Source organism: Coptis chinensis, chromosome 8 (genome assembly GCF_015680905.1).
Source record: "Coptis chinensis isolate HL-2020 chromosome 8, ASM1568090v1, whole genome shotgun sequence".
NCBI lineage: Eukaryota > Viridiplantae > Streptophyta > Magnoliopsida > Ranunculales > Ranunculaceae > Coptis > Coptis chinensis.
Genome location: NC_141463.1, coordinates 9,122,112 through 9,194,200, shown reverse-complemented (window position 1 = coordinate 9,194,200; position 72,089 = coordinate 9,122,112). Strand labels below are relative to the sequence as shown.

General features: G+C 37.1%; 4 protein-coding genes and 3 long non-coding RNA genes across 7 annotated transcripts; 3 read left to right on the top strand and 4 right to left on the bottom strand.

Moving 5' to 3' along the window:
• The first annotated feature begins 5,626 nt into the window (after nucleotides 1–5,626).
• On the top strand, nucleotides 5,627–6,454 carry LOC147479776 (uncharacterized). Its single transcript, XR_015204887.1, has 3 exons — nucleotides 5,627–5,737; nucleotides 5,952–5,983; nucleotides 6,400–6,454. It is a non-coding gene; the product is annotated as an uncharacterized LOC147479776 (long non-coding RNA).
• A 12,283-nt stretch (nucleotides 6,455–18,737) lies between these two features.
• Nucleotides 18,738–27,784, bottom strand: LOC147479774 (uncharacterized). Its single transcript, XR_015204987.1, has 3 exons — nucleotides 27,368–27,784; nucleotides 19,537–20,040; nucleotides 18,738–19,463 (listed from the first exon to the last, which is right to left on the bottom strand). It is a non-coding gene; the product is annotated as an uncharacterized LOC147479774 (long non-coding RNA).
• LOC147479775 (disease resistance protein RGA2-like) lies at nucleotides 21,662–25,881 on the bottom strand. Its single transcript, XM_086580223.1, has 2 exons — nucleotides 25,784–25,881; nucleotides 21,662–25,713 (listed from the first exon to the last, which is right to left on the bottom strand). Exon 2 carries the CDS (start codon nucleotides 25,189–25,191, stop codon nucleotides 21,787–21,789), a length of 3,405 nt encoding a protein of 1,134 aa, XP_086436349.1. The 5' UTR covers nucleotides 25,192–25,713; nucleotides 25,784–25,881; the 3' UTR covers nucleotides 21,662–21,786.
• A 10,441-nt stretch (nucleotides 27,785–38,225) lies between the features above and the next one.
• Nucleotides 38,226–39,902, bottom strand: LOC147479773 (uncharacterized). Its single transcript, XM_086577482.1, has 2 exons — nucleotides 39,675–39,902; nucleotides 38,226–38,537 (listed from the first exon to the last, which is right to left on the bottom strand). Exons 1-2 carry the CDS (start codon nucleotides 39,824–39,826, stop codon nucleotides 38,462–38,464), a joined length of 228 nt encoding a protein of 75 aa, XP_086433608.1. The 5' UTR covers nucleotides 39,827–39,902; the 3' UTR covers nucleotides 38,226–38,461.
• A 1,604-nt stretch (nucleotides 39,903–41,506) lies between these two features.
• LOC147479772 (anaphase-promoting complex subunit 5-like) lies at nucleotides 41,507–46,221 on the top strand. Its single transcript, XM_086577731.1, has 10 exons — nucleotides 41,507–41,610; nucleotides 41,695–41,935; nucleotides 42,732–42,903; nucleotides 43,292–43,370; nucleotides 43,455–43,540; nucleotides 44,489–44,618; nucleotides 44,708–44,740; nucleotides 45,401–45,649; nucleotides 45,786–45,863; nucleotides 45,966–46,221. The coding sequence occupies exons 1-10, from the start codon at nucleotides 41,521–41,523 to the stop codon at nucleotides 45,975–45,977; spliced, it is 1,170 nt and encodes a 389-aa protein (XP_086433857.1). The 5' UTR covers nucleotides 41,507–41,520; the 3' UTR covers nucleotides 45,978–46,221.
• A 459-nt stretch (nucleotides 46,222–46,680) lies between these two features.
• On the top strand, nucleotides 46,681–47,803 carry LOC147479771 (uncharacterized). Its single transcript, XR_015204762.1, has 4 exons — nucleotides 46,681–46,774; nucleotides 46,868–46,935; nucleotides 47,462–47,567; nucleotides 47,664–47,803. It is a non-coding gene; the product is annotated as an uncharacterized LOC147479771 (long non-coding RNA).
• Nucleotides 47,804–65,016: 17,213 nt separating this feature from the next.
• LOC147479770 (uncharacterized) lies at nucleotides 65,017–66,138 on the bottom strand. Its single transcript, XM_086578492.1, has one exon. The coding sequence runs from the start codon at nucleotides 66,136–66,138 to the stop codon at nucleotides 65,017–65,019; it is 1,122 nt and encodes a 373-aa protein (XP_086434618.1).
• Nucleotides 66,139–72,089: the final 5,951 nt, after the last annotated feature.

Genomic DNA, 72,089 nt, shown 5'->3' with positions numbered 1-72,089 from the left:
TGGTGCAAACTAATTGAGGAAGAACGGATTAAGCTCTTTTCCATTGAAGAGATGATCCTCGCACGAATCCTTGATCCCCAATCCCTCCAACTCGGATTTAAAACCTCTACCCCTGATTTGAAATACGTACATCTCGATCCCGATGGTAGTCACCCTATAATAATTTCTGCTCCTTGACTACAGGACGAAGAGACCGCGTTTGATTCATGTCATTCGTGAACACCGCTCATTATCGGATGGTCCTTAGATGATATCAAGGAATAGACCCTAGCATATGCGCGCATCGTATACATCTTGATGGCGGCACAAAGACATCACGAGAACCACAGCGCCCGCCTTAATCCCGGCTATGATGAAGAGTAGTGAGAGAGGAAGTTCTCACGTTTACTTGATCGCGGTATCATATACCCCATCTCGGATAGTATTTAGGTTAGTCATCCCGCGTTGTTCCCGAAAAAAGTCCGGCATTCAAGTTGTGCAAAATGAAAGTGGTGAGTGCATCTCCCTTTCGCATTCCTTTGAAATGGAGAATTTGCATTGACTATCATAAACTTAATGCGAACCCGTAAAGATCACTTCCCTCTCCCATTCATTGACCCGGATGCTAGAGCGTTTGGCGGTCATGCCTACTCTTGTTTTTCTTGATGGCTATTCGGATACTTCCAAATTGTCATCGATCCCCGATCAGAAAAGAACAACTTTCCGCGTGTCCTTTGGAACCTTTGCATCTGAGGCCGAATGCCTTTTGGTCTTTGTAATGCCCCAAAGCACTTTCGGCCGCTGCATGCTTCACATTTTTTAGTGATATGGTGGAGCGTTATATGGAAGTCTTCATGGGCGACTTTTCCATTCACGGAAATTCCTTTTGATTTGTTTATCAACCTTTCTAAAGTATTAGCAGCGTTGCGAAAGAAAAATCTGGTATTCAATTGGGAGAAGTGTCATTTCATGGTTACCAAAGGACTTGTTCTAGGTCATATTGTTTCAAAAGGCGGGATAGAGGTTGATAAAGCTAAAATTGTTAAAATTTCTTAGCTACCCTTCCGCGTCGTTTGATTCGGGATATCCGTGCCTTTTTAGGCCATATTTGGGTTTTGAGGAGATTCATTCGGGATTTTTTCTAAAGTTGTTCGACCACCAACCAATCTCCTACTTAAGGATCGTATTGATTTCAATTTCAATTGCAAACAAGCTTTTGATACTCTAAAACGCTCGACTACGGCTCTATCATTGACCCCCACGATTGGTCTCGACCATTGAACTAATGTGTGGCGCTAGCGACTTTGCTATTGGTGCGTGTTAGGCCAGCGGCGTGACGACAAACCCGTTGTCATTTACTAAGCTAGTAAAACTCTTAACAACGGCTCAGCGTAATTATACCACAACTGAGAAAGAGTTCCTAATTTTGTCTATGCTTTGGATAAGTTTAAGCCCTACCTAGTTGGAACATCGACCATCATATATACTGACCATGCCGTAATTGGTACTTTCGCGAAAAAGGGCCTTAAAACAGCGATTGTTCATTTGGATCCTCCTCTTACAAAATTCACCACGGAAATCAAGACAAAGAAAGGCGAAAATATCGTAGCCGACCATTTATCAAAATTTTGGTGAGTGACATCGATAGTGATTACGAAGCTATCGGTGATTCCTTCGGACGAATACTTGTACTCTATTTTCTCATCTCCATGAATGCGGATATAGTTAACTACCTAATTCTTGAGGAAGTCTCATCCTTTTAGTCCGTCGATCATAAAAAGTTCTTATCATTTGTAAAATATTATTTACTGGGATGAACCTACCTCTTTTAAGTATTGTTCGACCAACTCATTCGTGGCTGCATTCATTTGGGAACCTGCCGGCGTATTATCCTTTTGCCATGAACAATCTTCGCGGGGGTCATTTCGGTGGGAAAAACTGCGGCCAAAAGGTGTTACAATGTGTTTTTCTGGGCTACCCTTTTTCACGATGCACCGCGAACATTCGTAGCTTGCATTAGATTGTCAACACCTAGGTCGAGATTACCAAGCGAAATATGATGCCCTAAATCCTATCTTGATTGTGGAAATTTTTGATGTTTGGGGCATTGATTTTTATGGGACCCTTCCTATTTCTCAAGGTTTTTATACATTTTAGTTATTTGTAGACTATGTGTCCAAATGGATTGAGGCACTTTCGCGTAATGGCTCAAATGACCATAAGGCTGTGCGTGAGATTTGTAAAAAAACATTTTTTCTCGTTTTGGTGTTCCCAAAGCTATCATCGATGATGGGGTACACATTTTTGTAACAAAATTTTTGGGACTTTAATGAAGAAATATGGAGTTACTTCACAAAGTTGCTACTCCATACCACCCCTAAGCAGTGGCCAAGTGGAAGTCTCGGAGGAGATAAAGTCTATTCTAGAAAGCTGTCACCCATCAAGAAAATTTGGTCTCTCGGCTTATCGGATGCCTTGTGGGCATACCGAGCGACATTTAAGACACCTATAGGGATGTCTCCTTACGCATTGTTTTTGGAAAACCTTGTCAAATACGCGGTTGAACTTGAGCACCGTGCCTTTTGGGCCATCAAAAGCCTCAATTACAATATCATCGAAGCGGCTGAAGCGGCGCAATTAAATGGAGGAGATTGAATTGATGCTTATGATCTCTCAAAATCTACCAAAGCTAATATGAAAGAGTGCCCGACAAAGCACATTTTCGTAAGGATTTCAAAAATTGGCCAAAAGTTTTCTTTATCTGACTCAGTTACACATCTTTCACTGGTAAATTGAAAACCACGATGGTGCGGTCCTTTCATTGTGTCATTTGTGAAACATTATGGGGCAATCTCTTTGCTTAATCAAAGATAACATCGAATTTCAAGTCGATGGATAGCGCCTAAAACATTACCCGCAATTCGCTCACCGGATGTTGAACGGACTCTTTAGGAATCTAGTTTTTGACTAGATGTTTCATTTGGCGTGCTCGATCTTGTTCTATAAGTGCATGCCATTTTTGGTAGCCGGCCATCTTCTATCTTATGATCTCCAAAGTTCTTTGAAGTGTGTAGTTGCAATGGCCGGAACCATAGTCCACGAAAACTCTTTTACAAAGCGAGTATAAATGTCTTACGTAACCACGAGCAAGCGTGCTTCCCCGATTAAGCGATGGGTACCTAAAATTTTCCTCCTTCCTTCTCTTCCGCTTTTCTACTCTACCTCATGAACCCAGCTAATCATTTTGGTGTAAAGTCTCACTTAAATCCGCGAATAGGAAATGGTACGTAGTTCTTTTGCAAAATGCGACATGCGCTTGAAAGGATGGGCTGGTGTATGCATTACCAAACACCCTTACATCTAGGCCGGACTTCCTATCCGATACTAGCCAGTTTAAGGTATACTTTTGTCTAACACCGGTATGCGGGATAATCTTCGTGCCAGCGCCGTTTCTCCCAGCGGGATGGGATTAAGTCTTGAGAATCGATGTTAAAAGACTCGCCTTGTAAATATGTTTATTTTGTTACCTTTTCCCTTTGCATTAAGTTTTGCACAAAGTTAAGTGTTAAACCTCGGATGTTGCATACTTGGAACACAAGCGGGCAATGGATTCCACGGACCAACCTAAATTGGTTACTTTGAGTCCCTTGGGGCGGTTTGAGGACCTCATATTCCCAAACACTTTGTCAACCAACGAAGCATAAATTTAAAGCCTGTTTTCATTTCCCCAAATCACAATTTCCATCCAGTTTCTTATATTCTTCCCAATTCTCCGTTCTCAGTGAAACTCTTTGGAATTTTCTACAGTTTCTATATTTTCTACAGTGAAACTCTTAGGAATTTTCTATATTTTCTACAGTGAAACTCTTTGGAATTTTAGTTTTTGAAGACTCACAACATCATCTCAATTTTAAAGGTAGAGTTTTTGAAGACTCCATTTTCAGTTTATTTTTCCTATTTCGCTCAACTAAAGGTATCCACGTATGCACTCTTATCCATTCTTTGTTGCAACTTTGAAAGTAAATTGAGAATGAAAACCAAGCAAACTTCAATCACCAAGGGAAAAAATGAATTTGCTCATGTCGCAAAAAAAACCCAAAAGCCTAGCAATCGGCACTCCATATATACAAGATGGAAAACAGGGGATTCATTCCATTATGTGTGATGCTACAAAAGAAAGGAACCCAAAAATATGACATACCTACAACGGAAGTAAAATGGAATTCCCAGAGAATGGGTGAAAACCAACAAAAAAAAGAGAGCAAGCCATCGTATTGGTAGGCAGATCTTTACTTCACAAAATGCTTTGAATCTTTCTCTACTTTTCCATAATACTTTCTCTTTATAAACTGTGGTGTTTTATCTTACCCAGCATATGTCAAGGTAAATGACAAAGCTAGATAGGTTTGTTTCTTTGTTTGTCACTGCTTCCATGAATCCTCGGAGCTGCAAAGAAGAAAACTACATAAATTTAAATGAATTAACAAAATTTTAAAGCTTTACACCGGTATCCATAAGGTTGGTTACAAATCTGCGTACCAAGTCCTTTAGCTTCAGATGTCCTCATGATTCTAAGCCTCTTCAGATCAGTAGACAAGATACAATTAGAATTAATGAACCGCAAAACATATATTTGATGGATGTCGTGCATTTATGGAGCGCAGAATGCTACTGCTAAAACAGAAGCTCCCAGTACTACTTTATCTCTCTGCTGTAGGATTTGTGTGTGTGTCTGTGTTTTTTTCTTTTCTTATGATTTACGGCGATAATTACAAGTTTTTCAATTGTGAGGGAGTAACTAACTTATGGCTATTTGACATACTTTTTTCAGAAGGATCAAAATTTTTATCTGGTGTAATTGGTAGTCATGGATGGAGTGCTGCATATTTTATGCAGACTACTGAGGATGTTGTGAAAGTTGCAGCGTGGTAACTATCGCTATTGCGAAGTGCCTCGTTCCCCACCCCATACGCTGTATTTTCAATTAAAGATGACAATAGCCAATTTCGAAATTTCAACGCCAGTTCACAAGGGTATTAAAAGGCTCCTCACCTCCTGTTTTCAAAGTCAAGAAAGCAGCATATAATCCCAAAGTTTTGACTAGCCTGAAGCGTCAGTGGGCAAGGTTTCAATTGCATGCCATGGTATGCTAATCTCTTTCTTTGTTCTTCTTCTGATTAAGTAGTTGACGTGAATTCTGCTTAAATTTTCACTTATTACACTCTGTAGTACAGCAGAATCAATCATTGATAATCGTGCGTCAGTGGGCAAGGTTTCAATTGCATGCCATGGTATGCTAATCTCTTTCTTTGTTCTTCTTCTGATTAAGTAGTTGACGTGAATTCTGCTTAAATTTTCACTTATTACACTCTGTAGTACAGCAGAATCAATCATTGATAATCGTTTGTGCTAATGAAATCGGAACTTAAATATCAAAGTGTTAATCTTCTTTATGGAAACTCCCGACAAATTTGATGGCAATACTGTTTATCAATCTCTTAAAAAGAGTAGCATTTTAGTCGGAAAAATGAATATGCAAAGGTGCCTTCCAGAGAGTTCATTTGTTGCAAAATGTAAAATTCATTTCCCTTTGTGTTTCTTATTTAATCTCAGTGTGACTGTCAGCTCTGATTATCTATGTTCTGCAGGGTCATAGATCTGTAAAAGATCCTTCGAGATTGTTTGAGAGCATGGTAGTTCTTGGACTGCATCCTAATACTGATATCCGGGCACTTGAACAGCAGATTCTTGGGAAAAGGTCCGAATTTTGATTCAAATTTCATTTAGGTTCATTTACCACTTCCTTTGGTAAACATAAATCTGCTTGGTTCTGTGGGTTTTTTTAATTCATTGTCAATGATATGATGTCATACCACATGAGGTTAGTTCAATTCTTATTGGTGTTGGTTTGTTTCCTCCTTGATTTATACGTCGTATTTCCTTTGGTTGATTTGATACTTTTTACTTAACAGTGCATGTGGAGAGAGGCAACATAAGCAAGCAGGTGACCATTTGCAATTTTTGAACATTTTCTTAGTGTTTGATTTTATTTGATTTTTACTGTTTTATTTTAATTTATTTTATTGTGCTTTTATTTTTGTTGTTGTTGCAATTGTTGCATTCCGGTGCATTTATTTTCCCTTAAGTTTGTTATTGGCTTCTTAATGCAAATTATAGTTATTGAGATCGAGTACCACTGACATCCAGGTCCATGTCTTAGTTTTTTTTATAGAATTCAATGGTTAACTATAGAATTAAGAAAGTACATGAAAGAAAATTGTCTTTGCTGGTAGTGTCTATTTAGGATCCTATTTATCTTCCCTCCATCATGTTTTCTCTTAGCTAGACATGTTAAAGTAATTCCTATGTTGCTGTAGAGTTTTCTAATGCAAAAACTTAATTGGATTGTATATTGCGCAGTACATGGAACCAAGTTCAGTCGTTGCAATGGATAAAATTGCACCTTACATGACCAAACTCTTTCCAACGCCTTTTTAAATGCAGTGACAATTTATATACGAGGTAAGCACTCTCCTAACCGCTTTTGATATTAGTAATATTGTATGTTTTGTTGGTTATTATTTTTGCAACTCTGTGTAGGATGCTTTTTTCGTAACTCCTCTTCAGGTCTTGCATCTATTTGGTGGTTAGTAATATTGCAATTGGTGTTAATTTTACTTCAAGCTTCAGTGCTATTAAAGTTGTTTGTTTTGCAACTTTTTTACTTATTCTTATGTCACTGCCTGCTCTATATATGGTAGTTTGAATTTATTAACAACCATGACTACTCTTAGGGTTGATTGAATATTTGATTAACGTTAAGGTAATTTTTGGTCTCAATCTAATCAACAATAACATGTGTGGTTATTGTGGTTCATGTAGTTGTTTAGATATGTTGATTAGGGATTATAATTTTTTTGTCCCTTCAGGTTTATTTGCTTGCTTTTCACTGTTTATTATGTCAGATGGCTTCCAGTATGGAACTATGGATTCTATGGCTTGATCGTCATTAGACAACACGTACGCGACGAAGTTCAGTAAGAACTCACTGGTACAATCTGATTTTCTTATAGCCCTTTATCTATTGGTTCATCATATCGTATATGTATGCACACATCTTAGAATATAAGAAGAAACTTAAGTGACTATAGTGAGCTTAAATGCATCTTGGCCAATTCTCCATGTTTGAGCTAAATATGTGTGTATGGCTTCCTCATTGATGGTCACAATATCAAACTAATCATTCATCTCTTTCAAGTTTGTGTTATTTGTCGTGTTGTTAACTGTTCTTAGACAAACCTTTCATTTCAACTTGGACAAACATTTCATTTCAATTTGGTCTTGGAGTTTTCCATGTATATGAGCTTAGTTTTTTCACGTATATGTACTGGAGTCATCTCAATCAAGGAATGGCTGAGATTTTCAAGTATTGGTTGAGGAGATCAAAAACCATATAGATAAAAAAAAAATAGTGGAGGTACTATTAAAATTTTGTTAGTCACAGGCAAATAAAATTATGTTAATTAGTTGCTGACAGATTGTTCTTTAAGCTAAGTTATATATTGTGGTTCTAACATGAGTAACCACAAAATTAGGAGTAATGAATTGTTCTTTTATCACATGTTTTTTTGCAAATTTTCTTATTTTGTGGAGTCGAAACAATTTTGGGTTTTAGTTTATTCGGTTAAGTCGAGAACTGAACATTTAAGGGGAAGGTTACTGGTTATGGGCCAAGTTACTGGTTACATGAACATATCCTTCTAAGACACGTTAGAAAAGTTTTACTATAATAGTAGAAAAGAAAAGGTTGGGAAAAAATTGTTGACTGTTTTTAAGGGAACAACGAGATATTTATATTTGTTTGGTCTATATGGATTGTGTTGGGTGATTGTTGTTATGTTGGATGGCTTTGATATGAACTAATGAGGAGATTGAAGCTATTTTTCTCTATAAGGATATGCACCCCATGAGCGAGATCGAATGATTCTAAAATACACCTGCTTGATTAAGGTATTAAAGATTTAGCGCTTTGAAGCATGTTGTTGGTTTCTGTTTTTCCATAAAGAGAAATGTAATGAAGTTAGAAACACATGTACTTCTTGGTGATACAAATTTAGCTCAGTACTTGAAGTGGGGGTTGGGAGACTTTATGTGGTTTATTTTTATACATTTCTTTTATAGTTCATGAAGTAGGAGCTTAACCTCTAACTAATTTGACATGACTGAAATCACTACATTTCTGATTCAGATTTTGGTGTTGAGCATATATATTTCTGAGAGTGTTTTGATGTTATTTTCAAGAAGGGGTGATTTTCATATGTTTTTGGTTGAGCTTGGGCAGGGGCTGGTTGGAAGGAGGCCTCTGAACGCACGTTGATAGCTTAAAAGTTTGATTGTATGCTATTGTTATCAACTGTATTTTCTTCAGTATATGAAAACTTTTTTTAGTCTAAAGTCCCTAACCACGAAAAGTTATGGGAGCCCCTTCTTCAAAACTTTCTCGAGTTGTTGTTTTACTGGGTTGTTTCGTTTTCTTCGTTGTTTACTTCTCTTAGAATTAGGTAATGTAAGGATTGTGCTCTTTGTTTTAGGTTAATGTAGTGGCACTGAGAACCGAACAAGACGCGGTAACGAAAAGTAGTAACAGTAAGAGACAAATGCGTGCTTACCAGTAAGAGCCATAAAGATTTCTATGAAGGCAATACATAACTGATTGGACAATAATGTTTGTAACCGCCAATTAATGAAGAGGTTGTTGCTCAAAATTATATAATATTAAAGGCCACTCCATATAATATCAATTTACACTCTCAATCTACGTTATGCATGAAATTCATAGAATGTATACTTTTCTATTGCACATCTTTATGCTATATTTTATACTTTCAGTTTTCTTTGCTCACTTCATATACTAGCAGTGTTCATCGTTATGTACTTATTAATGGAACCTAATCTATTTTTGTAATTGCTTCTTATTGATTAGGAACAAAATTAATGATTCACATATTGATTGAAATTTGATGGTACGTGTAAGGGCTTCGACACTGCTAACCTAAAAAGGCATTAGTTTATGTACTTCTCAAGTGGTTTCAAATAGCCCGATTTGAATCCTCGATATCTTCTTCTCCTTCTCTCTCCAATTTTTCTATGATTTCTCTCTCCAACTTTTCCCATGATTGGAATAATGCAAACTAGGTTTACCAATACATTTAAACTTTAAAACAGTGTGTATAAATCAAGCAAGGTGGGTATGAATTTTTTGATTTTCCAGAAATAGAAATAATGGTTTTCAATTTATGTAATTTGGGCGTAACTGTGTAAGTGCGGTGTTGCAAGAACACTTAAATTTGCGATGATGTAAGGACACTTATACTTGAGGTATAATCCCCTATCTATAAGGTTTCTAGCGTCTTGGTAACCCATTTAGGTGAGTTACAAAAGATTTTATGCATAATTTCATTGTCCACGTGCAGGATTTTGAAATCCTCGCATCTCTTTAATCTTCCTCTCCATTTGAGGTTGGGGACTACAATGATTCAGTGACGAAAGGTTGCATACCCTCAATCACCATCTCTCCCCAACGTGTTTTTTGCTCCCAACAATCATGTTTACGATGTAAGCAATCTTTTCGTGCTAGGCTCTTTCTTTGCATGTGTATAATTTACTACATGCCATGAGTATTGCATGTTTTAAATCCTTGCACTTTGTTTCTGCATCTCTATTTTTATATTTGCATTTCTTTTGGAAACAGGAATTTCAGGCAATTAAAGTTTTACGCTTTAAGTTTTGTTTTTTTCAATTAGTTGTATCAGATCATGTAAATTCTTTAGCCCATTAGCAAACCTGACATTAATAATTCACGCTAAATGTTAAAAGCACTCTAAGCTCTTTGCCCCTTGAATTTACGGTGTGTTATATCTTTGATATTTGGGTTTTGATTTGAAGTGTTGTCCTTGCCATGGTACTTTATTATTCTCACACTACACAGTAAATATTATATCAAGCTACATAAGAGTGAACTACCCTTGATGAAAGGTTGCATTATATCATATTGTGATTGCTCCCAGTAAAATACTAAATTTCGCTAAGACTTAACCATATATTAATTTTTCCATTCTATATTTTACTCCCATCTTTTAGCTTTTGAGTACTTGGATTTCTATACATAAATTACTGTTAGCAACAGTCCTCTCAAGCGTTGATTTGTTAATTTATTCCTTATATATGAAACTCAAGCATGGGAGCCTTAGATCTTTGCCTTCCTTATATATTCTTGATAATGGGTTTGAATGCAAATTCTTGAGGGTTTGAAGGCTGTATCTATTTCTGTGGTTGGTTGATTCTTAAAATTTGTTATTGGAGCTAGGTTTGGAGTCATGGTTAAGTGCTTTGAATTGAAGGGAAAATGATGTTAAGGGAGAAGAGAAGGTACCTAGACAATAATGAGTGTCATAATGGAAACAGTTATCACTGCCATTGGAATTCTTAAACTAGACGTGGCCAAGGTTTATTAGAACATGGTTGTAGTGCATTTAGGTTAAGGTCGAAGCTGCTACATGTGTACCTTGAAAATGGCGTTAATGATGTTGTGACACTTTGTTGTCAGCAAGCTACTTTGTGATGTGGTCTTGGGACAGTAAATATTTACTGTGTGAGCACGACACGTTAGCTCAAAAAAATTGTTCTATCTCTTTAGAGTACTAACACGTCATCTTTTAAGTTTATTTTCCAATTTCTTTAAAAATGAACTATTTAAAAAGACTGGCAGTCTCTGGATCAGATGGTAAGTGTTCTTAAAAGTAACAAATTTACAATATCATGAAAAGAAAAATAATCAGACTTTGTTGGTTATTGTGTTAGTAAAGTATGTTTTTTTACTAAATTACATTTGAATGGTTTATAAGCTTATCGTCCTTTTATATTTTCTTAGAATGTAACTATGTAACCATTCTATCTTTAGTTATTCTACTTCTCATCTTCTCGGATTGTTATTTTTGTATTCCTTAATTTGATGTTCTCAACTACGTCTTATCTTCCTGTAGATGCGAAGAAACAGATTCAAGCATTTACCTCTCAGACTATTGCATCCCGTTTCTCATCTACATTATAGTCTGCTTTCAGTGTTGTCACTATTGGTTTGCATAGTAAACTGTAGTGGCTTAATCAAGAGAACGGAAAAAAGTGAGGGTTGTACCTAGTTTTGTTTGTATCTATATTTTTTTATACCTGCTAGGCTATTTCAGACTGCGAATAGTTCTGCCACAGTTTAATTTCTTGATCACTAGGCCCAAACTTTCAGTGCTTTGTAAGATGAGAATACGAGAAGGCTGATAGAAATTGAAGTTCCAAAAAGTGAATTGGCTTGGTTTGTTACATTTGTATTACATGGTACTCACAGTTCAGCCTCTGTGTAAATGGCGCTCCTTATATCTGAGAATTGTTCTTCATGTTTGTTTATGGAAATGGTTCTAGAGCTTTTCAGTTGCAGCGACTTTTAGTTTCTATTTATTTTCCTTACAGGGTTTCTCTATACACTCAAGGGGAGCCAGAACAATGGATATCATGTCTTTTGTTATTAATCTGAAATAATATTTACCTCGTGCTTTTTCTTGAATTTACACTTCAAATATCTGTACTCTCTGTGTAACCTCCCAGCAATAGTTAGCAGTTCAATCCTAATCTATTTGTAGAACAAAGTTAGATACTGAAGGTTTTTTTTTTTTTTTTTTTTTCCCCAAAGCCCAGTATTAAATTAACCAACTAAATGAATGATTTAGAAGCCAATTAACTCTTTTACAGTTCTTAATTGATTTAAAAGTTGTTGAAACGCAGATAAGCATTCAATACTTTTTGCATGTTTGAACTTCGAAGTTCCAATTTCAAAGTGGGCTGCTTTGAGTTTAGAAGCCCATATCCAAAAAAAGTCGCCAGTTCCTAGATCACTTCTCATTTCTAGGAGAGAGATAACAGTGAAAGGAGGTAGCTAGCTAAGGCCGCATTTCTCATTTCTTGGAGATAATAGTGAGATAGAAATGGAGGAAGCGACTGGATTGGTGAAACACGAATTGATAGCAAAGTTTAAGGACGAGATTACCCAAGACCAGATTGATCAACTCATCAAGGGATATGCCAATCTCGTTACTCTCATTAAACTAATAAAATCTTTCCACTGGCATATCTCCATTTCTTTAGTCAACTTATTTAGCGATCTGGGTATTTGTAGTTAAGCTTAATTTGGGTGTTACAGTTTTAAAACTTTTGGATTAATTTGTTATGATAATTAATAGGAAGTTATGCCCAAAGCTGCATGTGCATACCTGAAATTACCAATCATGGCATGTCTCATCTTTCGTTGAAGCAATATTAGAGTTTTTAATAGAGTCCAACAATTATTTTTTTACAAATAACACTACCATTTTTCCCAGTACACCAGCCTGTATTATGGATATTTCTAGAATCAAATTGTTGCCACTTGACAGAATGTTTCTATAATCATCTAGGCATAGCATAGTGATTATACACAATGGATCACGCTTATAATGCCTCTACACTCCTTCGCCGTGCACTCTACACCTGCTGCTAACTACTCAGTCATTACACTTAATTTGACTCTCAAAGAACCAACATTGCATTGCATTATGTTAATCAAGTTGAAGCCCAAAACCTTCCAAAGTTCTGCATGTGGAGTTGCGTGCTAATAACATTTTTAAAATGGGGACCAATAACCAATGTAAGAATTCAACAATGCAACTAGCTAGCATCCATAATTTCTTCCTTTTGTCGCCTCCATTTAGATGGATTGAAAAAAACAACACTCCATCATCATTCAATCTCCATACACATGAAATAAGATACACATTATATTGAAAGTTTTTAAATTATAGTCATCTTCCAGAAAGCTATTATTAACACATTCAATTCACTCCAAATATTAACAGTGTCTAACGCATTTTTTCCTAATTGTTGTCAAATGTGATCGTTTCTAAATAAAAAAATAAATAAGTAAATAAAAATCGTTTTTTTAAGCTAGCTACAAATTCTCTCTCTGTCCAAGCTACTTACTTATTTAAACCAACAAAAAAAGAAGAACTGATAGTAGAACATCAAAAATCGAATCGAACAAAGAATACAACTATCGTATTGAAGTGTTTTTTCCTTACTGAACTTTTTAATTTGCTATTCTAATTTACATGCGTTCATTCATTTTCCCAATTTTTCTTTCCTAGCACGTGCAACGCACGTGCCCGTTTACTAGTACCTCCTAAAATGCTTAATTCCTATTGGTTGTACAGCTGGCATAGCTTCCGTTGGGACATCAAAAACTGACTCATGGTTCTTGTACACCATATACATTTTTTCCAATTTTCACACCTAAACTGTTCGCCTGTTCTTGAGATCTATATTTTGCCATCTTGCAATTGCTGGTTAAATTGAGACAATACACGGTTACAAAATTCCTTATGTTTCCAATTTTCCATTGAAGTTTCTGGGCATGTGAAATGAGATGGCATAGCCATCACAAAATGTTTTTACTTTTATGGTCTTGTCCATGAATTAAGTTAAGCCGAATGCTAAAACTTGCAACATGTAAATCAAAGAGTATATTTCATAATTCTTATTGCAAATTTGCAATACATGTGGGGAGGCCGGGAGGGTTTGTCGATACAAATTAATATTGTTTTAAGTAGTTTGATTAGAAATTTAGTATTTCATCAAGAGCGCTAATAGCATGGTTAATTGGCTATGCTCTCAATTTCCATTCCAAGTTCTACGTCAATGAGAGTATGTTTGATGTCATGGCTAACTACCAATTTATTGTATATTTAATTCATCTTAAGGTGTCATTTTCCTAGCTGAAATAATTATCTGCTCTCTATAATAGAGCAGAGCTCAAATCATTGCACAAAAGAGAAACGACTTCAAATCTATATCCACATATTAATACTGACATTAGTGTTTATTGGCTCGCAATGCCCTCTAGTTCACAATGTCAAAAAACGCCTCGGATTGGCCGCACAATTTTGGATTATGGTTGACAAGCATCGTAAAGTAAGCAGTCCAAGCAGATATTTGTATATCAGTATATCAAAAGGATCGTCTAATTTGTTCATGAAAAAATATGGAGTGGCTCTCAAAGATAAATTGGACGAAAAAAGTCACTCTCAATACCACTTTTTTTTTTTTTAAATCACTCATAAGAATTGGATAGATGAAATATCAAGTATACTCTTGACGCGAAATAGAAAACAGTTCAGGTAGATGAAAGATCAAGTATACCCTTGACGCAAAATAGAAAACGGCTCGGGTAGATGAAATATCAAGTATACCCCTAATGCGAAAATAATAAACGGCCCGAATCCAACATAAACGACTGGTGTATACCTATTGGAGTATGAACAATGATTGTTAAATTATTTGGGATATGATATGAACAATCACCGCTCATACTACAATCATTGTTTATACCTCAACATAATGTATGATCAGTAAGAACACTTATTGGAATATAAACAATCATTGTTCATACATATTTAGGGTATGAACAATCATTGTTTATATATCAATACTATTCCTACCTCAAATATGAGCTATGAACAATTTATGTTCGTATGAGCATGGATTGTTCATTCTTATTTGGAGTATGAACAAACAATCATTGTTTATACATCAACACTATTCATACCTCAAATATGAGCTATGAACAATTTATGTTCGTATGAGCATGGATTGTTCATTCTTATTTGGAGTATGAACAAACAATCATTGTTTATACATCAATACTATTCATACCTCAAATATGAGTTATGAACAATTTATGTTCGTATGAGCATGGATTGTTCATTCTTATTTGGAGTATGAACAATTATTGTTCATACTTCAACAGAGCTATCTTGATCAATCACCACGCTCATACCCTCAACATAATGTATGATTAGTAAGAACAACTATTGGGGTATACATCAACATAGTATATAAGGTATGTTCACCTATTTGGATTCGAACAATCACTAAATTTCTGTACTTTATAAACACTAGTCTTTGTGCACATACCCTCCACCACATCATTTTTAGGTGGAGCCACTCCTCACTCACTAAACAACAAACCAATTAAAAGAAAATATAGTTACTATTTTTCCCAGCTATCTCATAAATATTTCAATTGTTTGTACATGGTAAATATTGAAATTCATGATAGAAGCGAAGGGCAAAATTGGGAAAAAAAGATACCAAACAAAAAACAGGACAAAATCACTGTAACTCGCAACCCAATTTTTATAATTGTTAAGATATATGAATTATGGAATGCAAGTTTTGAAATCATACTCATTTTTAATCTCTATTAATGTCATTGACTTGACTCTATTCGAAAATCTAGAGCATACAGGGATTTTATCTAAACTACCTAGTCATTTGAGCACGTTGGCTAAATCAGATAAATTCTGTGCCAATTATACATTCGACATGCACATCCAAATATTGTTAAGATTTTTATGAATTTATGATTTTCTTTCACTTTTATTTCTCGTCTCTCCAAAAACAAATAACCCTCTTATGTTTTTTCAATGGAGAAAAGTGGAGAAATAATCAATAGATATCAAAATTTCTTTTAATCAATAAGAGATTAATTGGTTAAAGAGATGAGAAGAGGATAAAAAAAAAAATGAGAGTGAGAAATGGAAAAAGAGAGACTTGTCCCTACTCAGTAGCACCTAGTGATGTAAAAAACACCCATGGGGAAGGAGATCCATGGAGACCCGACCCTAATGGGGGTGGGTATGGAGAGTGCTAGATGGGGGCGGGTATGGGGAATAGGGTCCCCTACCCAATCCCACCCCAATTAAGTATATAGTGTATGTAATTTCCATATATTATGTATATTTGTAAAACTATTGCAAGAGTAAAAATCAAACTCAATACCTCATTTTTGAAACCATGATCATCTTTCCACTATGCTAATGCCAAATTCATAAAGTGTATTTAATTATAAGCAAAAAAAAGCTTATTTAGGATTTTGTTTTGGTTAAGTTGGTTAATGGGGAGTGGGGCGGGTATGGGGAATCCCCGACTGCTTCTCAAGTGGAGATGGGGTGGGTATGGAAAACGAAAATGAAATCGGGGATGGGGATGGGAATGGGGAAGGCAAACCCGCCCCCGACCCGCCCCATTTACATTCCTAGTAGCACCGTGTCTAGAATGTTGAGAATTTAGAATTTTAGTTGTATCAGAACAACAAAATTATTGTTAAGATTTATGATTTTATGATTTTTTTTCACTTTTATTTCTCGTCTATCCAAAAACAAAGAACCCTCTTATTCTTTTCAATGGGGAAAAGTAGGAAATAATTAATAGAAATATCGAAATTTCTTTTAATCAATATGAAATTAATTTGTTAAAGAGAGAAGAGGATAAAATAAAAAAGAATGAAAGAGTGAGGAATGGAAAAGAATACCTGGAATGTTCAAACATAGTTCGTGATTTCAAATGAAATTTCATAATTCCCTTAGAATTTAGAATTTTTAGTTCTTGCAAAATTCGGCAGGGTATCAGAATAATAAAATAGAACAAAAAGCCGTAGATTTCGAATGTTACTCCGAATATATTGAAACTCTTATTGGAATTCCGGTTTTTTTAACTTTCGAAATAACTAAAATAACCAAACCTATGGCAATATCGTAAATATCAAAAGAACAATGGTTGAGTTTTGAGTCCCACTCTTCCACAAAATGCAACAAAGTGGCCGAATGAAGACAAACTTTGAAGCCCAGGTTTACATAAAACTAGCCATTTGGCCCGGCCTATGGCCGGACTTGCTACATAGATAGCTAATAACTCAAAAGCTTAAAGTCCACTTGAATAAATAATATATGTATATTGATAGCTAATAATTCACTACATACTTTGTTTGAATGGTTTATGTTTTGCTAATTTTTTTTTTTTGATTGCAATCAAAATACTATACACACACAATACTTGTATAGATGAAAAATTTCCGATTAAAGAATAAAATATCTCGTCCTCACTTGGCATGCAAAGAAACACCAACAAAGAGAATAATGGATTACATGCATGAGTAAATAAACCTATATTAATGGTACGTTGTTGGCATATATTCAGGGTTTAGCTAAGAATAGGGAGGCATGTTGTCTTGGATTGCGGGAGCAAGAGCATGTCATCACTTTCCGATAGAACTCTTCCAAAGTTTTAAAATCAAATAACACATCAACAACCATAGGCAATACCACCATCTTGGCAATCACTTTCTTTATGACCAATTTCCTTAAAACCAACGTTGCATGCCTACATATGGTTTACATTGCCAAAAACTTCAAGCTACTTGACTACTTCGACTAAATCATGGAACCATGAAATGTAATTAAAATGATCTACTATGAAGTTGATTAACACTTCGACTAAATCATGGAACCATGAAATGTAATTAAAATGATCTACTATGAAGTTGATTGATGTTAATTTAATTTGTAATCAAATTTACATGTGCAACAATTTGGAATATAGATTAGCCAAGAGTGATGAAATCAATGCGAACTTGATTACAATCTAACGCAATTGAATGCAACTTATTGCAACCTTGGGCAAACCCATAAATGATACTCTGTGAAATGTCATATATTCTTCCTCTTAATTATAGTCTTACATCAATTTACTATGTAGGCAGTAAACTACAACCAAGATATGGGCCATATACTACGAATCCATCATCGTTGTGAACACCCAACCTTCCTAGATTATCTGCTGCTTTGTTTACTTCTATGTGAACATTCTTGTAAGTAACCTCCTCCAATAAGAAAGTAAATTAAACAAAACATATAAAGTATAAAGTGCTTTGTATGGGCTGCTTCTACAAAAGATTAAGACAAAAACTTTTGTACAAATATTAACCCATTTGTATGTGGGTATGTCTTTTTCATACAGTCAGCAACATCAACTTCAACGAAGCATTTGCATACATTTAGTAACATTAAATTCAACAAAGCATTTGTATCCAATGGCACGTTCAAGATTGAAAGAAACCATAACACCAAAGTTGTCAGGCATGTAAAAGTCTCCTCCACCAATGCCGCAACCACCACCAAGAACTTTCTGGCCAGTTTTAAGATCCAACTTTGCAATGAACTCTTTTTCGTTGTCTCAATATATGAAGGTCCACTTACACATTTATCATGAGACAAAAGGCAAAAAATATAAAATAAACTCTCGAAAAAAAGAAAGTTCAAAGAAACAAAGGCATGCTTTCGAAAATAGCGACCAAGATCTCAAGACATTTCTCCTTGATTGGGCTTCTGCAAGTGCTCTATTTCGAGGATTGGAATCCCAAGGCAGTGTCTTTAAGTGGAGCTTCAATATGTTGATGCTAAGGAACATGACACATAGTGGGCTAAGAGATATGAGCCTAGCTGAGATGCCTTAGTTATCAATATAGATTCCTTAAGACCCTTTTGTTGATTGTTACTTATCTATTATTACCAATCAACAAATTGATCTGGTTCTAGGTAGAGACATCTTAGCATTTTGGCCCCTAGAGACCAAATCCCATCGTCTTGACCACATGTATTTGGTAATTTATGACATTTCTCTTCAAGTCATACTTTTTTAAGAATTGGAAGGAACATACTTGGCTTACCAATTCCGCCAATTTTTACAAATCCTTCTCGAATAGTTTTTTCACTATCCTTTAGTTTATATTGAACATTGGCCAAGTAGCACTGAAAATCCCTTTATCGTCATCCAATGCAGACCTTTCTAAATAACCAAGAAATCTGTAATTTTGAAGATAAATTTAAACCCTCCAACCATTTATATCAGATTTCAATCAATTTAAATTTAAACCCTCGATCAAGTCCTCAACCAAACAGGTATATAGTTCTCTACTATTAAACACAATATAATTTCAACTAAATCTCCACATTTTAGATCTAAAAAGATTACTTAAAATGATAAGATACATAGCCCACTGATATTATATGACTCAAATTAAGATGGCAGTGAGAGGTCTAAGAGATCAACATAATAAGTCACAAATGAAAAGAACAAGGAGATGCATAAAGAATGGGCTACAGGAAGTACTTGCCTCAGTAACAGGGAATTCCAAAGTTTGTTTGGCTGCTAACTTTATAGCAACCTCAGAACTGCATCAACCATGCTAAATTCTTTATTTCGAGAAGGTCCAATCATCCTATTGTAAGCAAGGTACCACCATGGAACATCGCCCAAAAAGCAAACACAATTAGATAAGTTAACATTTTCTTGAAAATTGGAGGTTTTTTAAATATGTATGATGAACATGAATAATTGCTAAAATGAACCAAAATTATACATAACCACTCTTAGGTTGTTTGAAATGACCATGAATTGACCCTTCCTCAACGATAAGCACTACTGTCTTTTTATCATGGTCCAGCATTTTACATCCTCTCCCTCTGTGGATTTCGTCTTAATCAAGCAATTAATCACGGATGGTAAAACTGTAAAATATATGACTATCATTTTAATAAAAGTGTGATCAGACTCTGTACATTTTAGTAGCAAAAAAAGTACCTCATTTGTCCTTGATAGAGGAGACTTCAAATGATGAGGAATAGCAACTGAAGTCCTTACATATAACCAAATCCCGGTAAGATTACAATAAAAATTAGGTGTCAAAATAGAAATGTCCAAATTGTATCAACAGGTACCTACTAACCAAATTGCATCTCTGTGATTACATTAATAAGTTCTCACTTAACCAAATAAATATTGTTAGTGATAGAAATAACATAAGCTTAAATGATTTCATAAAACACCAATCACCATATAAGATGAAACATCTAAAATGGTATGCCCTATTAGGTGGTAAATGCTAGGATGCATTTGTCTTCTAATCGCTTATTCGAGCACATCATTTTTACCCCCCACACCAAAAAAAAAAAAAAAAAAGTCCTTTTAATGGTTGTGCAATTAATCACAAGGCTTACAAGAAGAGCGCAAAGCGGCAAAAGCGCATCCACCGGCATTAGTACCAGTACTCATCATATTGGGCCTCCAAGAAACAACGTTCTGCTGCTGCCATTGCCACAAACCGAGGATCATGCAAACCAACAGAGTTCGGATATCAGCCACCCTCCACCTTTGAAATAAACAAAAAAGTGGAATGTGAACGCGGTCTTTTTGAATGCATTTACCCTTTGGCGCTTTTTGCTTTTCCGGATGATCTCTCTCTCTTTCTCTCTCTCTATGAGATAAACTGACCTTAGCTAATTTTTTTTCCACGTATTGGCCTGCCATAGTTAGGTCCATATACACAACCTTCTTTCTCAAACTGCTCAAAAAGGAATCCCGGAGGGATGCAAAGAACGTATCACAATTCCAAATTCAAGACGATGTACCTGCAAATTTCCTACTTGATGAGAGTGTCGTGGACTTGATCTTCTTATTCATCAGAAAGAAAGAGATATAGTCTCGAGCAAAGACTTATGAACTGCAGTCTTCCTTGAGATGTCTATAATTGCAACCAATTTCGGTTGCTAGGAAATCACAAGCTAGTTCTCAAAACAAAATTGATGAGATGAACTGACCTGAACTATCTCTGGCCATCTTCATATTTGTTAACTAATATGTTAGTGCTAGAGATACGTAACTTAAGTTGTCATATGCAGAAGTGGTACCCGTAAACCAGTGGCGGAGCCAGAAATTTATTCCAGGGTGAGCCGATTAGCACTATGACTGTCATGTGTCATGTACGGTTGATTACTAAACATACAATACCTGTGCGGAACTCAAGTTATACAATACAAATGAGAGGATGCCAACGACCTTTTTATTTTTTATAAACATGTCAACAGCCTTTTTTTCAACGACCTTTGTTTTTTGATAAAAATGTCATCTACCATGACATGCCATGTGCCATGTACGGTTGAGTACTAAACGTACAATACCCGTTCGGAACTTAAGTTGTCCAATACTCCAATACAAATGAGAGGATGTCAACGACCTTTTTTTTTTGATAAAAAAGTCAACAGCCTTCATTCCGTTTCCTTTTACTGGTGCAGATCATGTACTCCTGGTCTTGAGCTACTATTGCAACTCTCTTGGTACATAAACACCATCGGACCTAGTAATCCACAATTCTACATTTTGATTGTTCACAGAATTGTTAAACCAATACAACAGAGCTGATCCCGACGGTACGAAACATCTAAAATGGCATTAAATTCAGTAGGAATATTATTATCAGTTACACTTAAACTTTTTATTAGCTGATGTCGTGTGTTCCAAAAAATCCTAGTCTAGTGCTTATTCAAATTGTGAAATGAAAACGAGCTCTCTTAACATTATGTCGGATCAACCGACATGATTTCCAATTCTGGACAACCCCAAATTCTCAACGTCTGGAGGGCTGTTAGATGTTGCAATGATGATTCAGATAGAGATTTTAGACTCCGACAAATGCAAACCATCAATTCCGAGAGTGAAGTCAGGTTTTGTAATCCCTTCGTCATAGATTTCAAACCTCCACATCTCCAAATCTTCAAAATGCCCGCAAACGTAGTAGGAACATATGAGAATCACTGAAACGTAAATATAAAGTGTGGTGTAAAAAAGAAAAGTAAAAGCACAACCAAATATCACACACCCATGTCAAGGTAACTAAGATATAAATATTAACCAATAAAAAAGATAAATCACATACGAATATGTTGAAAATTAACAGTTATCCTGACAAAATAAAAATAAAGTCAAGAGATTCACTATGTTGTTAATGAAAAAATAGACAATTATGTAGAGAATGAGATAAGTAACATACCCTAATCATTGGAGTTTATGGTTTCGGAATTCAACATGATTCTCAACTCGAAGGTTGGGAATCCGGTTCCAGTCCTCGCATCTTCTATGTAGCTCTGGATGACATTGGAGGACGCGAAGCGAAGTTAGTGCTGGAAGCTCTAGCAGCCAGTCTGGTAACTTTCTCAAATTCTCGCAATCCCTAATATCAAGAGTTTGAAGTCTATGGACATGTTGTATTTCCTCTGGCAAAGATGTCAACTGAGGCAACCAACGCAACTCTAAATCTCGAAGGGAAATGAGGTGCTGAAAATCAACCGACATGATTTCCAATTCTGGACAACCCCAAAGTTTCAACGTCTGGAGGGCTGTTAGATGTTGCAATGATGATTCAGATAGAGATTTTAGACTCTGACAATTGCAAACCATCAATTCCGAGAGTGAAGTCAGGTTTTGTAATCCCTCCGTCATAGATTTCAAACCTCCACATCTCCAAATCTTCAAGTTACGTATTGTTGAAAAGTTTTCTAGTTCCGTAGGAAGCCTTCTCAGTTTGTCGCAATCGTTGATGAGCAACTCTTGCAGACATGTAAGGTTTCGTAGAGGTGCTTCTGGAAGAGTTTCCACTTCATTAAATTCCGTAATACCAAGGCGAGAAAGATTGTGTAGTTTTTCCACCGACTTCAGCGAAGGATCATTGCCTTTCCCCACAGATAATCTTGTAATAGAAGACGGCAGTGGCGTGGGTATTTTCAATTTGGGGAATTTATTAATATCCAATACTTGGAGGCAAGAAGGGAGTAGCAGACAATTTGAAGACCATCCTTCCACGTTAGGCATATCATCTAGACTGAGGGAAGTCAGTTTTGGGAGTGCAGTAGAAGACCCTACCCAACCAGGCAACATCACACCTGGGTATCCATAAACAGCTAATGCTTGGACGTTAGAGTGAGGCTGGATTGCTTCTAACACCTCTTTGCTGTTATTGCATTTTATTTCAATGTCTACATCAACAACTCGCCACCGTAGGCATAGATATGAAAGGTTCTCCTTACTCCTTAAGTTGGCTTTGTAAGCATCCATTGGATCAAGCACATACTGAAGCCCATTTATGCTTAATCCTCCTTCAAGATGGTTTAGCTTTTCTAACTCCAGGATACCAGCAGAGTCACTAAGTTGACTCACCCCAAATGAACTTAAATGCTTGAGGCAAGTCAATTCACCAATTCCCAACGGCATGCAAGTCAACTTTGCATCATGAATGCCAAAGCCATTGCTAACGCCGATCACTAGTTTTCTGAGTTTCCTCATGTTGCGCAAGTGCTTAGGCAACATTTTAAGATTGCGACAATATTGTAGGTTCAAGGTCTGTAAATTTGTTAGGCTGCAAATGGATTCAGGAAATACTATGATTCCACTTTGTGAAACATCAAGGCACCTCAACTGTTTCAAGTTTCCGATTGATGGTGGTAAAGCTGTTAATTTTAAGTTCTCTCTTAACACTAGTATCTGCAAATTTTTTAGATTACAAATGGATTCAGGTAATGATGTAATGTCCATGTTACTGAGGTTGAGATACCTCAAGTGTTTTAAACGACCGAAAATAGGTGGTAGACTTCTAAAGATCCATAAATTGCTGAGATCTAGAACTCTTAAGTATTCAAGTTGCGAAAGTCTTGATAAAAAGGGCTCTAAAAGGGAATTGGTTGTACAGTGGAGGAAAAGTATTGTGCGGCAAAATGATTGGGATTTAAAAATTGTGTTCAGAGTTGCTTGGGATGGTGCCGAATCATATGTCACCGATACATGTCGGGCCTCTTGAGGAACATCTCCTATCTCACCAATTTTCACAGACAAACAATCATTGACCATAACTGAGCATGCAAGATCATGCATGAGATCGTGCATCTTAAACGTAACTTTTTGCAAAGCTACATTTTCATACTTGTCTTGGAAGAAAGAGCGCCTCAGTAACTCGTTGAAAACTTCGCCACCTATGTCTTCCACCTCCACCCATCTACTAGATTGGATAAAACCATTTGCCATCCATTGATAAATCAGGTCTTCTCTCTCCATTTCGTAATCTTTTGGATAGATGGAGCAATAGGCAAAACACTGCCTCAAAATTGGAGGCAAATGGTTATAACTCAATCTGAGTGTAGGTAAGATGGTATTCTCTCCATGTTCTTGAAGAGTCCAAATTTCACTGTCTCTAATACATTTCCAAAATTCATTGCTTTTAGAGTGTAACAAGCTTCCTAGTGCTTTTACAGCAAGTGGTACACCTCCGCACTTGTTTATAATCTCCTCGCCGATTTGTATCAAGTTTGGAGCGATCTCCTCAATCCCCATACCAGAAGCATATTGGTTAAACAGAAGCCAACAGTCCCGCTTTGATAGAAAATTAAGGTTATGTGTTGGATTAATGATACATGTGGTAGAGTCTACAAATGTTTGGAAACATATATATATAGAGTCTACTACAGTTTGGAGACGAGTTGTTACAATGACTGAACTTCCTTTATCCCCACATGTTAGAAGATGTATTATTTCACTCCATTTCGCTCGGTCATAGTCCCAAACATCATCCAACACAAGTAAAAACTTATTGTTCTTTAATAATTTTTTGAGGTAGTTTTGCATAGAATTTAAGTCTGCAAGATCACAGGCTCTTTCAGAGAGAGATTCTATCATCATTTTTATAAGTTTTTTCAGACTGAAGTCATCAGAGACACAAATCCAAATTCTGGTGTGGAATTCATAAACCACCCACTCATCATTATAGATCAATTGAGCAAGGGTAGTCTTTCCTAAGCCACCAATTCCTAGTATGGGACATATGGAAAGATTATTTTGACTGCTGACATTGTGTTGCAGTATCTTCACGATACTTTCTCGGTCCTCAACTCTCCCATAAATCTGTGGCACAGTTAGAAAAGAGCTAGTCTCTCGGCCTTGAGCAAACTCTTCAACTCCATTGCTCACAACTCCAGAATTTAAATGGAATTTAGATATCCCAGCATCAGTTTCATCAAACTTTTCTCGCACTTCTTTAATTCTTTTTCCTATCTGGTGACCAAACACAAATTTGAAACCAGAAAAAGTTGAAAGGAAGTAACTTACTTGCTCCGCATAACTCATCTCGCCGACCTCTGACTCCGGCAGTCGAAATTCCAATACGCAATCATCCACGATGTCCTCAGCATCGTAAGCAGCCTCCTTGAGCTTTCTAAGCCAAACTCTAATCGACTTGACTCTAATTTGTTTCGTCTCGGCATCATCAAGGACATCTCGGATACTAGACAGATTGCCTAAGAGTTTCTCCAAGTCCTTCCTAACATCATAGGGTAGACCAAACTCATCCGAGCGAATCAGAGAGGTCAAATTTGTTAAGATGGAGTCGACAAGTGGAGAGACAAGCACCTCAGCCATCTCTTCTTGTCGTGAGTAATGATGAAACTTGTTTGTGTTTGCAGAAAGGCTAAGAAAATTGATCAGAAAACAGAGCAAATGAGATGTTACCAGTTACAATGAACAAATCAATGAAAGGCTCTACTTATATAGAGATGAGAAATGCACATGGTGTCTACGTTGAAGCTTCCACTTGTTTTATATACAAACAATTTGGTGGAATAGCTTGTTTTATGCATGAAAACCCATTTGTTATTTATAGCAGTGGAAGGCCATGTGCTAAGAGGCGCCTAAGACGGCAACTTGTAATAAACGTAGTCAACTTGTAATTGAGATAGAGTTAAGCTAAGCTATATATATTATATATAATCGAAGAGTGAAATCAGGGCAATGATTTAAGTTTAAGCAATGCAACGTACCTTGATACTTCTTCAATTGTTCAAGGACCTTACATTATCGATCAGAGCATAGAACATATTTCTGTCAGATATTCATCAGATCCTAATGGAGCATGCACCTTAAATGACTATGTTCACTACTTCACTGCATAGAATTAAAGTGATATTAATTATTTACTTTAACACATTGTCGAACAACTTTTGAACTGAATTACCTCGACATATTTTGATACCCATTCTGTATCCCAGACTCATTTGAGAATTATTGACGCAAAAATGGATCATTGTTGCACTGGAATTTCCAGTGAACAGGTGAAAGCCATGCCTAATGCGCTTCTAATTTTTAATGTGAAAATAATGTTGCACTAAAATTGAACATCGTCGAAAGTGCATCCAAAATGGGTGAGTTGAAAATTGTATGTTGATGCTGTCAGCCTGTCACCAATTCAGTCATTCTCATTGTTTAGTAGGCATATCCTTTTCGATCTTAATTTCTAGAAAACTAATACAGGTTCAGCCAAAGTCATAGCATTCTAAACTATCTCATACTAAACTAATATATTAACAGATAACACTCAACCTATATAGCGCAGGTCTCTCTCTTTCTTTGGCCATTTTCTATGAATTTTTGGATTTAAAATCAGGGAATGAATCCGGCTTTGGTGGTTGGACATGTGCAAACTATTTATTTTTCCACGCCTTTGAGTTGAATCAGAAGCTTGTGTAGGTTGGGTTTAAATTATCAATTAAAAGCTTAGGGGGTGTTTGGATCCTATTTATTTATTGCTAAAAACTGTTTATTAGTGAAAAAACATTTTTTGAAAAAATAAATGTGTTTGGTTTCTATTTAAAAAAAAAATAGTTTTTCATCCAAAAAACACTTTTTGGTCCCAAAAACTTGTTTTATGATAATTAGGTAAAACTTGTTTTTAAGTTAAAAACTATTTTTCTTTTGAAGGAAAACACTTTTTTTTTGAGCTAAAGGCAAATGAACTCTCCTGGATGTTTTAGACTTTTAAATGATTTATCTTGCTGATATGCCAAAATATATCGAGAAACATAGTGTGAAATCTGATTTGATAAAATAGCTTTTAAAAGAAAAGTCAACCAAACATGTTTATTGAAAAACTGTTTTTAGAATAAATACTTTTTCATAAAAGTGTTTTTTAAGAAAAAATACTTTTTTGAAAAAATGAGAACCAAACACCCACTTAATATTTATTGCTAGTCGTTTGTAAATGTGATTGATTTGTACCAAAATAAGTACCTAATTGCTTCTTTTCGTTTACTTTCGAACTGGTATGCTGTAGCTTTGGATTTATCTTCGTTGTAGCTCCTTAGCATTATGAGTGTCAAACGTCAAACGTGAAAGAGGCTTTCTTACTCTACTCTGTATATTTATTTTGCCTGACAGATGGCCAAGGTGAATGTACTATCATCAAGTATAACTAATGCTGGTTGAGCTTAGATTTATGCATAGACAAGGTTTCGGAGGGGAGAAATATTTAGATTTTGCTATGAGCGCATATTGGGACCAAAATAGTATCCTAGAACCCCTTCACACACACGGTCTCCGTGTGCACACGTTAGACATCCATTTACAGTTGATCTAACAGTGTTAAATGGTACTTGATCAGCTAAATCTGGAGTACAAAAGCAGGTTGGCAGTCGATTGGCTACCTTACAACAGGCCAGCAGACTGACAATGCCTCTTGGATGAAATCAGATTGCGCCTTGGAAGAGGGCCGCTAGCTCCCGGGATGAGGTCAAACGAATTCTAAGGGACTGAACGCATTTACCCTTTGCGCTTTGCTGCTTTTCCCGGGATGATCTCTCTCTCTTTCTCTCTCTCTATGAGATAAACTGACCTTAGCTAATTATTTCCACGTATTGGCCTGCCATAGTTAGGTCCATATACACAACCCTCTTTCTCAACTGCTCAAAAAAGGGAATCCCGGAGGATGCAAAGAACAGATCACAATTCCAAATTCAAGACGATGTACCTGCAAATTTCCTACTTGATGAGAGTGTCGTGGACTTGATCTTCTTATTCATCAGAAAGAAAGAGATATAGTCTCGAGCAAAGACTTATGAACTGCAGTCTTCCTTGAGATGTCTGTAATTGCAACCAATTTCGGTTGCTAGGAAATCACAAGCTAGTTCTCAAAACAAAATTGATGAGATGAACTGACCTGAACTATCTCCGGCCATCTTCATATTTGTTAACTAATGTAATGTTACTGCTAGAAATATGTAACTTAAGTTGTCATATGCAGAGGAGCCAGAAATTTATTCTAGGGTGAGCCGATTAGCACTATGACTGCCATGTGACACATACGGTTGAGTACTAAACATACAATACCTGTGCGGAACTCAAGTTATCAATATAACAAAACTCAAGTTATCAATATAACAAAACAGAGCTGTTTCCTAACTCGCAGCTGGGATTTGTTTTGAAGGGGTATAAATCGACGGTCGGGATGAGTGCCACGCAATAAATAAAAAACAATAAAATTCTTAATTAATTAATTGGGAAAACCCTTCGTGTTCAAAACTTTCGTTCTCGGTCTCGCCTGAGAACTTGGACGGTTGGGATTCAATAAATATAAAGAGAGTCACCAGTTTAAGACTAAACTCTTCCTTCTCCATCTCCCTATTTTTGCCCCTCACTCTCCCTCTCACTTGGGCTATTGCTTTTCGAAAACCTTAAGGGATAGATCAAATGGCAACAGAAAGATTTGTTTTTTAAATTCCCGTGAAATTTTACTGTACCGATGATTACTTCAGTGCGCATCTCTCGGATAGCATGAAGGTATGTTACACTATCTTTTTCAAGTTATGATTTTTCTTCTACAAACTTTTGATTTTCTTTAATATATATACAAGTGACGATAAGCGCGGGGGGATGTTAAAAGGCGCCACTTATTTTTAAATTGGTAATTTAAACCGGGACTTATTACCAGTGATGTAACATGTTGAATTTCAAGTTCTCTGTAGATAGAATTTGTACGTTTTGCAAGTATCTCTTGGGGGTCAAAGGTCCTAATTATATTTTTAATTGGTAAGAGAAACCTAACATTGCCAAGACTTATTACTAATGATGTAACATATTGAATTTTAAGCTCTCTGTAGAAAGAATTTGTAGGTAGGTTCGCAAGTATCTCCTAAAATACATTTACTATGATGTGGTTGCACTGATTTTGTATCGTTAGATCATAAGGCATTTTGTATTTTTGACAGTTCGTAGGCACATCTCAATCATAGTCTACTTAATTGTATAAACCTAATTTTTTTTGGCAGAAAAATTATGTTATTGAGATGTTCTGGGAGGTTCTAAAGAAGTTTTCACTAGAAAATCAGAAGAAATTTTTGAAATAAGTAATTGTTGTACCATAGACCTTATCATTTTGGTACATTTCAGTTCAGTGTACAGTCTAAATGATCTTTTTACTCCTGCTACTTAATGGCATTGGTTGCAAAGCAGAAAGAAGTACTCAGAATATTGTAGGACATATGTTTCTTTGCCTCTATATGTACAACAAGGAGGGTTAATCAAGTTCGTTCAACCGATCAAACACCTTTTGCAGGTTTGTGACAGGATGCTCTCGGGACCTTTGCTTGGGTTCAAGTATCTAGAACCGCAGCTTCGCATCCAGAGGTTATATATCCTTGAAGAAGGAAATCATGATATTACTGTCATCTTATCATTTTAAAAACTCTTTTCCTATTTGTTACTGAGTAAACATGCTCAAGTACATGACTGCTGCTGATGCTTCTGAAGAAGCTCTTTATCGATTGTCAACATCGGCTCCTTGCATGAATCTTCTAAAGCTTCCATCTTATGGAAGGTTTGTAAGTGCACTCTATACATTGTGTTGTATATTCCTTCCTTCCGTTTCATCTAGCAAAAAGTAGTGAGGATGGCGTGTGTAGGATTGGCATATTATAGCATATTAATCGGGAAAACTGAAGACCTTTCGGAAATTACAAAAATTAATTGGGACTTAATGGTGAAAACCTCTTGGGTTCTCTCTCCCTCCACCTCTCAGTTTAATTAGGAGTCATAATTGTGAAGACCCATTCGTTCTCTCTCCCAGTCTCCCCCACCCCTCAGTGAAGAAGCAAGCAATTAGCGTGAAAATTTCTTATCTATCCAGCTTTGGGTTCGGTATAATCTAATTTTACATGTATTAAATCACATGTCTTCTTCTTATTCCAAATAACAAGAGTCTATTTTTTTTCCCACCGCTACTTCCACTCCTCTCTGGGTTTTACACCCGTCTTCTTCCACTTCAATTTTGTTTAATCCACCTATTTATTATTACTAACATTCAAAAGATTGAAAAAAGGTTAAAAGATTTCTTACATTTTACTGATCAATGGATGGAGCGCAATCAAGGTAACGTACTTTATTTTCATTGTTTAAGAAATGGGGTTGTGTCAAACTTTGATTTTTATGCGTCTTTTGTGTAGTTGGTTTGAAGACGAAAGAAGGTGTTGTGCCTCTAATCAAGGCATTGCTGTGATAATCAAACTTTGTGATTGGTCTAATTTTACCGGTATTAACGCCTCTACTTTCTTCTTCGTTTCAAATTGTCTTTTTAAGGGAAACTCATATTTATTAAAAGGCAAAATCATATCTCTCTCTCACACCTCCACAAAAATGGAGAGTAAAGGAATATTTAGGATTGAAACATGTTTAAGTCTGCAAAAACTATGCAGTGTATTATAATTATAATGTAACAATTTTGTTTGATTTGGTTAGTTTACTATTTGCTTGGTGTATTGAAGGGTCAGAATCCATACAATGCCATCTATTTTTCCCTTTTATAACTGATTATGATTTTAAACTGTTAAACTGAAATAAAGTGTACACCGCTTTTGATTTATTTCTTATATTGATTAATGTTCTAATAGGAATGTGTATTGATGAGTGCAGGGGATCAGAAAAGTAATCGCCTATTGATATAATCGATGCTTTGCGGGATATCGCTCGCTTTTAATATTTGCCTTTCGAGGTAATCTTTTCATGGATTGATCGCTTTTATTGAGTTGAAATATTGATAAAAAAGTCTTGCGCCTTTGGTTTTTATTTCCCCGATTCGATTCCTATTTGTCGTCTTTTGATTCATTGTAATTTTCGTTGGGTTGTTTTAAGCTACATACTTTCAAACCGTTGTTGTGTATTGCTGACTTAATAACTTCACATAAAGAACTGCCTCGATTTCGATGCTCTTTTTCTTCGTGCATTGCCCAAATTTGGAGATGTACATGTACTCATGTTTACGCTTAATCTTAAGACTAAATAATGTTGAATAGTCGATAATCTTTGTATCAATGTATGTTAATTGCCTAAACAAGCTCTTAGATGATTATGAGAAAAGTCAGGAGCTATAGTATGGCCCATTGGTTTGTGTAAAACAGTTAATTGCTCATCTATATGTTATGTGGACAGCCTAATAGGTTATGATAATAGATTATTCTATACAGATTTGTGCACTATAATATACTATAGATAATGTTATCATATGCAAAGTCATATAGTTTTCATCCATGGTCAGTATTGAAATTATGTTAGAACGATAATACGGAAATTTATCTAGAAGATAAGATGCCATGCGGCAGCTGGGAGGGTTTTCAAGAACTCATCTCTCTTTGAGACCACTATTCACCCAGTCGTACATACCCAAATTTTATGGAGAATGTGTGAATAAAACCACCACAATTCAGTAACCAATCAACGCTCCCTAATAGATGTATCAAATATGAAGATGTAATAATCACCCGTCACTTGACTACATTGTTTAGGGTGCTAGGTTTCAAATGGCCCATTTTTCATTTGTTGTGTCTTTCATTTGTACTTGCTCTAATCTGTATAAAAGAAAAAAAAAAAAAATCCTAATTCTCATATATCCCCAAACACACAAACCTGATCGAGTCGTATTCATTCTCTTTGAGTAGTGTAAGGTTAATGTCATAAGTATTTCTTGATGTTGTCTTTGTCTGTGGTGTTAATGGAGGTTCATACGTCTTGATTTCTGTGAACTTGAGACACCTTAGAAACTATAATTTCTACCGAGTGCCTCTCTATATATAAGAACCTCAAATACATGTTTGAAGAACTTTTGTGGATTGACACTTTTTTTGCGAAGGTTTATCTTAATACGTTTCTTACTTTCGATGGTCATGTGTCCTCATGGAGAGAAAGGCCATTTAATCTGTTATAGTTCTAGAGTAAGCAATATCATTAAAGATGAATTCGTTGAAGTATTTTCATGTTTTTTTCCCTTCATGACCTGAAAGTCATCGCATAAATGAGTTAATGCCCTCTACTATATGCAGATCATAAAGAAAAAACATTTGCACGTGTTAAGATGTTCCAGGATGATGTCTACTTTTAAGCAATTTGCTTACAGTATCCCGTTGGTGGTAAAGCTGAAAATGTAGGAAGTACAGTTCTAAAATGTAGTGTGAATACATACCTTAGCTTTTAAAGGACTTTGGAACGTCTATGACCAGGCTTATAGTTCAATATCCCCCGCCTTCTTTTAATGAAGTTAGCACCACTACCTTTTAGGGTGATTAATGAAAAACACGACAGTCGCCACCTTCTAGGCTCCACAATCTCCGTTCGTCATCAACAATATCGAACCAGTTCTTAAGGTAAGAGCAGAACTCCTTGAAGCAATTACATGCATCTATTTTCTTTCCTCTTATGCAGTCATCACTCTCAAAGTTGTACTACACTCTCAAATCTTAAGTGTTGAAATTGATCCCCAACTTAATCTTTATGATATTGTGTTGTTTTGATATGGTATTTTCAAGGGGGGTGGGTAAATTATCTATACTTCCTATTGTGTAGTAGAGGATTTTGAGTTTTACTTATAAGTTTATTTCATATTTGATATCCAATATTAAGTATTAACTCAATTGTCCAGTTTAGTTTTTTTACTTGAATTTTTTTTATTTTTTTTATATTTTTTTTTACTTTTTGTTTTTATAAATTCTTTAATTTAAATGTATATTCACTCTCTTTCAGTGTATTTCCTGGCTATTATGGTACTTCGTAAGGTCATACTATCGTAAGTACTGTTTGTAAAAACACATATGGTGGTTGCTATTGCAAATGGCTCTGTGGTGCATATAGTTGTCATTACTTTAGGCTGTTTTGTCCTATGCTTCTCCAAAGTTCTCGGGATATTTAATTTTTAACTTTGATTTTTTTATTTTATTTTTGAATCCTGTTATGCACAAGGTTAGAGTTCTCCTTTGATTTATTTGATGCAAGCTACTGTTTGTGTGGATTGTCGATTTATTAACCATGAAAACCATGAAGACCTTGAAATTAGTTGGGCATTGGTTGGATCAAATTTTGCTGCGGCGGGTGATCATGTAAGAGTATTATCTGTGCCATTTGAGAAGTAAAAATCTTATGTGTTTGTATTTCATATTGTACAAAGTCCTTTAAATGTCTTTAATGTTAGCTTCTAGAATTGTATTCGCTATTTACTTAAGCCTTCCATTCAATTTCTTTCTTATCTCTTTTTCGGTTATACACTATGATTCTCTTAAATTCTTGATATTCCAAATTTTTTAGTTCTAATTTTGAAACTTCTATTTTGTTAATGCACAAGGTTAAAACACTCCAAGTATTAGTTGTTTCAAGCTTATGTGTGTAAGGTACTACTTATGTAGATATCTTTTTACATTGAATGAACCATGTTTTGCAAGGTTTTCCTGTTTTTTATTTACTGTCCTATGCATTTATTATGATTTAGTACAATATCATTTTTATTCAGCTCAACATAGCTAATTGTGTTCAATGGTTTTTAAATGTTGGTTCTGATTGAATATTTTATGGGGTTTATGACTATGAATGTCTTGGAAATATTCATATACCAATAAAATTGTTGTGTGGCATGAGATTTTCAATCATATACAAACTTCTATATAGAGACATTAGATTTTCATATGGCTGATCTTTCGTTTATTTCATATACATGTGAAGATCTCATGCCTGAGCACATTTGTTTTCACTCCCTATACAAATTTCTATTTGTCTCTATTTCTTTTTGGTGTCTTCTATAGTGTAGGTGCCCTAATAGGTGACTAAGATCTTCATGTTGGTACCAACAATCTAATCTTAGCTAGGCATTTCTCCAGGCCCTAAATATTCTTTCAATTTGATTTAGTACAATATCATTTTTATTCAGCTCAACATAGCTAATTGTGTTCAATGGTTTTTAAATGTTGGTTCTGATTGAATATTTTATGGGGTTTATGACTATGAATGTCTTGGAAATTTTAGATTTTGATTGGTGAACAGGTTTGTGTTGTCATCAATATTCCTCCACCAATTGATATCGACCAGCAAGACTTGGTGTGAGCCCTCTGAAATTGGTCGTAGTGCTTCCGCTTCCTAATGGTACGTGTTAGAAACTTGCATAAGAGCAGTTGATTCATACCCATATTGGATAGCCAGACAATCCTGATTGCATATTCATAATGGCAATTTCTTGCACATGGATGATGGAACTTGGTTTAGTACTTTCTTCAATTCTCTTATAGGTTAGACTTTGTGCTCTATTACCTTATTTCTAATGAGGTATGCTGCTGTAATGAGATTTTTTTTAGTTCTAATGATCTGATTTTTTCTCTCGGGTCCTTGGATACACCTAAAAGATTAGGAACATGATACAAGGGGTGTCTTAAAGGATAAAGGATACCCAAGCGGAGGTGGAGCAGGAAACATATTCAGGGAAATAACATATATATGGTATAAAGTATGGTTAATGACTTATTATTAGTGGGTATAATGCTTGCTTTTCAGGGATACAATAATCCATGGAGACTTCAATGGAAGTGTGAGAGAGTTGGAAGGACTTTCCAAGCATAGAGGATGTCTGTGTGCATGGTAGCCTAAGTTGGTATCTCAATTAGCTTAAGGAGTAAGTCGGCCACACACTGACCCACTCCCAGTATGTCGGTTTTGGATTTTGGATATATACATCAATTGTGTGTTTTTTTTTATGCCTAATTAATATCAGACTGTTAGGCTAAGTCATATATATAAATTAGCTTAATTAAACCACAACCACACACACATGCAAACCGTTGTTAATTATTATTATTATTTAAGTCCATCCCATTGAGCTTGGTGAAAGAGTTTTTTTTTAGCAGATTAATTAAGTTGGAAATCGAGAGAGTATCGATCGTCTTGCAAATGCACCTATTTCAACTACTTATATATGAATGTAAGAATACCAATCCAACCACTACCTTTTTCGGCTTTCTTCGAATTCTTATTGCGTTCTTTTTTAATGCAGTTGAACATTGTCTTCCAAGGCTGTTTAGATGGTTGTAAGTAGCATGCATGTAATGTCATGAGCATTGTTATTATAATTTCAGGCGATCGAGCCAACCATGTGAACTCTGGAGTCATTAGTTGTTAGTGTGACTTTATCCGTGTATCCTTATTTTTTTAGAGTATGTTTGTGCCCTTTCAAATAAGTTTCCTATTGCTAGATGACTGTGTTGAAGCTAATTATAAGTCCATTTGTCTTATCCTTCAATTATTTTTGTTGTAATTATAATATTGACGCTTCAAGAAGGAGATTGGTTGTTTGTGATATCTGTACACAAAGCGTTGCTATAAGAAATTATGGCGTTGCAGGAGAGGGGGTCAACCGGTCAACAAGCTAGGATATTGTGTATGGATCTTTGATGGTTTGGATTGAGCTATGTATATTCTTTTAACCATGCCTATAATCAATGGTAGTAGACAAGTAGTTTAATCATTTATAATTGTAAAGGATGTACTACTGTCAAATTAGATTATATTATATACACTTAACAAAAGTTTTGTTCATTATTGTTTGTGAATATGAAATTTATTCATTTGGTATCTATTTGGTAACTACTGAAATTGATATTATTATGTGCAATAATAGTTTCCTTCGTTTGTATGGTAGCTCAATGAGTATTTAATGCTAAGTAATGTTGGTAAGCGGTTAGGTTTATGCTATTCGTGCATGTTCATAGCTGCATAGTGGTGTCACAATGCAGAGGGTTGTGGCAAGTACACACAATATTTTCTTTAACCAGTATGGTGCAAATCCTTCAATTCAAGCACCAAATTGTGCAGTAGGCCTTAAAGCAAGAGCCATTATAATTTTAATATAAACCAATCGCAGTAAAGAAAAAGAAATGCAATAGAAAACAAATGAGACAGAAAAACAAATGGCATTAGAACTACTTTGTAAATGTATGTCCGTTTTTTTTTGGAAGATCGCAAATATAATTTTTGGATTATAAATGTCCCATTTGAGACGCCGCCAATTTTATCAAATAGAGTCATGCACAAACTAAGCCTGCCATGTTCTTATAACTATGGTCGTTGATTTTATCTCTATTCTATCAAATGCATTATGCATAAGTTATATGGAGTTCGTTGGTGTACAGTAAATTTATTTTTTATGTCCATTCAATTGAAATGTTAAGTTTTATCTTCGTTTTTCATTTCATACGTTAATATTGTGTTAGTAAACAATAAACATCAATACATACAGAACACGATGAATTCTAAAGATTGTTGTGCTATAATTTATTTTCCAACATCACACAAATAAAAAATTCTTCAAAAGACATTCCACGCTAACAAATCAAAAATTCTAGGATCACATAGGTAGTTTTTATGGATCATTTTTCTATTAGATAAATGCATGTACAATTTTATATCATACACCATTGATGATGTCTCTTTATGAAATCCATGTCTCTTTATGAAATCCATGCCGTAGGCACAGGCATTAACTAGTACAATACAAATGAGAGGCTGCCAACGACCTTTTATTTTTTATAAAAATGTCAACAGCCTTTTTTCAACGACCTTTGTTTTTTGATAAAAATGTCATCTACCATGACATGCCATGTGCCATGTACGGTTGAGTACTAAACGTACAATACCTGTTAGGAACTTAAGTTGTCCAATACTCCAATACAAATGAGAGGATGTCAACGACCTTTTTTTTTTGATAAAAAAGTCAACAGCCTTCATTCCGTTTCCTTTTACTGGTGCAGATAATGTACTCCTGGTCTTGAGCTACTATTGCAACTCTCTTGGTACATAAACACCATCGGACCTAGTAATCCACAATTCTACATTTTGATTGTTCACAGAATTGTTAAACCAATACAACAGAGCTGATCCCGACGGTTCGAAACATCTAAAATGGCATTAAAATTCAGTAGGAATATTATTATCAGTTACACTTAAACTTTTTATTAGCTGATGTCGTGTGTTCCAAAAAATCCTAGTCTAGTGCTTATTCAAATTGTGAAATGAAAACGAGCTCTCTTAACATTATGTCGGATTAAAATTAAACTTTCTAGTGTCGCAAGGAAGTGGTGCAGAATACAGATGCAAATTTGCTAAGTAAGTTTATCACTACGAGAGTACAGAATTGTTACATCTCCGAATTGATAATGTTAGTTTAGACTTTGAAATTCTTTTGTAGTCTGTATTTAAAGAGTATGGATTCTAAGAAGCAACACAAAACAACTATCATCTCCACATTTTCGATCTTGGAATCTCAAATGGCCACCTCAGTTTTGAAATTCATGTTCACATTCTTCTTGCTAATCTGTATCTTCTCGTCAGAAGTTCATGCATGTAACACCCCAAACCTCATGCAATTACATATAGAATTACATATAGAAGATACGTGATTTTTATGGAAAATTTCGACAGAATCTCCTCTGTATTTTTGGTATTTCATAAATATAAAATCTGTCATAATCTTAAAAATTTAATAAAAATACATTCAAACCAAATATAAAACCCCATACCTTAGTCGTACATTCAACTACTAAAAGATATACTGATTCGTAGAACCAGCTACTTAACCATCTCGACCAATGCCAGTTAAGTCAAGTAACCAATCCTCGAATAAAAAAAAAACTATAAATATACAAACATCCCAGAAATCTTAATACACGACTTATACAATGTAACTAACATACATACATCTCCACGTTAGGGTTATTAAATGCTTCATCAGCAGGATTATTGATCTATATGCCATTGGTAGACCTTTTAGCAGCTGATTTCATAGGGCCAAAGTTGCAAGGCAGCATAAAGCTGCAAATGAAGTCCTACATTGCTGTTCTATTAGGTTCTGGTGGCATGTCACTTATGGCCAAGTGGGCTTAAGAAACATCACTATCCAAGTACAAGGCGAAAAGTCATCACCTCGTACTTTGCTAATTAAGGCTAAAATAATAATGATTTATGGCAAATAAATATGATTTGGATAAACTTCTCTAAGAATGGATGTAAAATTATGGATGATAGCCACGTTGGGCATGTTTGACTTTCTATTTTCAGTCCTGAAGCAAACAATAAAAAAAAGTAAGTTGTCTGCTTCCTTTCTCCACTGTAAGCATTTGTGAAGTCTTTTTCAAGAAAAAATGAAGAGGGTTATTGTTTCTCTTGTATTACTTCTCTATCGATGTTTAGATGCTAGAATTCATTGCTATGTTACTATGGATGTAGAAATAAAATCAAGCATATCAGCCAAACAAAAGAAACAATTGAAGGAAAAAAAAAAATTATATATACGGTTTAGTTATTCGTTAGCATAATGCATAAATTACAACTAGTTAAGTATCACACATAACCCATTGCAATGAAATACCAAGAGTACCTACAATATCAATAAAGTAATCTCTCATAGGAATCTCATTTTAAGGAGACTTCACCAAGAAAAGGAAAAAAAAAAAACGAAAATACCCAGGTTCGCAGAGACAAAAATATGAGGAAAAACAACATAAACTGAAGTTGCACTCGTCTATTTACCGTTATACTAGTCAGCCCATAGATCCCCAGAAAAACCTCAGTGCTTGTCCTCCTTTGGAATATCCTTGGGTATTTTTGAATCCAACTCCTTGGGTTTAATATTCTCAGCTGCCCTGTAAATCCATAAAGACATGCACGAGTTGTTTAGATTCGTGAAGACAAGTAATAACAGAGTTCATCTAAGACTGTGCCTGCATAGAGCTAGATATAATCAAATCCAATCTAATATACGACGACAATCGAGATACAAAAGTTAAATAAAATTCAGTCCATTCTATGACTTCAAAGTCAGACATAATTGATCAATATTTGCTCTATTTTTGGCTTTATACCAAGCAAACCCTAACAGATGACAAATTGTCAGTCATCATATAGCAAGAGAATTAAAGGATTCAACACTACACATCATTATTTCCCACCATAAGCATGTAAAGAATTTCAATAAAGATCAAGAAGAAGCCAGCCTTCCTGCCCATGAAATTCCAAACACATGGATGCAACTTCATTCTTTTTAACCAAGTATCTAAAGCTAGGATAATCTGCTAGTGACTTAGTGAGGAACTTTGGCCTAAAATAGGAGTTAGCAAAAAAAAAAGGGCATCATGGCATTCAAAAAAAAAGTTGGTAAGAGAACTAAAGCATTCAACAGAAAACACATCATTTCAACCATACTTTTAATCCTTACATTGTTGATTGTGTATATATATGCTTTCACCAATTGCCAATAGTTGAAATCCCTAAGTTTCACTTGCCTCGTTTTTATTTGGCAACTTAGGTTAGGTAACTTAGGTTCGCTACCACTGACTGAAGTCAACTTGATCGACAACTATTACATTTACTGTAGCAACTGTGCAATACAAAACAAATTAAGTTGTGACGCCGGGTTTGCTGTGGTACTCCGGCATGGTAGCCACATTGTTCAGTAAAAGGATTGTAGACAAGATAGCAAATCCTAAAATTTATCAGAATAGAATAATGGATTAAAAAAATGTTAATAAGAAGTTTAGGATTGTAGACAATGTAAGGATATTTTCCATTTAAAGACAAAAAAATTAGCCAGTGACCCAGCCCTTGGAATATATCTTTCATACATATGAAATTAAGATTTGTCTAAAACATGAAAATATATATCCATGTTCAAATAAACCATGAGTGATTATCAGGGACAGCAAAAAGTCCTTCCACTCACAATTATTGCATAAGCTATGATTTGATTCTAATTACAATAATTTAAAAATAAAATTACTTACTTGGAAGCAGAAGAAGATTCTTCTTCGAGCCAAGTCCGAATATGTTTAACATTGCGTCGGAAAATACCAACGGATTGTTTCACATCACTCCTTAATAGAAGAACCACTGCACCTACGCCAGCTACTGTGATTATGAAATTGGTCAAAGCCATTTTTTGCTTCTCTCTCTCTCTCTCTGTAGATGAACCCTGATTTCGCGCTTAAAACCCTGGAAACTCAGATATACGACGGTTGTTTTTAACGTGGACTAAAACCCTAACAAAGCCCATGGTAGGTTTGGAAAAAGCCCAAATAAGAAGGCCGAATTTTAACCATGTGAAATATGTACACCAAAGTGACAACGAACTTACGATCCCATGTTATTGTCTATTGGCACTGCCCAACCAACTAGTACATTAAGTAAAACCAGGTGATGATGATGATACTAAGAGTCTAAGAGTACATTTGGGCATTTGGCAACCGAAAGTGGAAACTACTTAAGAAAAAAATAGAGTTGGAATCCATTAGAATAAAATTTGATTCCAACTTATAAGATATGTGTTTGGCAAACTTTCAAAAATCATTGGAATTCAAATTGTATTTAAATTTATGTGTTTGGTAGTCACATAGTCCACGGTTCTATTAGATTAACAAGGGTTTCTAAAAAACTTTATAATAGGAGTTGGAATATGTTTAGAATACAATTCTATTAGATTCTAGACCTCCTACACAGGCCAAAAGTGGGTGGTCCACCAACGATTCAAACATCCGATTAATAACTGGTTTTTGTTGTTGGACACGTGCTCATCAAGATGGGTGGCTTAGGATATGTTTGGATTGCAAATATGGAAGCTTCAAGAAATCCATATTCTATATACCAGCTAAAAGCCCTAAAGCCCTGAACTGTAAGGGTGGAATTCCAGCCGAGCAACTCGAGCTCGCTCGTTTAACTATATGATCCGAACTTCAGTTCAAATTAAAGCTCGTGTAACAAATGAGCTTGATGAAGCTCGACTCGTTTAACTCAAATAACATATTTGTAGTGTAAACCGAGCCACTCGGGCTCGGCTCGAGAGCTCGCTCGTTTAATCATATGAGCCGAGCTTGAGCTCAATTTAAAACTCGTGTAATTGATGAGCCGAGTTTGAGCATGGTAAATCTTAGCTCGTTTAGCTCGAATTCCATCTTTACTAAACTGTATAAAGTGTATGAAAATGAGTGAAGCATCCAAACACACCCTAAATTTAAAAAAGCCCAAAAGAAAGCCCACCATATATTTACACAACTCCCCGCCAAAAAATAAAATCAAACCCTTCCTCATTTCTTCTCCATAACAAAACCTTTCCTCAAATTTTCTCACTCCAATTCAGTTCAAGTCACAAAATGGAGGGAAAATCAAATGTGGGTTTTCGTATAACACCACACAAAGTTTCAGTATGCATCTTACTTCAACTCTACGCACCACTCGAACAAGTTTTAGTCCCATTCCCATTTTCAACTGTTTCTCAACATAATCGTCTTGGATTATTTCTACTCACTTTAACTAATGTAATTAATTGTTTATGGTGTGTGTGTGTGTGTTTTTTTTATTAAAATTAGGCATGTGACAATTTTTTGGAGCAAAAATTGGATGAGCTATTAAATGAATTGGATGAAATTGGTGGTGTACTTAATCAGTGGTTAACTGAACATTTGATGCATCATCTTTCTTCGTTTAAGTCGCCCGATGACTTGTTTAACTTTTTTAGTACCTTAAGAGGCGAGTTTTTGAGTACCATTTTATTTTTATTTGTTTGTTGGAATATAATCTTAACTGGAAAATTGCGTTGTTTAATTAGGTACGCTTGGGTCACCTGATTCGACAGTTATGGATGATCAAATTATATTGGATCCGAATAGTCAGCTTGGGGTTTTTCTAAGACGTTGTTTACTTGCTTTTAATCAGCTATCGTTTGAGGTACTATACATATAGTTTAATTTTTTTTGCTTTGTTGTCTATTATTTGTAGTATTTTCAATATGTGTTTGAATTGTTAATGTAGGGTGTGTGTCACCTTTTGGCTAATATCGGGATATATACTAAAGAGGCTTCCTCTTCTCATGATACACGTGATGAGGATGATTCTAATAACGACTTGGAAGAGTTGGTTGATTGTGAAGACATGGATCTTGCACATTATGGTTTTGAGGAGATTATTGAAGAAAGTGAAGGTCAGACTAGAGGTAGAGAAGGTTCTATGTTTCATATCCATGTACCTAGGACACTTCTTGAAATGGTTGAAGGTAATTCTTGCATTCAACTTTTTTTTTTTTACTTTCCCACACGTTAAAGAGTATATAGGTTTCTTCTGTTCTTTGTAAACACATGAATAGTGAATATTGCTGTTTTTTGGCTAATGCAAGTTACTGGTTGAGTATTATGATGATTTGAAGCCTTGATGGAGTGTGAAAATAAAACCGAAAGTGAACTGCTGCGACACATAGAGTCACACTCTTTGAATTTGTGTAGAAATAGAGACCCAACTTTGGGTTATAATTTTGGCGGGAAACCATGGGCAATCTTACATATTTAAGATGTGAAGAGCTGAAGCGAAAAAGGACAATTTCAATGGATCTACATTCACATTTAACACAGCTGCATATATCCAACAAGAGTATGAGTTAGGAACCCATAGGCATTATAGTTGTCATTAAAATTATGGGTAAAAAACGAAAGAAGCTTTAGCTAAGATGATTATCTGTAAATTTTAGGCCAACCCTGGGGTGATTGGAAAACTGCATTGTCTAAAAGGTGTTGGTTAACTGAAGATAAATTAATGATTTTGTACCCCAATGTTTAGGAGCAAGTGTACTCAGATAGATTATGATAATCATTAGGATTCATACTGTAGAATATACATGGTAGGGATGTCTAAAATCTGCATTCAGCAACTCTGCTTGTATGCCATATTAGAGATTTCCCAACATCATTTAGCTGGTATGGAATCTGTTTTGTTTTCATCTTAATGACCTCTCAGTTTGGAGCTTTGCGTGTTTCTAACATAATACACTTTTTTTAAATTGGAATCTATACAGTCAGAGATGCCTGTTTCGTGTGGAGTTAAGGCCCGTGATGATTGTAGACAAGGTAGTTTGTTTGCACACCATTTAACTGATGCATTACGAGCTGATGATCACCGTGACGGGATGTTTTTACGTACAAACTGGCAGGTGCAAGGCTACCTAAGAGAACAGGCTGATCTGATTGAGAAGTAAGTGGCCAGATAATTGATTGATCAACACTGTTTCTGAATACTAAATTTTGAATTCGTCCGACATGGCTATATAATTCTCACGTGGATGCTCTCTGGAAACACTTCAACCTCGGTCCATATCACTATGGTTGGGAGGCTCTTATACTTAGTTTGGAAACCATAAATCCAGCCTTTTGTCCTTGGTGCCGCCAAATCAAGCCTTTTCAAAAACATCTTCATGGACCTTCCCCGTCTCCGTATTCACTCATGTCAGTTTAGCTCTTTGTCACTCCAAATCTTTCTCTTGACACATTAACCAAGATTATACATTTACGCATCTATCAATCAGCTTTTGATAGAAGAGTATGACAGGGGATCTAAAAATTCATTTATTTGTTTGTTGTAGGCATGCCAGTTCATTTCCATTAAGTGCTTTTGAAGCTATCTTAAAGCAGCTCCAAAGATTGGCTCCAGAACTGCATCGTGTAAGATTTGGGAACTGGATTCTTCATTTTTCATTTCCATCTTTTTAATTTGTGTTTCATTTCTATCTTTTCATTCTTATGCAGGTTCATTACTTACGATACCTGAACAGCCTTTATCACGATGATTATCCTGCCTCAATAGAAAATCTTCATTCTTATTTTGATTACAGGTAGATGAATAATGCCGAGCTTCTTGATTTTTGTACCTTCAATTTCCAATTATAGCAGTGTCTGCTGTGAACCTTGTTTGGTTTGGCCTTGGAGGTTAACATAATTAACATAACTAGGATACAGCTATCACCTTCTTCCTTGATCTCGTAGTTACTGGGTGATTAGGTCTTCTCCCTCGTTGACAAACTTTTACGCTGGGTTTCATACTAATGCGACTTTGGATTTTATTGGAAACTAGGCTTTGGTTTTTTTAATGTGCATCATTTAGCATTTCAACAAGAGGCATTTTTGGTTCGACTAAATCCAGAATGGAGTTCTTTTATGTTTTTCTCCCATGGAGAACTGTCCTGTTGGTTAGGTACCAAAGTGTCGTTTTCATTGTAATATCTTTTTATGGAAAAATGGAGACCCAGACACTGTGTCACCATCTATTTTGATTACAGGTAGATGAATAATGCTGAGCTTCTTGATTTTTGTACCTTCAATTTCCAATTATAGCAGTGTCTGCTGTGAACCTTGTTTGGTTTGGCCTTGGAGGTTAACATAATTAAGATAACTAGGATACAGCTATTACCTTCTTCCTTGATCTCGTAGTTACTGGGTGATTAGGTCTTCTCCCTCTCGTTGACAAACTTTACGCTGGGTTTCATACTAATGCGACTTGGATTTTATTGGAAACTAGGCTTTGGTTTTTTTAATGTGCATCATTTAGCATTTCAACAAAATCCAGAATGGAGTTCTTTTATGTTTTTCTCCCATGGAGAACTGTCCTGTTGGTTAGGTACCAAAGTGTCATTGTCATTGTAATATCTTTTTATGGAAAAATGGGGACCCAGACACTGTGTCACCATCTAAGGTTCCTCTAGATATGTTGATTAACCAAATGTATTGCAATCCCTCTGTCATTTTTTTTGATATAATTTTTTCTTTTTTATAAATAATTAAAGTGCAGGTGAGGAAGGAGTTGATATTGCTCCATCTTCTTCTCCTTCAATGAGTTTTGGAAAGTATGAAACTGCCTTGTTGTGCTTGGGGATGATGCATAGTCATTTTGGGCATCCTAAGCAAGCTTTGGAGGTAAAAGTGGTGGAATTATGTTTCTTTTATTTAATATTCATTGATACGTTGTTCCTTTCCTACACTCATTCCGGTTGATAATTGATCAGGTTTTAACAGAAGCAGTTCAGGTTGCACAGCAGGTATTAATAGTGGACAATAATTTGTACATTTTCATTATATTTCTTTTTGTAGTTACGACTCTGTTCCATAAACCCTTAAATCCCTTTTTCTCGCTGAGTGTGGGATTTTACCCTGAGGCCTTTTTCTGAACCTTGCAAGGTTTTACCAGTAGGCCACTGGACAGCTACAATATGTGAATTTTGATACAATATTTATAACACCTTAATAAAGATATGCACCATACAGTAGATGCTATATCTTTATAACTTCATCAGTACTATAGTCCTTGCCGAGGAGCTGTTATTTTTCAATTAAAATGAATTGACTTAGTGTTGTACATGTTTATTGTTGCATATCCAGATTATGCGGTACATCTCCCTAAGCATTCCAGTATTTTTGTTTGAATGATTATTTCTTCTAAAGCCTTAAGTTGCTTGGATTAAATAAGAAATGTGAACCTTATAACTATTTTAACAATATAGACCAATTACTCAATCATGTCTGTTGTATGTCTTCCTCTTTTCCTTTTCCTCTCTTCCCCCTTGTCTATATAAAAATGACTTCTCGTAATTGTTTCCTTGATCTTTCGTTTTGCCTTCTCCTACACTTTTGCCAATTTTTTTCTAAGTTTATTTATTTATTTTCTTGAAATCAAAATAACAAATATTCTCTTCGTGCAGAAAAATGATGATACTTGTCTTTCGTATGCCCTAACAGCTATCTGCAACCTGTTGTCTGATATTGGTATATCAAGTGCAACTGGCATCATTGGCTCATCATATTCGCCTATAACCAGCTTTGCTTCTTCTCTTGCTATTCAACAGCAACTGCTTGAGCTCTTGACAAGGTCTCTTAAGAGGGCAGAGAATTTAAAGCTAACACGTCTTGTGGCATCTAATCGTCTTGCAATGGCGAAATTTGAACTATTGGTAATGATGCACAGTATCCCTATGCCTATAGCCCCCTATGTAAAGGATTGCTAAGACATACCTTTGGCAGAAATAAACTTCATATTGCCTAACTTTTGATGATTATTACTTATTGATATATCTTTGACTAATGTAGCATGTAAAGAGATCATTGCTTTCATTTGGTCCTAAATCGTCCACCAAGCTGAGAACATGCCCATCTAATGTTATCAAGGTAATTGAAGTATTTTATCTGTGTGTGTATGTGTGTGTTATAATTGATTTTTTTTTTCTTGAGAGTATGCAAATGAACTTCACAGTGATGGGATCGATGCAGGAGCTGAGATGAAGTTCTTATTTGCTTGGTGAGGTTGGAGTAGATGGTGCAGCGGTGACAGTCAATGGTGCTTTTAGTTCTGCATGGCTAAAGAACTTACGAAAGCCCAACTCCTCTTCAGTTTGTTGCAAGGGAATGAACTTGGAAGTGGTTGTGAATCTTTCCATTTTGGTGGACAACCAAGTCCCATCCCTGGGTCCTTATTGCAGTTATCAGGTTCATCTTATTCACTGTGAGCTACTGCCTGGGAGCATTATGAAGGTGGGTGCCAGTTTGGTGCTTCTCATGTTTGTGAAGCTAAATATCCACCTCTTTTCTTTTAGTTTCCACTTTCAAGCATTCACCACCCCAGTTAATTTATCTTCTGTTAATAAGTACAAAAGAAATTCCATTAGTGAGTGATCAAATTACAATTCCAAAAGAGTGGGTCAAAGTAAGCATCTGCATGGTTTTTGATAATCAATTCCATTAAATGCCTTCTTGCTGTTTTTGATAATCAATACTCTGGACTTATTCATACTTCGGTTTGTATATATATATATATATATATATATATATATATATATATATATATATATTACTGGTTTGATGGTTTGGTCTCTCTCAGCTGGACATACTGGTGGTGTAATGCATATCCGTTACAATTGATTGAAGTGCTTGTAGATGCCAATAAAGTGTATCCCACTGGTAATTTATTGATCCTTTGTGTTCTTATTTTTTCCAGTTCTACCCTCGCTCGATTAAATGCATTAATCCATTCGACGTGTTTTGCTGATGCTTCAAAGTAAACTAAAAGCTCTTAATCTCACGTAAGTTTAGTAGGAAGCAGTATGCATTTGTATTTGTATTTACTTATATCTACTCGACATTAAGTTAAAAATGTCTGTGTTTATCTTTATCAGTTCTGCCGACGGGTAATTTGCATATATCAAACTTATCCGACATCTATCAATTTTCAAAGGACACAAAGGTTGGTCTTTTTGAATCAATAATGTAGAAATATATATGTGTTAAGAGCCTGTTCATGATGTTAGGAGTTGTCCGTCTACTTGGTCTTCTTTTCCCTTACTAAGTCTCCCCTGATATGTACGAAGTAGTCTTGTGATGTATTACCAGTCATCACGCTCACAACAAACAGCACAAAAATTTTGATTAGTTGCAAAAGTTTTGAATTAATTCAAAGTCTTGACTCAGTTTTGAACTGGTTTATATCAGCTTTATACCAAAATCTATATTAAGTGTTGACAAAAAGTGAAAACTTCCAAGCACGGTGTACGATTTCTGGGATAAGTTTTTGTAGTTATTGCTACCTCACCAATCTTGTACTTTGTTTGTGGAAGCTCCTCTTACCTTTTCTTGACTAGCTGAGATAGAAATTTCCCCCAAGCGTGGTGTTTGTGCATGATAGCATATTCTTGTGGTCCATATTCTCTACAAAAGTACCTTAGGTTAGTTTAGTTACTTGAGTGACATTATTTGAAACATTGTCCCTACAGAAGCCTTTTCTGCCCTGAAAGTAGCAGAAGATAAATTCTTATCCGTAACAAAGTCAGGGATTCAAATGCTAAAGCTGCAGTTGCTTCATGACCGCGCTTTGCATCAGTAAGCTTTTTCTCTTTCCTCTTCATGGTATGAAAGATATTAGAAGGATTTGTAATCAGTTTATATATTTTTTAATATGACATGAATTTCATCCAGAGGACAATTGAAGCTGGCCTAACGTGTATGTGATGAGTTTGGAGTGTTGGCATCGTCTATAAGTGGTGTTGACATGGGTGTGAAAACAGAAGCATGCCTTCGCCATTCTCGTACGTTACTTGCAGCCAACCAGTTCAGCCAGGTTTATCATTTTCCTTCAGTTAAAATTTCTTGATATGGAAAAATATGGTTGGGGATTGAACTCAAAACCAAATGATGATTGTAGGGGAGTGATATTCTCTATCCAAAGACGCTTTAACATGATGGAACTAGTGCACCGACCTATGGTATCAGTCGCATCCATCCAACCAACATCGCACAAGACGGACGCCAACATCACGCCGAACTACACCGGCAATGACACCGCGCACCCTATCCATAAGCAATCATGATCGGAAGGAGTACTTGTACTAAGCCCGACCGATCCATCGATCCACCGCGAAGTTACTTGCCCGTGATCGCCACTCCTCATCATCACAGCAGACCTATGTAGATATTTCTCACGCGTGCCCATGATCCACCCACGTTGGGGGACGCCCTTTACACGCGTGGAGGGTGAGGATACATTCTCAATCTCTATAAATACCATTCCTATGAACTACGCCAGACTGATTCTACTGAACCCAAACCGTGAGTAAGATATTTGCGCAGTTAAACATAAAAGCAACTTCGCCTCACCCAACCATTCACCTCGGTCCCCCGAGATCGTTTAAAGGAATCCACATCACACCTTTACATTGGCGCGGCTGCGGGCTCGATTACTGAGAAAACCAAACCACTTTCACACTAAAGAGTAACAAAACCAAATCAAAAGATTCTCAAGCCCACGGCATGGTAAGCCCCGAAGCTCAATTCAACACTTTGGTTGGCCCAGGGAACAATGAACGACAGTTGCCCAACTTCGTGGCAGAAAAACGCCACATTCGTGCACAAGTAGATACACAAAGCCCACTAGCCGGGTGACCGCAGACGACGGCGCCATCAACGCCGGTCAACGTGATCACCGAGCTAAACCAAAGGCTCGACGAGAATGCGGTCAAGAAAGATTCTACCCGGATAGTGCGAAAATGTTGAAAACCTATCACAAGATCTCCATTTGTCACTTTGAAGTTCTTCATAAGATCTCACCTCCGGACTTTGTCCAACCACGTTTCCACCGTAGATGACCGCCGTCATGCCCAGCCCCCGGATATAGCACGATATGCTCAAAGCCTCGCTTCTTACAGCGCGTTCGACCATCTCCGATGCGGACTCTTTCAAAGAAGCCCTAAAGGACGGCCACTCGGACCGGTTTTTCTCCTCGAGCGGACTCCATCTGAAGCTCAAGCGGCTCAGCGCTTCGCGAAACCAATCGTCTGCAATAAATGTACGCAGAAAGGGTGATCTCAATTCACTCTTCCAAATTCACTGGCCCGAGGGAGGAAACCTACTTTCTTTCTTAAGCCGGTTCAAAACAGCTCTTGGACATGGAAAGCGGCCTCAAAGAATCATTTGCGCGGTGGCTTTCCGCAACCGCTTGCCGCCTCCCAGAACACCGACCTAACCAGTCGCTCTTGAAAGATCAACCCGAACGTTATCGGTATGCCAGCGGCCGAGTGGATAAATACATCGGTTAAGAAGAGGCTTTGATAAAGCGTAAACGGCGGAGGCGTAAGCAACAGAAGAAGGAGAGGTTTACTGGCGCAGCATCGTCCTCTAGAAAGCCAACCCCGACAACAAGGGCAAACCTCCGACTTTAACCAAAGAAACGATCGAATTGGCGTGATTTCACCACGGATCTCCTAGTTACATACTAGAAAGGATCCCAGCTTTCCCCGATACTCTTTTGGGCTCTTTGGTCTGTTTGCTAGTAAGCATAAGCTTTCGAGGGAGTAGTCTATCGCTATCTGAGGAATCGCGGGGCCTTGAGTTTCAAACTCTTAAACTCCTCAAACTTTAACCGAGGATATTATTTATATAACTTTGTTTTTACCTCATTATATTTATCGATGGCGTAGGAACTTCTGCAATGCGTGTAAAGATTCGTTATCCACATATTCACGTAACCACCAATTAATATGATTGAATATATTTTGATATATCGTAGCATAAAACCTTAGAATATTTTTTTGTGTGTGTATGTTACATCAATTCCGCGTCACTATCGGTATCAATTGCAGTTAGTTCTTGACATCCTCTGGCTCACATATATAGTTGCGTATAGGTAATATAGATTTGCATGGAGTAGAATTTAAAAGTAAATTGGTATATGATTAGTTAGTTCTATTTTGGCATCTATCGTTTTGATTGTATATTTAAGTAATCACGCTCCATAATACACTAATTACGTAAATTTAAATAAAAAATAAAAATAAAAAATAAAAATAAAAAAAAAATAAAAAATCATAGTAATTAAAAATTTCATCTAAATCATCTTAATAACACCCGCATAATACACCATCATAAATCATCATCCTATTCCATCGGTGCCTAGAAACTTGAAAAAATTGAGGTTGCTAATTAAGGAGCGTATAGCACGAACAACCTCCCTCGATTCTCTCGGTAACCCGGCGGAATAATATTCACATCGTTATCCTAGCTTCCCCGCCGAAGTTAGCAACAAACGGGGAGGCGTCTTCAACTCCCCTCCTTCCTAACTTTTAAAACCTCCACTATTCGCTTTCTTATGAGCACTAAATTAAAATTCATATTTGTATGAGACTACGGTCCGGTAAACATAAGGAATTAGAACTTACATATCATAAATCGAAAACACAAGAAACAACCTGTTTATGTTATCTCCTAGGCATAGTTCCTCCTCCGTGGAATCAACCTCGTCAAACATCTCCGTTTCCATTATCTCCTTTAATTATGGTCAAGAAAATCTCACGCGGTCGAAACCCCTTTTTGGATTTCTATCTTTGCCTACCCGGGAAGGACACATCTTCCGCATTAAACTCGATGCAATTGTAGGTGATTTTCAGTATTCCGCCAAACATTTTCGGTTTGTTACTGTTTACCATGGTTTAGACCATGAAAAACCGTCAATCATCTTCGTCGGATGCAACAAGTAGTCACCACTTTCGCCCATCCGGCCGTTACCAACGAACAAGTCTTGCTTAGGTTGTTTCCTTTCCTTACCGATAAAGCTTCGGTTTAGCTCGCCGGGACAAAGCCGCCGATCCATTGACACATGGGCCAAACTTGTTCAAGCATTCATGATAAAGTTCTATACTCGGAAAACTACATAAATGCTTCAAAAGATTCAATTCTTTCGCCAAAGACCCGGAATCCTTTTAGGGCGTGGAGCAGTTCTCGATCTCTTCTCGAATGTCCCCATCATCGGCTCGACACATTAGTATTGAGTCCGTTCATTCTTTAATGGTCTCGGACCATCAAAAGGAAACATTAGATATCATGAGCGGCGGTTGTTTCATGGACAAAGGGCGATCTTGAAGCATACACTTTTCTTGAGAAACAAGGCCTCATGGGCACCCATTGGGGAAACAGCGATTCTTCTAGATCTTCTAAAGACACTCCTACCAAAGTTACGTCTATGTTCGAGGTCAAACCCGATCGAATTAAAACTTCTAATCGAGTCCCTAAACAAAAAGGTCGATGCTCTTTCGGTACAAATGAAATGAACAAAACCCAAAGCGGTCATGGCGCGCCAACGCCCCATGCCCCTCTTTGCTTAAGTCCCGAAAGCGCGCCCGATTCTTATTGTCCTTTGATATCACGAGTGTCCTCCCCCAACCTTCGAAGAGGTTTGTGCTTTCAACATCCACTAATGCACCTTGGCGACAACATCCGAATTTAGCTTGGGCTTTTGTCAACAACAAGCTCCTTCGGTGGCAACAACGTTCTGTCATACCCACCGAACTACAATTCCTATTGTCAAGGAAATCCTCCACAATTTCAGCAAGGGCAAAAGTAATTTTCCCCAACAATGCAAATATGGGATACCAAAACAACCGCAACCTTGTTCCCGCTAACCAAGGATATGGGTACCAAAATCAACCCGTGAATAATAACCGTGAACTAGTTCTGCTTTGCTCCTTAATTACGATCCACGGTAGATAAAGCGGTGAAACTTTTTCGACATACATGAATCAATGAGAATCAAATCCTGGCTTCTATCACCAGTCTCTTCCAGGTTTGGCACCGTTCCGGGATAAAAGTCAAAGGCGTGTTCACTGGCGGTTCAAACCCTAAGCTTACAAACACCGCCTTTAAACTTCAACAATGCACGAGGAACCTAGTAATCCAAGCCAGTGAGGTAAAATGCCATTACCACTCTTCGTTCTAGTAGAACCATCGACAATAATATCACATTATGCGGGCGAGGAATCGATGGAAGCCCGACTAACATCCTTCCAACTCCCTCCCCAACCTATAGCGGACGAAGTTGTACCTTCAAAATCTATACCCGTCCCTAGGAAAGATACCACTTGATCCTTATCACAGCGATTCGTCAAAGCTCAGTTCCACGCCGTTTGGTAAAGAACAAACATGACGAATATTTTGATGAGATCAGTGAAACCTTCAAAATTTGACCATAAACTTACCTTCCCTAGATGCGCTAAAGCATTTGCCCAAGCATGCCAAGTTTTTGAAGGACATGTGCACCACCAAACGGCGTCTGAATGTAATACCTCGACAAGCGTTCCTCACTGAAGCGTTTTCCTCGATTACCACTACTAATGGTGTAGTAAAATTACAAGGACCGAATTCGACCAAGCGTACCATGCGTTAGGCGACAAGTATACGCTTCTTGCACTTTTTAGACCTAGGTGCTAGGTGTTAACATACTTCCTACTACTTATTTAAGCGGTTAGGTCTTCATGAATTGAAACCTACTAATATGACTCTACGCAACTCATGGATCGCTCCATCAATTACCCAAAAGGCATAGTAGAGAGCGTTATAGTAAAAGTCAAGATTTTTACTATCCGATTCGATTGATTTTGTCATTCTAGATCTTGAAGTAGCTGTGACTCCATCCCTATCATCTTGGGGCGTCCTTTCCTTGCAACTGCCAGCGCTCTCATAAATTGTCGGGGCGGTTCAATGACATTGTCTTTTCGGGGAACCTTTACGTCGAACTCAGCGTGTTCAAATTAATGAAACAGTTTCGATCCTATAATGGAGGCGAGATTAAAGCGGTTGATAGTCTAGAAGATGATTATTTCACAAACTCTTTTCCCCGGACGAGATACACCAATTTCTTTCTTTTGATAATCCGGGGTTTGTGATGGCTTCGTGCATAAAGGGATGTCCATGCATTATTAGAGTCGATTACCACTATTGACCTTAATGCTTGGTGCAAACTAATTGAGGAAACCGGATTAAGCTCTTTTCCATTGAAGAGATGATCCTCTCACGAATCCTTGATCCCCAATCCTCCACTCCGGTTTAAAACCTCACCCCGATTTGAAAATGCGTATCTCGATCCCGATGGTAGTCACCCTATAATAATTTCGCTCCCTTGACTCTGGGAGACGAAGAGACACGTTTGATTCATGTCATTAAATTCGTGAACGCTCCGCTATCGGATGGTCCTTAGATGATATCAAGGAATAGACCTAGCATATGCACGCATCGTATACATCTTGATGGCGGCACAAAGACATCCACGAGAACCACAGCGCCCTTAATCCCGCTATGAAGGTAGTGAGAGAGGAAGTTCTCGTTTACTTGATCGGTATCGTATACCCCATCTCGGATAGTGGCTGGGTTAGTCATCCCACGTTGTTCCCAAAAGTCCGGCATTCAAGTTGTGCAAAATGAAAGTGGTGAGTGCATCTCCACTCGCGTTCCTTTGAAATGGAGAATTTGCATTGACTATCGCCAAACTTAATGCGAGGCCCGTAAAAAGATCACTTCCCTCTCCCATTCATTGACCCGATGCTAGAGCGTTTAGCGGTCATGCCTACTTCTTGTTTTCTTGATGGCTATTCGGATACTTCCAAATTGTCATCGATCCGCCGATCAAAAAAGACAACTTTCCGCGTGTCCTTTGGAACCTTTGCATCTGAGCCAATGCCTTTTTGGTCTTTGTAATGCCCCAAGCACTTTCCAACGCTGCATGCTTCACATTTTTAGTGATATGGTGGAGCGTTATATGGAAGTCTTCATGGGCTGACTTTTCCATTTACGGAAATTCCTTTGGCGACTGTTTATCCAACCTTTCTAAAGTATTAGCAGCGTTGCGAAGAAAAAAAACGGTATTCATTGGGAGAAGTGTCATTTCATGGTTACCAAAGGACTTGTTCTAGGTCATATTGTTTCAAAGGCGGGATAGAGGTTGATAAAGCTAAAATTGTTAAAATTTCTTCGCTACCCTTCCCACGTCTGATTCGGGATATCCAGGTGCCTTTTAGGCCATTTGGGTTTTACGGAGAGATTCATTCAGGATTTTTCTAAAGTTGTTCGACCCCAACCAATCTCCTACTTAAGGATCACGATATTCGATTTCAATTTCAATTGCAAACAAGCTTTTGATACTCACAAAACCGCTCGACTACGCGCTCCTATCATTGAACCCCCGATTGGTCTCAACCATTCGAACTAATGTGTGGCGCTAATGACTTTGCTATTGGTGCGTGTTAGGCCAACGGCGTGACGACAAACCCGTTGTCATTTACTACGCTAGTAAAACTCTTAACAACGCTCAGCGTAATTATACCACAACTGAGAAAGAGTTCCTAGCTGTTGTCATGCTTTGGATAAGTTTAAGCCCCTACCTAGTTGGAACATCGACCATCATATATCTTACGACCATGCGTAATTGGTACTTACTTTCGCGAAAAGGGCCTTAAAACAACGATTGTTCGGGATCCTCCTCTTTACAAGAATTCACCACGGAAATCAAAGACAAAGAAAGGAACCGAAAATATAAGTAGCCGACCATTTATCAAGGTGGTGGTGACATCGATAGTGATTAAAGCTATCGGTGATTCCTTCCCAGACGAATACTTGTACTCTATTTTCTCATCTCCATGAATGCGGATATAGTTAACTACCTGGTTCTTGAGGAAGTCTCATCCTTTTGGTCGCGTCACGATCATAAAAGTTCTTATCCATTTGTAAAATATTATTTACGGGATGAACCCTACCTCTTTAAGTATTGTTCCGACCAACTCATTCGTGTTTGCATTCCGGTTGGAACACACCGCGTATTATCCTTTTGCCATGAACAATCTTGCGGGGGTCATTTTGGTGGGAAAGAAAACTGCGGCCAGGTGTTACAATGTGGTTTTCTTGGCTACCCTTTTTCGATGCACCGCGAACATTGCGTAGCTTGCATTAGTTGTCAACACCTAGGTCGAATTACCAAAGCGAAATATGATGCCCCTAAATCCTATCTTGATTGTGGAAATTTTTGATGTTTGGGGCATTGATTTTATGGGACCCTTCCCTATTTCTCAAGGTTTTTATACATTTTAGTTAAAGTTGTAGACTATGTGTCCAAATGGATTGAGGCACTCGCGCGTCGCTCGAATGACCATAAGGCTATTGAGATTTGTAAAAAAAACATTTTCTCTCGTTTTGGTGTTCCCAAAGCTATCATCGATGATGGGGGTACACATTTTTTGTAACAAAATTTTTGGGACTTTAATGAAGAAATATGGAGTTACTCACAAAGTTGCTACTCCATACCACCCACAAACGAGTGGCCAAGTGGAAGTCTCCAAGAGATAAAGTCTATTCTAGAAAACTGTCAACCCATCAAGAAGGACTGGAAGTCTCTCGGCTTATCGGATGCCTTGTGGGCATACCCGAGCGACATTTAAGACACTATAGGGATGTCTCCTTACGCGTTGTTTTGGAAAACCTTGTCATCGCCGGTTGAACTTGAGCACCGTGCCTTTTGGGCCATCAAAGCCTCAATTACAATATCATCGAGGCGAAAGCGAAAACTGCAATTAAATGAGTGGAGGAGATTGGATTGATGCTTATGATCTCTCAAAATCTACAAAGCTAATATGAAAAAAGTGCGACAAGCACATTTTCGTAAGGATTTCAAAATTGGCCAAAAAAGTTTCTTGTCTGACTCCATTACACATCTTTCCCCGTAAATTGAAAACACGCGATGGTGCAGTCCTTTCATTGTGTCGGTGTATGAAACATTATGGGGCAATCTCTTTGCTTAATCAAAAGATAACATCCAATTTCAAGTCAATGGACAACGCCTAAAACATTACCACAATTACGCTCACGGATGTTGAGCGGACTTCTTCTTGAGAATCTAGTTTACACCGACTAGATGTTTCATTTGGCGTGCTCAATCTTGTTTCTATAGAGAAGTGCGCCATTTTTGGTAGCGGGCCATCTTCTATCTTATGATCTCAAAAGTTCTTTGAAGTGTGTGGTTGCAAAGCGCCGGAACCATAGTCCACGAAAACTCTTTTACAAAACCCGAGTATAAATGTCTTACGTAACCGCGAGCAAAGCGTGCTTTTCGATGCTTGATGGGTACCTAAAATTTCACCTCCTTCCTTCTCTTCCCTTTTCTACTCTCTACCTCGCTAACTTCAGCTAATCATTTTGGTGTAAGTCTCACTCATCCGCGAATAGGAAATGGTCATTAGTTCTTTTGCTCGTAAAAAAGCGACATGTCGCGAAGGATGGGCTGGTGTATGCATTACCAAACACCCATACGTCTAGGCCGGACTTCCTATCCGATACTAGCCGGTTTAAGGTATACTTTTGTCTAACACCAGCTGCAGCAGGATAATCTTAAATTAAGCCAGCGCCGTTTCTCCCCAGGGATGGGATTAGCCTTGAGAATCGATGTTAAAAGACTCACCTTGTAAATATGTTTATTTTGTTACCTTTTCCCTTTGCATTAAGTTTTGCACAAAGGATTAGGTGTTAAACCTCGGATGTTGCATACTTGGAACCTGAAACGGGGCAATGGATTCCACCGGACCAACCCTAGAATTGGTTACTTTGAGTCCCTTTGGGGCGGTTTGAGGATAGCCATTATGTAAAAGGGCAATTTTATTAGACCGTGGCGCGCCGCGGTCGGGATCTCAGATCCGCCCCTACCCCATAATACATAGAGGTGAAGCCACGATCACGGGTTGGATTGGGTTAAACTCGAGCCGACATGACAGGTTGTCTATGATTTAAGATGGTGACTCCACGGACATCCGGTGTTTTCACGTATATCTCCCTTGTATGTAAATAAAACCCTAAAAAATAAAAAAAAAAAAAAAAAAAAATAAAAAAAACAAAGGGGCACTCCGTGTCACATGCCCCATTCTTCTCATCCACACTTCATCCACTTTTAGCATATCTTAGAAGATACGTGGTCTAACTACCCCGTGACACCTCGAAGCGTATCTTTTACATTTTGGATGGGTGCCTATTTATAACAAGTATAGACACCTCAAAAAATTTAACTTCCCTTTTTCCAAAATAATTTTTCACCCTCCATCTTTAATGGCCCTCACTAGAAGTTTAGTTGCACGAGCAAAAATTTTATGGAAAATTTCCAAAATGGTCTTTTCATCCTTTTTTTTGACAATTGAAATATTACGTCGAGGATGGTACCTCTTTTACACCATATAGCAAACATTTTATTCCGGAATTAGTCTTGTTATTTTATAAAAGCGGTTATTTCCAAAGCGGACAATTCTTTGTCCGCGCTAACGGATGAACATGAATTGACTATGGAAATCATCTCTGAGGTACTTCAAATTCCTATTACAAACCAAGGAGTACACCTTCAGGATTCCCTTTTCGATAATATCCGGCATCGATGTTTTGCAACTATCCTTCATGGCGAATACAACCGAAAAACCGTATTGTTTATCAGCGATCTTTGCAAAAGAACCAATTATCTGTGATCAATGGGTAGCTCATAATGTCCTAGGCACGCGTCTAAGACTTCGAAATAACCAAACCCCTCCTCCATTTTACTCAGGGTGTTGCGGACTAAACTGCAATGATTTTTGCATTATTAAATTTCTGCGGAATCGCGATCGCGCGTGCGGGGAAAAAGGCAACCCTTTATCAACCATTGTGACACTTATCATGATACATTGGGGTTTTTCTAGTACTTCTCCTCACACACCTCTTGAGCGACTAACATTCTTACCATTCACTTTCGGTATGTAGGAATGGATTCGAAACCCGGCGTTGCAAAGAACCATGTCGGTGCGAGGAACCAACGAAGATTGTTCCACGACAACATCTTTCATGAAAATGCATTATGCAACGTATTTAATCCCATGGAAGGGCTTCGGCAATTCAACAAGGACTGATGACATTATTCAAACGCGTCGAACATTATTATCACGGCCTTCTTGAATTTCGGGACTTCGGGACAATAAACGAAGAGGAACAAGCACAATTCTTGCCTGACCACAACCAATTCTTGGCAAATCACACTCTCATAATGGAAAACCACGCCAAGATTTACCGCATGAAAAGCAAAATGTTGCAACAGTTGCCGCGGATTGACGACATAGAAAATCTTATAAATGGATACCTCCCACAAAAGGATTCTCCGCCGTTACTTGGGCCAATGAAACCATTTATATTTTGCAATTTTATATTATTTATCATTTTCTTTTTAGTTTTTAATTTTCATATGGTAATTTGTTTTTTTTGCTTAATTATTCTCATCATGATCTAATATTTGTTTATCCTTGTCTAAACAGTCACAATTTTTCACACAATGGAAGCTCCAAAGATGATTCGAACAATCTTTCCATTCTTTGCTAAATTCTCCGGCATATGGACATCTTTTCGGAGACTACATCACTCAAGTTGGATGGAACTCTCTCATTCTACACCGGAGCGGACATACTCCCGAGGTTTGGCAACTTATTTTATAATAACATGGAAGATCTACCACCGTCCGGGGTTTCCCTTTGAATGGGTTTACACTACGTTATTGGTAACACCGACACGCCTTTATGAGCCAACGGTGGCTATGGCTCTAGACCTTCCTCCTCTCTTCAGCCCGGATCTCCCCATCCAATACATGATAGAGAATGACCTTAATGACTACTCTAGGGAAGATTTTGCTGCCCGCTATGGCAATGGCCTTGCCGCCAAAGAACGTCTTGAAGGGGCCGATGGCCGAATTCACTATTCCACTAGCAAGTATGACCATGAATGTTGGACCGCCATGTTATTTATTCTTCCTGAACATCATGGGAGATTGGCATTTTTCCACGGCATCAAAGGCGCGTGTAAGACATTCCATGCATTGGCCCGAAGAACGTACCACCTTGACATTCTGAACTAGTAATTGAGAATCTTAAGAAGGCTCGGTCTTTTCGGCAAGACTATATCACCACGCCGATTCACGCATCTGCGGGATAGTGAGGACGTATTCCACGAGTTTGCAGCCACCTTTCAAGGCGGGTAAAGGTCGACTCTATGTGTCCAACAAACAAGATAATTAAGTTCCTTGCGATTTCGGACATGGACCATGCAAAGGTATCTTAAGAAAGTTCATTCTTTCCTAATGATGATAAAATGATAGCTCATCTAGACAATGCAAAGAAAAGGAAGTGGAGTGAAGTCCGGAAAGCTATGATAGATTGGCGGGATCTTGAAGGAATGGCATTTCTACAGGGGGGCCGAGGCAAGGAAGGACTATCCCCCAGGTTCAGGGTTGGGGCAATGTGAGTTGATGCATGTACATATTTGTTTTATGTTTTGATGTGAAATAAATAAATGACCTAACGATTGTGCTACTATAACGATTGCTTCTACTTTTATGATGTATAATATATAGTGTGTTACAATAAATTTCTGTGGAAGATGTCAGCTTTATTTTTGCTCAAAGCCTCTCAGGTATACTCTTTCTTCCTCTTAACACTTTGAGGACACAGTGTCCGACTGTTTGGGGGTGGTGAAAACCTTTTGCAAAAATTAGGCATGCATAGTTGTATATAGTTACTTAATGTCTAAATAAACGTATTTAGTGACAAATTCTCGTTTCTCTTTCTATGATGAAAAATATTTAGAAATCTCACCATAGCATCAAAATTAGGACTTGTTCTTAGAAACTTAATTTAATACGTATGCAATAGTTTTTACATCTTTTCATGAGCATTCATGCACTGACTATCATGAAATGTACCGCGTGATGAAGTTTAAGACCCACGGTTAGACAACTTAGTTTCCATATCCCGTAAGAATCTAACCAAAAGCCTCCTGATGTGTGATATATATGAGTAATGACACAGAGGAGTAGTTCTTCCTAATAGAGAAGTTCACACGCCTACTTACTTGATCACTACCCAAATCTAGGCGAGAATTTAGGCCTTCTTTGGATCGATATAGCCAAAAATTCGCGACTCAAATTTTTTTTTTAGTTAAGCCCCGAACCTTTCATTAATCCTTTCTACTTCACCAATAAAAAATCATTACCCATCTAGTAACCACAAATAAATAAGCCTACCTAGATGATGAGTATGAGAAATAGGATGAAGTGCAAAAAAATGAAGAAAAAAACCTTGTCACAAATCAAAATCGGTTACTGTTTGAAGAAAAAAGAAAAAAGAAAATAGAAATATGTTTCCAAAATCAAAAGAAATATCAAGGTTAGAATTCCCCAAATATCAAATCAAAAGGGAATACAAAAGCTTGAAAAATCCAAGTATGGAAACCATGTTAGAAGCGGGGAAAGAAAAAAGGATTTCTCTAGTATAAATATCTCTCAAGACCTTATTCTCTCATATACTATCATTTTTGAATTTTCCATTCCAGTTTTTTTTACACTACCACCTAAGCCCCATAACACCTAATAAAGACCTCTAGCTCGATTAGGGATAGGATAGTGTGATAATAAGTAGTAGTTGTGACTTCTCGAATTCGCTCCTCCTCATTTGTCATTGAGTATGTGAGGAAACATGTTCCCACTGCCTGCACCGGGAGATAGCAAAGCTTGAGTGGAAAAATAAAGAGAAATTGTGTTTCGACACATACCCGTGAGAACCTACTTAAGGGCGCCATCTAAAGGATCGATCCGAAACGGCCCTTTCGTACATTTCATTATTAGATCAATGCATGCATGCTCATACGTAGATGTTTTGATTATTGTATGTATATTAACTTGAATTTTGAAAGAATAAAATCCTTGTTTCCCTTGCTATTGAGATGTCTAGATACACGAGATTAATTAAAGAAACAAGCCTTTGTTCTTGAGTCGTTGTAGTATAAATGAAGTTTGTGAGTATCTTCTCTGAAAACTCTTCACGAGGGCTATAACTTCGTCCACTAGGGAATTCTTAGTGGTTCAAGGCCTTGTTGCATCGGTCAATGCAACCGCATCTCTTGAAATGAGATTTAGCTTAAGACAACACATTTTTGATCACTTATCGTTTTAATGTCTCTTCTTTGCTTGAGGACAAGCAAAAAGTGCTGTTTAAGGGGTGGTGTGATAAGCCCCAAAACTGTAATATTAAACCCCCGAGACATAGCATTTTTTGAATCAATTATGTGTTTAATAATCATGTAATAATTATATTTTCGTTTTTTTGCGGGTTTCCGCAATTAAAATGAATATAGTGATAAAACATGCATCAAAGTACGCAGGGAATACGAATAGTTGGAGTTTCCCACTTTCGACCCCGCAGCCGAAGTTTCAAAAGAACCGAAACCGGTCGAATCCGGCCCACATAAAAAAGCGAGGAAACTTCCGGCTCAAATCGGATAAATCTAGGTGCCGGCGTTGGCTAGTGAAGCTGCCAAGTACAAGAATACTGAAATATTTGGAATTCCCACTCAATTCCCCGCGGAAGCCCAACAAAGCCCGACTAGAACCGAAGTTTCCAAAAGAAACACTAGTGCGGTGACGGGCCCACATATAAAGAGGCGAGGAAACTTCGAAGCTCAAATCGGATAAATCTAGGTGCCAACGCGTTGGCTAGTGAAAGCTTGCCATAGCGACCGCGGCGAACTTAACTCATGAAAGGACAAAAAGTCGTAAAAGCGCCAAAATCACCACCACTTGGACACACTAAGTGGACACACTCTGCTGGGGCCCGAAGGCATGATGAGTCATCATAGGCGGGTGGCGAAATGGTTTCAAATTGATGCCACCTTGCAATGAGAGAAGACACGCACTGCTCAAGATGGAAATGAAATTGAGCAAAGGGACAAATATAAAGCATGGCCGATGATCTAAACATTAATTGAGTTTTGTTTCAAGTAAAACAAAACTTGGTTTAAAAAGAAGTCACATGAAAACAAAACCTCGACATTCAAAGTTTTGAATGTCTCAAATGGAGAAACAACCAAAACCGAATTAAATCATCCTCCGGTCTCCGGCTATATATATATGAGGGGTCGCCTTCATTATAAGGTCTTGACATATTAATGCTTTAGCTACACTTAGTTTTTTCTTTCCCCGATTACTTACATTCCGCCATTTTATTTTCAAAGACTTAATACGCGCAGTTATTTTACCCTTAATAACGGTCATTTCTTTTCTTGTTTAATTTACGTCCTGCATTTATTTACTTAATGTATCACGACAAGTTTTATTATTCCTTCTATGATGATGAGCTAATCCCCTCGGGGGGGGTTATCTTTGCTTTCGTGTGAAAACGGATTGACTTCGTTAATATTCTAGAATCACTACTTAGGAATTAGGTATAGAATTAACATCCGTCCCAAAATGGTCGAGATACAAAGTTGGAGTCTCGATGCTCGAGAAGTCTCGTAGCGAGACCCAAAATGTCTCGCTGACTCTGCCGTGTCGATACGACTTCTTCGGCCAGTGATGTGAAGTCGAGCAGAGGCGGAAATAATATACCGAGATGAGGTATTATCGAAACTCCTTATGCTAGTGAAATGCGACCTAGAGATGTGGGCATGCACTAGGGATCAATACTTTCGGCGTCGTCTCCGAAGCGAGGCGAATTAGAGATGTAGTGATTTAGTAATAAAACTGTTGAAAAATGATTCTTGCATGAGCATGATTAACTCTCTCCCTGTTTCTCTACTTTTGTTTACCTACAAATAATCGCCAGTAGTAATTTATATTATTTGCATTACCGTTATTTTAAATTAAAAACCAACTAAAAAGAAACCTAAAAATCCTACTCACCAAAAGTTGTAATTCCAGTTGTAAACTTATCCGAGCCCTAAGGTTTGGACGATCCCTTACTCGACCTATCCTACCAAACCCACGTGAGTAAGGTAACTTGACTAAAACGCGTTGTCGACTATCTGAGGACGTTGGACTTGGACTGTGGACCTCGGACTTTGGACTGTGGACCTCGGACTTAAGAAAATAAGTAATTGAGAACCAATAAACAAACGTGTGTAAAGAGCGTTTTATCACCTAACATTAGTTAGCTGTTGGGCCAGATTCTATTATTGTTTGGTTGGGCCAATTTCATATCTTAAGATTTTGGGCCGAAACTCATTTGTGTTGTTTGGGCCGGACCACATTAGTTTTTGGGGCCAATTTCTATCTCTTTTGTTTGGGGCCAGTTTCTATTCTATTTTGGGCCGACCCACTTGACTTAAAATGGATCCAAGTGAGTCTTTAAATGTTTAGACTTTTGGACTTTGGTTTGGACTTTGATTGTGGACTATTGACTGTTTAATTGTGCTACGTTTATGTTGTGATTGTATGGACAAATCTAATGCTAAAATATTGCGGAAGCATGTATAATTGGTTCGTCATTTTCTAAGAAAGAATTGACGTTGATATTATCAAAATTTAGACACGTGACGAGATTTATATTTTAAGAGACATAGACATAAAGACCTTTTACTTTACTATGATTAGGTTTATTGGGATAGGTGCTTGGCTTTAGGTTAAGACCTGTATATATATACGTGTGTACGTGTATTAACTACTATATGATATTTCAGTATTTTATGATATATGACGCTATGACACTTAGACATCGATCTAATTAATACCGCGTAAACAATAATACATGAAACAAGATACTCATTCGTTCTCTGAAATAATATATGCAATAAAGTTCGATAATGCGTAAACAAATTTACCGCACCCTTTTAGAACTTTCCACGCCTCAAGTTTTGGAATTGAGTTTTATGACTGATGACGTCATATATTAGGTGGGCATTTATTGAATGTGCCATAAATGGCTCATTAGCGTTATATATGGGTATTCATTGAATGTGCCATGAATGACCCGGGTATTCATTGAATGTGCCATGAATGACTAGATTGTTTGGACTACCCTAGAGAGGAACTAAGGTATTTGTCTTGCGGGTTAGTTGTATTCCTTGAGTGTACGGGAATGTAGGGTTAGGTATTCCTTGAATGTGGCGGGAATGACCTAAGGTATATAGGTACTAAATGGTGGGTGTATAAGAAAAGAAATTGATTAATTGATAAGAGAAATTGATTTGATTATGCGAGTGTGTTTGGGCTTACTTTGGAATACCTATAGGATATCTATATATGTTATATAGAAGTTCTAACTTTCTTTTGCAGGAGGGTAGGACTTAATAACATTTTGTGCAGGGACACGGTCCTGCCCTTATACAGCAGTGGATATCGGTAAGTTTTAATTCAATGACTTCGTTATTAAAACAAGTTATTATAATGAGGTAATAAAATGGAAGTCTTGCTTGGGAAAAAACTATGCCGGTTGAAATGACGGAACTACCTATCTTCCAAGCTGAGAATGATTAAGTTAGGATATATTTAAAGTGATAGTTTGATAAGTAAAGACTGGAAATGTTTATATGTGGTTAGTCTACTCATACCAACAAATTCCATTTTTGCTGACCCATGTTTGCTTTGTTTTGGCAACGTGGGTGTGTTCTTGGGAACATAGGTGGAAGGCAGTGGAACCACGGCGTTTGGTTTGGATTTGTTTCTGGAGCAGTCCGGGAGTTTAATTTTATTAGGTTTGATCTTTTTGAAAACATGTAATAAAGTAGTTTCATATCCATTATGACCTGAGAATACGATGTTGAAGACTTTTATTTTTAGAGTTTTGTTTGATGTTTTATTGGGACGAAATATAGTATTTTAATAAAGGGATGGTTGAGGAATTTTGGAGATTTGTTGTTATGTTGATTCTTTATGATGTGGGTTTTCGGTTTTGGCATGTGTTGTATCCACCCCGTCATAGCTTGGGTTTTTAGACAATTGAACATAGTGATGTTTGAGATATTTATATTTCAAATATTCACTTTGTAATTGTTTAGAAATTTGGGCTGTGACAGTATTGGTATCGTCCGTCAGAAACTGCACCAACTTACACTTCCATTCCTTCGGCAAGTCAGCTCTAACCGATGTAAACTTTTCCTCATCTCCCACCCCAAGGTTCACTACCTCCAACTCATCCAACATTTTCGATCCCAGCGGAGGCTCGTACCCTTTTGTTTCCGCTGCCTCCTGTAATTGCTATGCTGATCCTGGTTCATTTGATGACCCCTCCCCTTTTGTTCCGCAGACCATACTTTTTACAGTAACTTGATGGATATTTTGCGTTGCTACTTGATCCCCTCTTATTTCGTATGTCCCCCCATTACTAGGGAAGCATATCACTTGGTAAAATGTCGATGGGATGGCCTTCATTTCGTGGATCCATTTTCTCCCTAGGATGGCATTATACTGGGAACTTGAGTCCACCACCATAAATCTGGTGAATACCGTTGTCGGACCGGCTGTAACCGGTAGCATCAATTCCCCCATGGGCTCTATCATTCTGCCGTTGAACCCATACAAATTAGTTTGAGGTGCTTTTAACTGATCTTTTCCAATATTCATCTCCTCCATCGCCCCCTTAAATAACAAGTCCACTGAACTGCCGCAGTCTATCAACACTCTCTTTACCAGATAATTGCCCATCGCTATAGTAATCACCAACGCATCCTCATGCGGGGAAATTACTGACTCTAAGTCTTTTGGGGTGAACCTTATGCTTTCCTCACCCATTGCGGTTCCGCGAACTAACCGCGGTATGCTTACCACCTCATTCACTTGTTGTAAACTCACTGTCTGCTTTCTCATCTTTTCTCGGTGTGCATTTCTTCCCAGGGTTTCTCCACTAAAGATGACATTGATGGTATCTAAAATTCTAGCCAGAGCTGGCACTCTCTCGGCTTGGTGAACCTCCATGACAAACTCCCTGAGCATCCCCTTTTCTACCATTCTCTCTACCAACCACTTCAAGGCATAGCATTCATTAGTGGCGCGATTCCTGATTTTGTGATATACACATAATGGCTTCCCTTCTATCTCCACGGATGTACTTCGCGGACCCTCAAAGTACTGTTGTTCCTTAATCAGTGGCAAGATTTCCTCCAAGGGCCTGTTGAGCGGAGTCTGTTCGATTTCCCGATATGGTTTCCTCTCTCGAATTTCCCTTCTGCCGCGGTCTCCCGTCCTATCCGAACCTCGTCTCTCTCCTCTGTACGCTCCTTTTTCTCTTTCCTCTACTCTACTTTTTCCCTTGCGGTCATCTCGATCGACGACCTGCACTGCCTTCCCTGATCTCTTCTGTTCCTTCGCATTCCTCTGCATTATATCCTCGTAGCGTATGTATTTTTCTATCTTTGAATACAGAGCATGCAAAGAAGTGATTTCGATTTTGGAAACCGACTCATGAACTCTAGTTCCCACCCTCAAGCCGTGCTAGAAGGCTATGACCGTGGTATGTTCCTCCAAATTTTCCACCCTCAATGTCTCCTCCTTGAACCTACACAGAAACTCTCTCAATGACTCCACGGACCTTTGTTTTATGTTGAACAAAGCAGCGATGTCAACCACCCTTCTTTTCTGGTGTATGAAGTGGTCAACAAACGCGCGCTCCAGTTCTTCAAACCTTTTGATGCTCCGCGAAGCCAACCTGTAATACCAATCTGAGGATCCCCCCTTTAGACTGGCGGGGAACATCATGCAGCGAAGCCCATCATATTTATTCTCCTGCCATAATGGCATCTGTTGTCGAAAATGGTGCAAGTGATCCGTTGGGTCTCCCTTTCCATCTCTTAGGCACTTTCGAATTCCATATTGAATCTGCCAGTGGATATTTGTTGAGGCTTGCAATCTTTTTCTGCGTAGCGCGCTTTGGTTCGCATTTTCTGCTGCGCGGTTTATCTCCCTATCTTTCTCAATCATAGCCTGTACTACCTCCAATGTGATACATACCCACCATTTGTTCAGCGTCTGGTGGCGGGTACTCCTCATTCTCCCCCTCCACTTTGCTATTCCGATGATCATCCCGCCCCGTTTCCCCATGCGTAATCTCTCTCTCCTTCCTTAACTCGTCATTCTCAGTCCGTAGCCTAACTAACTCCTCCTGGAGAAGTCTGGTAGCGTCCGCCGCCACATTAGATACTTCTTCCTCTCCTACCCCTTCTTCCTCTCCTACCCCTTCTTCCTCTCCTACCCTTTCTTCCTCTCCTATCCTTTCTTCCTCTCCTACCCCTTCTTCCTCTCCTATCCTTTCCACTTCAGTGCTCTTTGTTTCCTCGACCGTTTCTCTAACCGTTGCTTTCTTAGGTCTCCTTACTCCCCTTCTCATTACAGTAGCCATTTTCTCTCAGTTCCCCACAGACGGCGCCAAATGTATCTACTATTATTCCAACCTATGAGATCCCTTGTCTCTTCTCCTTACTCTTCACTCTTCTCTCTATTCTTTTTTTCCTCTTTTTATCTCCTTTTCTCTTTTCCTAACCTCCTCTTCTCGTTCGTTGATCTTCCCTCCATCTAATGTCTCTTCGCTCTCCACGTATCGCGGCAGTTATCTTGCAGTTAGGATTCCGCTCTCTCTTTCCACGTCTTGCAGCGGTTCCAAAGCGGTTAGGATACCGCGGATATGATCCCATGCAGCCTGTTCCCCCGTACTATACCGCATCCGGTCCATTTGTCACCACTAGCCTTTTAGGTCATGAATACGACCCCTACAGTATATTCACCAAAAGCCCCTCCCCATCATCCAAAATTTTGCTAAATTTTCTCTTGGTGGTTCTTTTTTGGGTAACCAAAATGAAATTTATAGGCATCAAATTATAGCCAAATTCACATAATGAGCAACAAATTTCTTTTTTTTAACACTTTGGATATTATGGTTTTCAATTTTAACAATGTGGGGATTTTGTCTATTTGCCATCCAAATCAGATAACATAATCAATTTTTTTTTTTTTAAATATATATATTATTACACATTATTTCCAAAATGCCTTTTATGTTGTAGTCCATTATATTTCAAATGTGTAATTGTAGTTAAATATAATTTTTCATTTAATTTTTAATTTTTTTGTTTCTTAATTTTTTTTATAGTGAACCACGTGTGAATTGAGTGTCCACATAAGCGTCTGTTAACTATTTGTGACAGAACTTAGGCGGAATCCCTACATTATTAAAATAGAAAATCACGATGCCCAAAGTGTTAAAAAAAAAAGTATGTTGCCCACTATGTGAAATTGGTCATAGTTGGATGCCTAAAAACTAATTTTTTTCCCCTAACAAAACAATATATTAGGATTCCAATAGCTTCTCTTGTTATCGTGGCAGCATTCGTTGTACCCAATAACGACAAACAATTTTCAGAGAAATGATTTCACTAAAATTTTCAATGCACTAAAATGTAATAACTCGCTTAGCTAATTTTGGATGAATTTTGGACGATGTTCAACTTTTAGTGCAACATTATTTTCGCATTAAAAATTAGAAGAGCATTATGCATTTAGAGCAAGTCCAATGGGGTGCTATATGGGCAGCTAAAGGGAAATATAGCACCCCAATGCAACCACTAAAATATCATTCTAATGGGGCTGCTAAAAGGGTTTTAAATTTGGAAGTAGTCAAAAACCCAGCCAAAGTTAAGACCTTCGCTAGCAGCTGCCATAATAAGTTTCGGGAGACGGACGACACAGTCTCTGCCGTCTATTGGTTATTTACATACAGACGGTAGAAACTATGTCATCTGTCACACCCCGAATTTCGGCAAAATCGGAAAATATAATATTTGTTCTCGACTCTTCGATTTTCGAGGTGTGATGCACTCTCCACTTCCAAAAATCCATAATCTATTTAATTATTCTAATAATTTGAAACCAATAATTTTTTTATATAAACAGAAGTCTTCTTCATTACCAAAAACTCACAAATATGATTAAATTACAAATTTCCTTTCAACAACTCTTTAATTATCATTACAATTCAAAATACAAAATACAAAATACAAAATATTGTCTCAACTAAAAATCTATTGCACCTTAAAGGAAAACAAAACATATCCTGTAATGAGACTGTAAGACCCCAAATTATTTTTCTATTATTTCGTAATAATATTTAACATTTCTGAATTTGATATTTATTTCTGGGTCAACGGGCTAGTAAATGTGGGCTTGATTTTTTTTTAAAAAGAGGGGAAATAGTTTGTTTAGTTTGAAAATGATTTAATAGGAAAGTTTTTAAGTTTTAAAATAATGTGTAGAAATTTTATTAATAAGGAAACATGGAGAGAATAATTCCATAATTTATGGGAGAAAATATGGAAATGTCTTGTGTTTGTTTTAGAAAAGAAGAAGAAGAAGAAAAAATGAATACATGAAGTATTTCTATTGCTTGGTGACATGGATTTTCATGGAAGATTCGTGCGTCTTCTAGCTAGCTTGGGATCGGTTTTCTTTCATATTCTCTATACTCTTTTTCCGTAGAATACGAAGGTGAGTAGTTATGTTTTTTTTTTCATCGAAACTAGAGTTTTAATTACGTCTGTGAATAAAAACGTTTACTGCTGAGTTTTTCCGCTCAGTTTCTTTGTGCTACCTTTATTCTTCTTTTGATATTTTTCTTATCACGCTAAAGTGTTAAACTTGCCAAATTGTTAAACTGATTACTGTTATATATTGTTTGTTGTTCTTAATTATTGAAATTATTGAAACTGTTGGAACGGTTCAAACTCTAGAGGTTGTTAATGGAGGCGCGAGCCCCAGGAATCGTACTGCCTTTATTATGTTGTTTGTTTTGGTGGGTTATGTTGTTGTTTTAGTTGGATTATTATGGGTGATATTGGGGCTGTGTGAAGGCTGTCAAATGGGTGTTGTTAAAGCTTAGAGAGGGCATTAATGGCGGCGAAAAGAAATCGCCCAGTCTATGATTGGAAATGTATTATTTGAATCTTGATGTTATGTGTTATGTTTTGATTTTGGTTGGATGATGTTGGGTGGTAGTGGGGGCGATTTGGTGTTGGAGAGTGGGGCAGTTGAAGCTTTGAACAGGCGTTAATGGAGGTCGAGATATCGATTCAGTTTTAATGAAGGGTTGTTGAATAAATGAATTGAGTTTTTTGTGTTAAGTAAAGTTGTAGGGGTTTTGGTTGGGATTAATTTCGGTTAGGTTTGGAGTGCTGGTGGGTAGAATTTATGGTGGTTGATCAGTGGAGGAGGAATGGTTGGGAGAGATGACCGAGAAAATGATTCGGTGCTCTCGGTCGGTCAGTAGGTGAGACAATTTGCTTTGGTTGGGCATGGGCCAAACCAACTAGTTGTTTGGGAGAGCCGGTGGTGGCTGGTGGTGGAGGAGAGCTGCTGGTGGGGTGAGGAAGATGACTCTTAGTTGGGTTTGGGCCTTAGATTGTTTTCTTTGGGCCGAACTAATTAATGTTAGGCCAATTTCATTTCTTTAGTTCTTTGGGCCGAACCAATTAGTATTTTGGGGCCAGTTTCAATTTCATTTTTAGTTGTTGTTGGGCTGAAATCTATTAATTCTTTGAGCCAGTTTCAAATTTTGGTTTGGGCTGGTCCATATAACTTAAAATAGATCCAATTGGGTCTTTAAATGTTTAGACTCTTGGATTTTGGATTTTGGTTTTGGGCTTTGATTGTGGACGTACTATTGACTGTTTATTTACGTTACTTTTTATGTTGTAAATTTTATGAACTAATCCAATGGTAGAATGTTGTGGAAGCTTGTATAAACTATTTGTCATTATCTAAGAAAGATTTGATGTTGATATTGTGCTATTTTTGACATGTGACGAGATTGAGATTTTAAGAGACATGATATTCCTAAAACGCTATAAAAATATTATGCGGTACGTTTGGAGCAATTGTGACATTATGTGGTATGTGGAAATTGTTGTTTTGTTAAATGATATCATATGTTAGGATATCTATTAAATGTAATATCTTTGTGAAATAAATGTAAACGCTCCATCATTATATCTGTGAGATGCTACTATGAGGTAGTATAATATTTGTGCATATTTCCCACAGGATTGTGGCTTAGTGCAATAATTTATTTGGCACGTGAAATAATAAAAGTTGTTATGAGATGTATTGAGATATTTCTAAATATTGTGGCTTAGTGCAATAATGTATTTGACGTGCACGTGATAAATAAGTGAAATGGTTATGAGATATGAATGTATGACACCTGAATAAATTACGTAACGAAAATCTTAGAACCTAGCTACCACAACTCATGTGATTTGGTCCTTGTGATGGGCGTATATGATATGATTGGCCCTTGTATAGGGTGTATATATAAGATGTTAATTGACCCATGTGTTGGGCAATTGTAGCCGAATAGTTGCTTGATTTTCTCGTTCGCAAAATTAGAACGAGACGCGCGATATTTTATGCCGAATAGTGGTAGTACCCACATAATGACGTTTGTGTGAGGGTTACCTAGTATGCGATATCCCGCTTAGGGTAACTACGCACGGAGTGGTGCATTATGTGAGGGGAGGCATGTGAATGTACATGTTTGGCGTTGGGGAGGAGCGATTATGGTAGCCAGAGAAACTAGGTAAGACATAGAGACGACGTGATTTTAGAGACACTTGAAAAAACTCTAAACAATAATTCTGATGAAATATCAAAGTGTACATTAAATCTATAATAAATAATTTATTGTAATTCATGTTGCGCTCACAAGGGTGTTGCAGAAGGGTGGGTTGGATTGATTACTTATGCAAGTGTGACCCACTCTGTGATTAGGCCTATACCAGTTTAAGTATAGAGTAAGTTTTAGTTTTGTTATTTTATTATTAGATGCAGTTGATCTAGTACGGTTTGAAGCTAAGGCGCTTCGGTGGAGGAACTAACTGTCTTATTGATTGTGTATATATGTGTATAAATATGTTTTGTATTTTAGGACTACTCATACCAGCATTGTTTATAATGCTGACCCGATTTGCATGTTTGCTTATCAGGTGTGTTCATAAAATGAACCCAATTGATAAATCTTGACAGGATTAGTGTAAAAGACGGTTGGTTATTGCTTGTGGTTTACGTTAGGGTCTCATTACAGGATATGTTTTGTTTTCCCTTGAGGTGCAATATATTTTAATTGAGACAATGTTTTTGTATTTTCAATTGTAATTATAATTAAAGAGTTGTTGAAAGAAAATTTGTAACTTAATCCTATTTGTGAATTTTTGTAATGAAGAGGATTTTTTTTTTTTTTTTTTTTTTTTTTTTAAATTTTATTAGTTTCCAATTATTAGAATAATTAAATA

Excerpts from the sequence above, each read along its gene's own strand:
- LOC147479772 (XM_086577731.1), top strand. The coding sequence starts at position 41,521 with ATGGATGATCAAATTATATTGGATCCGAATAGTCAGCTTGGGGTTTTT. Across the intron at positions 41,936-42,731 it reads ACTTCTTGAAATGGTTGAAG|AGATGCCTGTTTCGTGTGGA; the intron begins GTAATTCTTGCA and ends CTATACAGTCAG. Across the intron at positions 44,619-44,707 it reads ATCCTAAGCAAGCTTTGGAG|GTTTTAACAGAAGCAGTTCA; the intron begins GTAAAAGTGGTG and ends ATAATTGATCAG.
- LOC147479770 (XM_086578492.1), bottom strand. The coding sequence starts at position 66,138 with ATGCAGAGGAATGCGAAGGAACAGAAGAGATCAGGGAAGGCAGTGCAG.
- LOC147479773 (XM_086577482.1), bottom strand. The coding sequence starts at position 39,826 with ATGGCTTTGACCAATTTCATAATCACAGTAGCTGGCGTAGGTGCAGTG. Across the intron at positions 38,538-39,674 it reads GAATCTTCTTCTGCTTCCAA|GGCAGCTGAGAATATTAAAC; the intron begins GTAAGTAATTTT and ends ATGGATTTACAG.
- LOC147479775 (XM_086580223.1), bottom strand. The coding sequence starts at position 25,191 with ATGGCTGAGGTGCTTGTCTCTCCACTTGTCGACTCCATCTTAACAAAT.